Raw genomic sequence first — 72,089 nt, 5'->3', positions numbered from 1 at the left:
AACCATAAACTAGACCATAACCCCACCTGAGGAAGGTACCACTGCACAACATTGTAGAGACCTTGAGTTATACAATGCCTGGAAAAGGAAAGACCGGGTAGCTAAGATTACAATCCTGAGCTCCATGAGGGATGACCTGATGCTTCGGTTTGAGAAGCATAGGACTGCAAAGTCTTTGTGGGAGGCTGTGAAGTTCCAATATGGAGGGACTTCCACCACAAGAGGCCGCCAACTCGGACTCACTTTTGACGGTTATAAGATGCGCCAAGGTCATACCATGAGGCAGCATATAACCATCATGTCTAACATGATTAGTGAGTTGAGCGCATGTGGGCGCTAAAAGACTGATGAGGAGCAAGTCTCCACAGTCATCAGGTCATTGCCAAAGACTTGGGAGCACATGCTAATGATGTCAAGACTTTTGATCAAGCTGCCAAGCACCTTGATCTAGAGGAGGATCGGATGTTGGCCGATGCCCCTCACACTGAAGTACTTGCCGCTGAAGCTAGCACTAGTAAGGGTGCAGGCTTCAAGCGCAAGAGAGAGAAAGCTCAACCTCAGCGGTCCAAGCAAAGTAACCAAAGTGGGAACAGAAATAAGAATGGTCCCAAGCGTTCAAGGGGGATTAGAGCTGGCAAGAAGAAATCACCTTTAATTTGCTTCATGTGCCGAAAGCCTGGTCATTTTGCTTGTGATTGCACTGAGCAGGAGGTATGTATTGTGTGTTATACCTCATCTTGTTATATAACAAGTTCTACTATGCTTGCTGAACTAAATCCTTTGTGGATTGTTGATTCAGGTGCGACAGAACACATAACAAGGGAACGCTCGAGGTTCGTGAAATACCATCGTGTTCCAAGGGGAAGCAGGAGAATAACGATGGGGAACAGCTCAAGTGTGGAGGTTCATGGCATAGGCACATGCAAATTAGTTTTGCGAAGTGGCCGGACGCTGTTACTCCATGATATGATGTATGCTTCAAACATTCAGCGGAATCTTGTTTTTGTTATTTATCTTTTGAGACATGGTTTTAGAGTTGTATTTGAGAACACTTCTTTGGTTTTGTATCTAAGTGATACAGTTAATGATTATGGTTTTCTTCAAAATGGTTTTATTGTATTGGATACAATTGATAATTTATCTAATCCTAGTGATGTTTTTGTTTGCCAAAATACTATGTGTATTGATTCTAATTTGTGGCATGCTAGACTAGGACATATTGGCTTAAATAGGATGAATAGGTTGGCAAGAGAGAAGGTCTCTTAGGCCAAGGTTCACTATCTGATTTGCCAACCTGTGAGTCATGTCTAGCAGGAAAAGCAACTAGAAAACCATTTAAAAAGGATTTGAGAGCCTCTCTTCCTTTAGAACTTATCCATTCAGATGTGTGTGGACCTATGAATGTGCATACTAGAAAAGGACAAGCTTATTTCATTACATTCATAGATGATTATATACGGTATGGTCACATTTACCTAATTTGTCATAAGTTAGAAGCTCTAGAATGTTTTAAGAAATTCATGACCTCAGTTGAGAATCAGTTAGATAAGAAGATTAAAACTCTTAGAACGGATAGATGTAGAGAGTATCTCTCCGATATGTTCAAAGGGTTGTGTGATGAATAGGGGATATCTAGACAACTTACTATTCCAGGGACTCCACAGCAAAATGGGATTGCTGAGAGGAGGAATAGAACCTTGCTAGACATGGTGAGATCCATGATGGCGCAGGCAAATCTACCAATCTCTTATTGGGGAGATGCTTTGCTAATTGCGGCCTATATCTGTAATAGAGTTCCAACCAAATTGGTTCCTTCCACACCATATGAGTTGTGGACCGGAAGGAAGCTAGATTTGAGTTACTTGCGCGAATGGGGATGTGCAGCATATGTTCACTCTACTTCTCACCAATATGGAAAGCTTGGACCCAGAGGAAGAAAGTGTATCTTTGTGAGATATTTTAAACCCTCAAAGGGCCGTGTCTTCATTGGACTAGATGAGAGTGAGAGGAGAACAAAACTTGAGTCTAGGGATGCAACATTCTTAGAGAATGATTTTCCATCTCTTTCAGGAGTTAACAAAGAATCATCGAAATTCTTTGAGATACAAGATAATGGTCTTGTCACTCCAAGGATTCAGATTTTGGATAATGAAGCTGGGGTTCATCCAGAAGATCCTAGTGGGAGTGGGAGTGCAGATGTGATAGGTACCTTAGAGGGTGAGCAATCTGACATGCACTTGCGCCGTAGTGGGCAAGGGCTAGTTCCTCGTCTACGTTTCGACATAGAGGATGAAGCCTACATGGTAACTCCTGAAGAGATTGACTGTGAGATGACTTCAGTCGATGAGCATGAACCGAAGAGCATGCAGGAAGCTCTTGTAGGGTCAAGCTCAAAGGAATGGTTGAAAGCAATAGAGGAAGAGTTGGAGTCGATGAAAGTTAATCATGTCTGGGACTTGGTTGACTTGCCGCCGGGCCGAAAGGCAATTGGGAACAGGTGGGTTCTCAAGATCAAGAGAAAGACGGATGGATCTATTGAGAAATTCAAGGCTCGTTTAGTGGCTAAGGGCTACACCCAACGAGAGGGCGTTGATTATGAGGAAACTTTTTCCCCTGTGGTTAGGTTTGCCTCAATCTGCCTCATACTAGCCATTGTTGCTCAGTTGGACTTGGAACTTTATCAAATGGATGTAAAAACTGTTTTTCTCAATGGTGAACTTGAGGAAGAGATCTATATGAATCAACCTCAAGGCTTTGAGGCTAATGGACTTGAGCGCAAAGTGTGCAAGCTTAAGAAGTCCATATATGGTTTAAAGCAAGCTTCTAGACAGTGGAATGTGTGCTTCCACCAAGCTATGATGGAAAATGGTTTTTCCATGCTTGAGGAAGACCACTGTATTTACACCAAGAGATCTGATGGTAATTATGTCATTTTGACATTGTACGTAGATGACATACTTATGGCTAGCAATAGCAAGGAGCTATTGGAAACCATTAAGAAATGGTTGTCCTCCGTATTTGATATGAAGGACATGGGTGAAGCAAGCTATGTGCTTGGTGTCAAGATTGTCAAAAATAGACAAAAGAGATTATTGGGTTTATCTCAGGAGACCTATATTGACAATGTCTTGACGAGATACTAGATGCACAAGTGCCAACCAATTGATACTCTAGTGGAGAAGGGTTTTCATTTGAGCCTTGATATGGGTCCTAAGACTCCAGAGGAGAAAACCAAGATGGAAAGAGTTCCATATTCTAGTGCAGTGGGTAGCCTTATGTATGCTATGATGTGTACTAGGCCGGATATTTGTTATGCAGTGGGTTTGGTTAGTCGGTACCAATCAAACCCAGGCACAGAGCACTGGAAAGCTATCAAGAGGATATTGAGATATCTCAGAGGAACGAGTAACTACATGCTTTGTTACCAAGGATCGGATTTGCGGTTAGTTGGCTATAGCGATGCCGACTGGGTTGGAGACATTGATGAGCGCAAATCAACCTTTGGATATGCTTTCTTGCTGAACGGCGGGGCCATTTCATGGTATAGCAAGAAGCAGACTTATATATCCCTCTCGACCATGGAAGCAGAGTATGTGGCATGCTCAGCTGCGGTTTAAGAGGCTGTTTGTTTGAGGAGATTCCTTCGACATACTGGAATCGTGATGACATCCAAAGAGGCTGCCCTTGTCTACTGTGATAGTACGACAGCTCTTAGCTATGTCAAGGACCCCAGTATCATGGAAGACCAAACATATACAGTTGAGATATCACTTTGTTAGAGACATTATATCAAGGAAAAAAGTTGTACTTAAGCACATATCTACTTGTCAGATGGTAGCTGACCTTTTACCAAACCTATAGCCAAGGATGTTTTTATTTCTCATGTAAAATCCTTGGGCTTGCGTAGATTGTGACTTACTTTTGTACTGAAACTTTCTTATTATTGAGTAATATGAGTTCATTCCAGCATTTATTTTTATTCACTTCTGTGTGATTGTGTTTCTTCTAGCATAAAACAAGATATGTCAATAGGGAAGAGAATGGCTCACTCACACGAGCATTCGCCTTTGGCGCCTTGGAGGCGAGCAGAGATGAGACGGATCGTGAATGACTTTGTGTAGGTCAGCTCATAATCATGATGTTGCCTTGATTTGGAATCAAGATGAGTTTCTCTATTGTGAAGAGAATTGACATGAATGTTCCCACTATTCATGTTGCCTATAGGAGCCAGTGTGAGTACTTTATGTGGCGCTAGGGTGGCGACAATAAAGAAATCGAGTTAGGCGTAAGAGGTTGCGACTAGACTAAAACATGTATGGTGTTGAGATGGACATATGTTCTATTGTATATAGAATGCTCCACCATAGCACGTATATCATACTATGTATGCTTAGCGATCATTGGAAATGAGAGGATGGATCCCTGCTCCTTCCATTGTGTGAGTCCTGGACCTTATGGTCCATTAGTGTTCTTAGTGATTTTCGACGACATCATAAAACGAAGGGTTGATGTGGCTACTTTGGGGTGTTACCTATGGTCATGATTGATTCGACCTAAAGGGGCATTATTGGGAAAGGAGTCAATCCTAAGTGTAGTGATGGTCTGGGGCGAAAGGAAAGGTTTGATTCAACTACACCCTAAAAGTGTTTGCTGGCACCAACTGTATGTGTTACAGTAGTGAACATTTTAAGGACAAGAAGGTGATCTCTCAGAGGGATCAAGATACCTTTACTCTGGTGAGTTTGAATAAACCTAGGACACTGTGGTATACTAATGCTTATTTGATATGTTTCTTTGAGTGATGTGCCATTCTGGCCTTTTGGGAAGGTTTCTAGTTTGGGGCTCACGCGTGCATGTATATCATCGGTCGCACAACCCATTTTGCCAGTATGACTTGTGGATGTTTGTGTCTAGGACATAAGTGGTCTATGTATCTGGGATACATAGCAAAGAGATCAATATATGTATATCTGGGATATACATGTGTGCCTGGGACACAAGAGGTCTATGTATCTGGGATACATGGCAGAGAGATTGAATGTGTATATCTTGGATATACATGTGTGTCTGGGACACATTGAGAGATTAACACTTGCCCTTGTGCAAGTGGGAGATGTTGGGATATATTAATTTATATTAATAAATTAAATGCCCAAGGGCAAATCTGGAAAATCACTTTTAGGGCGGTTACAAAATATAGGTTATATATCTGTAACCACCGTATCACTTGAGAGAACACATTATTCATACGAGAATTTTTCCAGAAAAGAGGCGGCTCCCATCTCTCTCTCCTAGAAACGCAGGAAAGGAGTTCCTCGCTTTAGATCTTTATATAATTTTTTCCACAAGGCATTTGGGTTGTCGAATTTGTTCACTTTCCTAGTGATTGTGGAATCGCCCTGGTGGAGCTTTGGTGGTGGAACGAGGACGTGGAATCCAGATTTCTTCCGCTGCAGATACTCTAAAATTAGGAAAGTGAATCCAAGTAAGGATCTTTCCCATCAATTATGCAATTGATATATATGGAGTATAACCCACAATATACAATCAAACTGCAATTTGGAAAGAATGTAGCGAATTGTTTTGTCTCTTCTTATATGGAATTCACATCCCACCCTCTCCTTCAATCTTTAGAACAAAGCTCAAGAATTCAAAGTCAGTATACTAGCTAGAGTAAATGTCAATTATTGATTAGAAAAAACAAAATCTAATCATTCAATTTCTTCTTGTATTTGTATTTTGTAGCAAAGGAACTCTTAGATGAATCCTGTCACCTATGCTCAATGCTTAAAGACTGCTCCTTCAATGGTCGAATTGGTCAAGTATGGTGACTGTTCAGAGTTCATATAGAGTAGATAAACAAATTCCACTTTTGTATTGGATGTAATTTCCGGGTGAGATTATAAAGTCCCTTAGCTGACATTTTGTTTACATTAGGTTCCAAAGGTAATAAGATTTTTGTATTTACATTTGATAGATAACAATGCAATGCAATCAAGTGGACCACCGATCTGTGTTTGCTTTTGTTGAATTACCTTTCATCAGAAAGAGATCCATTTATTTGATTTAAGTACCGTTCAAGTAGGTCTTTGCACTCTACAATTTTGAGTATAGGTTGCTACTGCATCTCCAAAAAAAACTTACCCTCATGGAGTTCTTCTTAATTAATGTAATATATAGTCAAATAGTAGGGTGAGCAGAGAACCAATCAAATGTATAAGAAGTGCAAAGGAATATTAGGATCTAACATGAAGGCTAAAAATCTAGGCTATACCAACATGCTGTACTTATCAATCTAGCAAGAGTAACTGATAAAGCATTACAAACCCTAGCCTCTACCACAGTTTGTTTATAGATGAGACAAAGCTCTAGAACTCAATATGTCACATCCACCCAGCCGGTACCCTATCTCGCATACCCGGGAATGTGATCCACAGTCCAAGGATCAAGCATCAAGGGACCATGCCTCCCACATACGCGATAACACAATCATGAACAATGATAATCAAGGTAAAAGTAATAAATAACAGATATCATGAATAAGATAAGATCAAATAATCAGAGTGCAGAAACAAACGATACCATGTGTATAAGTATAATCATAGAAATGAGAAAATGAGTAAAAGTCACTCTCTCAATGGCAGTGAAAAAGTAGTAAAATCAAGTTAAGTTACAATCCCATGTCTAAAGAGTAACTCAAAGAAAGTTAATTACATATCCCAAATGTTTAACAATAATCCAGGGAAATGGGGCACTAAGCAAGGGTTTCTTCTATCTTAATGATTATCTCCTCAGACGTGTGGACGAAGAAAGCCCAACACGGCCGCTCCCTCACCATAGTGGGGCTAACCCTGGTACATAGAGTAATCCTCTTCGGCACCATAACTCTGATCTTCACTATAGCTACCACTTGGAGGGTAGTATGAGGGATCAAAGTCCGTCTCGTAGAATGTGCCATCAGAGTCTTCAACACCTGCGGGAAAATCTAACAACATTTGCACAAAAAGAATGAGTTCAAAAGAACTCACCAAAGTAATTATTCCATAATTCATAACCATATAAGTACAATTCATAACATAATGCAATATGATACGAAACATGTGATGCAAGTATGATTCTAACTCTATGAATGCTAGTCTCTATGGTAGACATGCTTAAAGCCATAGCACCATACTTCTTTAGGTAAGTCTTAGTCACTCAATACTGGGGGGAATTGGGTCCTGCATCCCTCTCGGACAAATCCATGGTTGGGGGTTTCGGTCACCGCTCTCTCACATCACCATTTGGTCTAAGTAATGGCGCATGTCAAGGTAAAGCCTAGCCCAATGCAAGTCACCTACTCAGTCGTATCAAGTCAGATCCGGATACGTCCATTCCTCCCATCCCGGGATCCTTTCCGGTATCCTTCACACTAGAGTCATGGATATTACCCACCGGACTCATCAACCCTATTGGTCATCCACAAATAGTAGACGAGAAGCTCTCACGTCCTCTCACAAATATGACCCACCAATCTTTGAGCACTAGTGAGCCCAAGTCTAGCTATTTGCAACCCTACCAATAAATTGCCCCTTTCGGGTATCCGTAGCATGGTTTATGTCATCCCCCGGGTTGGTTACCGGTCTTGAGCGCCCATCAAACCATACACTACCACGGGTTGTTCGGTCTCAATGCCCTTCCGATTTGGGTCTGACACGACAAGGACAATCCTAGCCACACAACTAGACAATCCTATGTATGTCATCTAATAACCCGGGAAAGTGTCGATAGGCACCTTTGGAGAACATCTCATACTATTCCCTCCGATGCCCAAGGACAGAAGCGTCAATAGGACACTCCCCAATCTGAAGTTATACCTAGGCAATCACATACTCAAGTCCATCATATCTCATACATTTGATGCATCATCATGATAAAAGTTAAATCATAACATCGAAGTGATCCATCATATGTACAAGTAGCAAGAACAATAAATCATTATAACAAGAGAATATGAAATCACATGACTACTGTTCTAAAACATGTATAGCCGTCTTATAATATTCAAAAGCAATTAAGAGACTATGTTCACTAAGTTATAAGCATCAAAACATAAGTACATAAATAATAAATTACCAAAGAATGATCCAAAAGTAGTGTTAAGACCCTAAACAAACATAAATAATAGATTAGAGAAGAAATTGGGAAGATCGGATGTTGAACGGGTCAAAACTGGGTAAAGTTGTTGTCAGCAACAGGTTTGGTCGATGCTCTTGGTCGATGGCATCGACCAAGGATGATCGACCAAAATTGTCTTCGGGGTTGCATAATGGGTTTTGGGGATTTTGGTCCGAAATTGGTCTTCCGGGGTTCGGATCGATCCGGAACTTGGAGGGATGCTTAAGAACAGTATGAGAACACCACAAATCAAGGAATTAACATAATCGAATGGTCTAAATAGAAAACCCTAGATTAGACTACTAAGTTCAATAGACAAGAATCATGGCATGGATTGAAATCAATTGCATTTGCATTGGAAAGGCATGCATTAGCTAGGGAAACTTATAGGAATTTGATTAGGATCATATGCTAGTGATAAACATATACATAGCACACTATATACCTCAGTTTTAGACAAGAAAGCATGAAATTAAGAAGAAAATCAAGGAATGCATATGCAAGGCTTGAAATGAGAGCATAACATCAATAGACAAGTGAGAGGATCATAGGTTAAGCAAGAGTGAGCACTTGGAATGATGGTTGCAAGGTTACAACACCATCTCCAAGGTCTCAACAGCAAGAAGAGGGATGGAAAGAATAGAATAGAGAGTGAGAGTGATGAATCATACCTTGTAGTTGTTGATGGAGACAAGGAACAATGATTAACAATGATTTTTGGTGGAATCTTCTTCACAAATGCCTAGGAGGTGCTTTGGGAAGCTCTCCCCACGTTCTCAGGAGTGATAATGATTAGAATAGGGCTTAAAACATGAGGCTAGTATAAATAGAATAGGGAATATTCCAAAGAATCATTAACTTCGAGTCTGGGAAACTTTGGTCGATGGATCTTGGTCGATGGCATCGACCAAAGAGGATAGACCAAAACAAAATTCAACAGAAAATCAGAATTAGTTTAGCAACTTCGGACAAGGATTTGGAGGGCTATTAAGGGTCAAATTGAATGGGATTTTCTTCTAAAATTCAATCAAGAAGTCTAGTTTCGGGAAATACCTTCGGATTGTGCACGGGAGTCCATTAGGTACTTCAACTAAATCATTCCTCTCCGATGCGCAGATTTTCACTAAATACCGACAATGTACTCAAGTAAGGGGTATCATAGTCAATGTCCATGGGCTCGGACTCCGACTCATAATTATCAATCAAAAGGGTCCACAAGTCTCTTCTACCACTGCTTCGGGTCTTCGGACCTATAACAACAATGGATCTGGGCTAGGGTTAGGGTTAGGATAGGGCTGGATTTTACACAATACCTTAGAAGTTCATGGACACAGTGGTCACTTCACAACCTTCTGCAATTGAGCTATCAATGGTGCACCCACCGAAGAGGGAAGCTCCAAACAAACAACTATCTGGACAATGGTCTGTCCTTGACATTAGGATTCAATATCTGATTTTGTCTATATAGGTTTTATTAAAAATCATCTCATTGAGCTCTATCCAAAATTTCTACATCCTCTGCTGGCTTAAGTTTTGCTGCACTTGTTGCTGGCCAGCAAGATCCCCCATCAACACAACCCCCCCCCCCCCCCCTTAACTAATCCAATTTGCCAAGTTTCGAAGCACTCCAGAAAGACATAGTAGAAGATTTGAAGGGGGAGAGGTGACTTGGGGTGAAGCTATATATGCTGCCTCCCCAAGAAGCATTGGAGTACATCTAGGGGATTACTCAACAGTAAATCTGGACGTAGATGTGGCTGAACAAGTCATTTTCTCTTCTCCCAGTATCATTCCATTTACACTCACTAAGTGCTGCCATATCTTTTAATAGGATTTATGCAAGTGTTGGATGTAGTAAACTGTAGTATAACAATCTATTTGAGAATGTGTATTTGTAATTCCCCCATGGGTTTGGACATAACATTTATCCATGAGCAAATCACAAATTTAAATATCCCAAGAAAGTTGAAAATGAATTTAAGATAGTTAGTATTTGTTTGCCCAATTTCTTACTAGATTTGCACCGGCGTGCCAGGGTCTGCAACTGACCTAAGGGAAATCTTGATTATTAGACCGTATGAGTTCTATTTGCCTCACATATTGAGGACTCAGATAGGATAAGGCAACTAAACTCATGGGGCTCCTTCTTGACTCGTACCATCCAAGACTATGGCTAATGGAAGGGGAGAACTACTCCTAAAACTAAGAAAGATAAAACCAAGATAAGTGTAATTGTCATCAGTGATTGATGAGATGTCCTTACAAACAAATTACACAGGTGATTATATATGGGGGAGATAACTACCCTCCTATAACTAACTAAAAACTGGCTCTTGGGATAATCTCCCAGAAGTTGGGAGAAACTACATTCAAGTTCAAATAGGCAACTATAGATTACAATTGAAACTGCCTCATCCTTCATGAGTTTCAACCTTCCCAAATGAGAACTTGTTTGTCTTGGGCCAGCACTGATTAACCCAATTTGTCTGATTACCCTTCCAACCTGGTTTACTTTTGGTCCAAGTTCAGAGTGGCTGAAGATCTCTTTTTGGGAGCTAACATTGCCCCTCATGATCGTTAGACTGATAAGACAACTGTCTAATGGTCATGAGATCCTCTCGAAAAAATCCTGCTAAATTCACTCTTGACATAGCCAAAATGTGCAATCAACACTTTGATCACAACCAGCTATTTTGTTTTCACCATGCATTCTTTTCCACTTCACACAAGCACTAATAAGTTCCTGTAGTCATAGCTATTGAAGATTCTACAAATTCGACTATGAAGGCTCATCTTGGGAAGACTAGAGAGAATCCCTGTAGACTTCTCACGTTTGTACTTGCACGCTAATTCATGCTGGTTCCAAAATGGTCTTAGGTCCCTATTGTCTTCAACCTCCAAAGATAACAAATTTTCCGCTCCATAAGGAAGAAGGCCTCCTGGCCACTCGGTACCCCCAATAGCATTACAAACTTGTGAAACCTTCAATCATTTTTGGGTCGCTTCGCTTAATGCTTGGAGTCAGTGGGTTAGTCAGATTTGTAATTGTCACACCCCACCCAGCCGGATCCAGTCATACCCGAATACCTGTGGGGGTGATACACTACATGACTAAGGTTTACTGACAATTCCAAACAAACTTATGATATAGCATATCAAATAATAGTTTGTTTACAATCATCCATGTCTAATGCTAATCAAATAAATAAACATAAGAGATTGAAAGAAATAATAGTTGTTTGCAACGGAAAAATGTTTTAAGAATATTGATAAAAGATACCTTAAGCTTGCCTCTCTTAAATGATATTAAGGTGTAAATATAAAATAGTGCTATAAATGACACTAAAGAGTTCCTAAGCGTGGCGAGGTCTCACCTAGAAGTTGGCTCCATAGGAGCAGTCCTAGCACGAGCATGAAGTTTTATGTGCATCCACTGCCTCTCCAATCGCTACCTCAAGATAATCTCCCGGCGACGAATCCTCCATTTGAATGAAATCCTCATAATCTATAGAGTAATCTAAAGAATATATACATATAAAGGAATGAGTTCCATAGAATTCAATGAGGTCAACTCAACAATCATATCATGCATTTGTTCATTTAGTGGCAGAGCCACGTTGGGGCCGGAAGGGGCCATGCCTCCCTCGGATTTTTGAAATTTTAAAAATACCTATATTTCTCATATCATGCATTTCCTTATTTCTCTCACTTTATGTGTGAAATACCACCATTTGGCCCCCTCCAAAAATTAAAAATAAAAATTTAAGATAAAGATGATGGATACAAATGTCATTCTTAATCATTATCTAATGGTTATCATTAAACCCCTAGTTTTAAGAATAAAAGGTTAAATTCTAATTAAAAACTAACTCATGATCCATGAATTTCTCCCTATATTCTCTCTCATATTTTCATTCCTATTTATTCTCTCGCGAATCTCCTCTTTTATTTCTTTTTTTTTCTCACACGTTTCACAAAATATTGGAGTAGTTAGAAGACATTGGAATCGTAATCATTTAATTTTTTCATATCTAATCGCAATCATTTAATTTTATTTTTGAATCCCTAAACTTTCTCATAAAGTTTCGATTCCTATAATAGGAATTTAAATTTCATTAGTTGAATATTTAAATTTATGCCATTAACATTATTATATCTAATCATAATCATTGATTTTTTAATTAATTTATGATAAATTGAGTGTTTATCCCATATTTAGTTAATAGACTTTGAATCTATCTTTTTTTCTTTTACCAAAAAAAAGAATCTATCTTTTTTCTTATAATTTCTCCTACAATTTTAGTCCCTACTTTATTTTAATATATTTTTTATAAGTTACTTATAATTGTGTTATCTATATTTTAGTCATCTTATTAATTTACTTAAATTTTCAATGTAGATCCCACACGTCAAAATATAATAAAATATTCGAGATGGGACCCACCAGTGGGTCCCGCATTGGCCCACGTATATTTGCCCCCACCCCCAATGTTCAATCCTGGCTCCGCCCCTACATTCACAATTCCCACATCACATATATAAAAGGATAATATAATTAATGACAATAATATAATAAATGCATGGTTATGATTTTATGCTCCTAACTCTATCATGCAGTCTCTATAGTAGACACACATTAAGTTAAACACCAATCTCCTTTGGGAGGTCTTAGTCACTCTCCCTCAACAAGAGACATCTATTGGGTTCTCCACGGTTGTTGGGTAAAGTCCTATCAAGCCATGGTTGGAGTATAAATCACTACTCTCTCACATCATCATTTGGCATGAGATATGGTGCGTGTCAAGGATAATTCTAGGCCCAATGCAAAGTCATACGATTTCATATTACATATGGTTCAGATATCTCCCCTATGCCTAGTGCCCTTTTGGTTTGATAACCTTCCCACCTATGAATAATATCCTCAATGGGAGGCATCTGTTGGATCCCATTCCTTAACCAATGGTCATCCACATATAATGGACAAGATGCTCTCCATGTCCTCTCACAGGTTGGTTACCGGTCTTGAGCGCCCATGAGCCCTTATCTATTATATGCAACCCTACCATTCTATGATGACAGTGGGCCTGCTTGACAACACATGACCTAGCCACTGAGATCACGGATTAACTGGCTTCAATACCCCTTCCGGAAGGGTAGTAGCACTCATAGGGATATCTAGCCTTACACTTCTAGACACCTAATATTCATGTACCTACATTTAGATGCATTCATATAAGGTCATTAGGGTAATGGATGAATTCACAACCCTAGTTGGTAAATAGAAATAAAAGAATCAAGTCTCAACCAATCTCATTCATTCTCATTCATCAACATAAGATTTGAAAAAAAAAAGAAAAGAATCATTCACATATTCTAACCTTTCATTCACGCAAAGTCACACACAATCACATAATAATAGATATCAAAATAAGCAGGATATCATCAATGAAATTGAAATAACATTATTAAAACATAGAAAACATGATTAGTTGATTCCTTAACTTTCAATTTGGTTTTGCTCTCCAAAGTTCCAAATTCACACTCAAGTGTGGGTAATTATGCTCAAGATAGTCCTACTTTCATAAGATAAATAGTAAATATTAATTGGGAACCAATTGCATTTCAAAAGAGGTCCAAAATTATACTTCCTGAACTCAATCTGTTAAATAGCCTCAAACCCTTCATTCTCAACCTAGTTTAGGAAAAAAATCATTATTTCACCTCCGATTCGAAGTTGAATTGAAGCAAGACTTTGGAAACTTCTAATTAACACTAATAGGGTCCTTAAAGTACCAACAAGTTGTCCCAATTAAGCCACAAATGAAAAAGCCCCAAATTTGGTTCTCGTGAATGCCCACATGCCTCTCTTAGAGGTTCAATGTGAAATCATTCGCAACGAGTCTCATAAACAACTCTCAAAACTAAAGGGAAACATAAAGAGAACTATTGAAAGCATTCAATGCATTCAAATACCCCAACTAAAGAAATCTATCATTTATCATGAAAAAAGTATCAATAACCTAGGTTTAGAGAAGAGAGGTTGAAGAACACTCAATTTCTCAATGATTCCGCTGAATTGAGTCTCGACGCGTCTCCGAGTGGATGAAATCCATAATTTTTCTTGGTTTCTCCTCCTCTCCAAGTCTCAGCCCCACTCTAGTATTAGAAAATGCATTTAGAGGTGAGTGGAGTCATAAAATAGGGTTTTAAACCCGTTTTTTCCAAAATAGCCCTAAAACTGGGGATGGGCGGTTGACCCAGACCGGTCAACCGGTCTGATCGAACGGCCCTTGGTTGACCCCTCAACCAAGGTCCAATTCCGGTGATTTTCAGCTTGAATGAAAGGTCTTTTAAGTATCTACGTTTGGGTATATTTACCTCGTTGTTTGGATTCTCCATCATTGATTTTTGGACGTGCCAAAATCGCCTTTTTATACCTTCGTGAGTGACCTTCTCTCTCCTCTTAAATTCTAGTAGAGATGTCTAGTCATCACTAGGGTCATCCACTAGTATTGGGTCCATCTCCGAACCTTTGGGCTTGACTCGAATTGCCCACAGTTGTTTCCGACTAGAGTTTCGAGTTTGCAGTCCTGAAACCAATGGTTAAAGGTAGAAATCTGGGGGATTTCACAGTAATAGTACATGGAGGCCTCATATCAATTGACTGGGCATCTTGTAGGTGCTTATGCTACCTAACTTTTCCATTACTCTAGAGCAGCCATTACTTACATTTGCTTTAAGCTTCTAGTCCCGCTTTAGCAATACTTTCCATTTTCATTTTACGATGTTCAGTCCCACTCTTCTAGATGTCAGCACCTTGCTCGGCCTTCACCCTAATGGTGAAGAGTTCAACGAAGTGCCCCCTTGCTTTAATAAGGACCATTGCCTTGATTTTTCCAAACAATCTAGCTATACCTTTTACCTCAATCATTACAGGAAGAGCTTTGGTCCGATCTTGCGACCTAAATTTGTCACCTTCTTACTAGTCTGGATCTGTAGGTTGTTGGTTTGTACTAGGGCTGGTAAGGTCACTAAGGCTTACCTATGACTTTCCGACTGTAATATCCAGCCCTATTCTAACCTTGACCCTGACCCGGATCCACTGTTGTATTCAGGTCCAAGGGCCCGAAGCGGTGGAAGAAGAGATTTATGGACCATTCTGATTGATGATCTTGATTCGGAGACCAAGCCCTTGGACATTGACAATGATACCCCTTGCTTAAATGCATTGTCAGTGTTTAAGGAGAGTCTGCGCATCGGAGAAGATTAATATGGTTGATGTACTAAATGACCTCCTGTGCACAATCCGAAGATATTCCCCGAAACTAGACTTCTTGATTGAATTGTAGAAGAAAACCTCACTCAATTTGACCTTGTATAGCCTTTTAAATCCCTACTTGAAGTTGCTGTTCTAAACCTGAGTTTTCTGCTGAAAATATTTTGGTCGATCCTTTTGGTCGATACCATCGACCAAGGACCATCGACCAAAATATCCCAGTCTGCCAAGTTAATGATTCCATGGAATATTCCTTTTCTATTTAACATGACCTCGAGCCTTGAGCCTTTTGCAATCATTTTTCTCACCTGGGAACGTGGGGAGAGCTTCCCATAGCAGCTCCTTGGTTAGTGTGAAGGGTATCTCATCAAAGACACTTAGTTTATCATTGATTCTTGTCTTCATCTTCCACACTAAGGTATGACTCCTCATTCCACTCTCTACTCTACCATTTTCTACTCTTTTCTATTGTCATCTTGCTGATGAGACATTTGGAATGGTGCTGCAACCTTGCAACCACCACTCCAAGTGCCTACTCATGCTCAATCCATGATTCCCTTAGCCATTCATTGATGCTATGCTTATATCTCATGCCTAGCATATGTATTCCATGATTTACCTATTAACATCATACCATTTGATATCAAATTGAGCTATAGAATGTATTATGTTCATGTTTAACATTGCCATATGATTCCAATCGAATTTCTATTAGTTCCTCTAACTATTGCATGCTATTCCTCATCAATGCAATCAATTCCAACTCATGCCATGATGTTTATCACTTGAACTTGATAGCTCAAATTGGGGCTTTTTAATTAGACCATTGGATTGGGTTAATTCCTTGATTTATAGTGTCCTACTACTGTTGTTAAGTATGCCTCCAAGTTTCAAATTGATCCGAACACCAGAAGACTCATTTCGGACCAAAATCCCCAAAATCCACTATTCTGCCCCGAGGACAATTTTGGTCGATCCTTTTGGTCGATACCATCGACCAAGACCATCGACCAAAGTTCTTGCTGACAGCAACCTTGGTCAGTTTTGACCCAAATGACATCCGATCTTCCCGATTTCTTTTCTAACTTATTATTGATGTTTGTTTAGGGCCTTAAAAATTCTATTGGACTATTCTTGGTATTCTCAATTCATCATCAACTCATCCAAGGTAAGGATGGTTATATCCATAAACATATAAGTCATCAAATATTGAACTGTGCTTTATTTAAAGAATGAAATCCCTAAATTTCTTTTAAATCATTATGAGACTGTTACATATGTGTTAGAATAGTAGCATTTAAATCTTTATACTTTTTTTGTGTTACTTTATCATTTTGATTTGCTTATGTTTATAATGATTCATTTCAATATCATGATTTGATTACTATTATGAATATGCATTGGATGCATGAGAAATGATGAGATTGGATGTGTGATTGCTTACGTATGACTTGGGATTTGGGGGTGTCCTACTGACACTTCTGTCCTTGGGCATCGGAGGGAAATAGTATGGGATGTTCTCCGATGGTGCCTATCGACACTCTCCCGAGTTATTGGATGACATACATAGGATTGTCTAGTTGTGTGGCTAGGTTCATCCTTGTCGTGTCAGACCCGAATCGGAAGGGCATTGAGACCGAACAACCCATGGTAGTGTATGGTTGGATGGGCGCTCTAGGCCGGTAGCCAATCCGGTAGGGGACATAAACCATGCTATGGATACTTGAAAGGGGCCATTTATCGGTAGAGTTGCATATGGATAGACTTGGGCTCACGGGCGCTCAAGACCGGTAACCAATCCGTGAGAGGACGTGAGAGCTTCCCGTTTACTATATGTGGATGACCAATAGGGTTGATGAGTCCGAAATCCGGGATTTCGCTGACTCTAGTGTGAAGGATACCGGAAAGGATCGCCGGGGGCGAGGAATGGACGTATCTGAATCTGACTTGACCGACTGAGTAGATGACTTGCATTGGGCTAGGCTTTACTGTGACATGCGCCAGTACTTGACCAAATGGTGATGTGAGAGAGTGGTGACCGATCCCCTTACCATGGCTTTTTGATGACTTTACCGATCTTCCCCGGGCATTCCCAAGATATGGAAATGGGAGAGTGACTGATGACCCAGAGAAGTACGGTGCTATGACTTAAAGCATGTCTACCCTAGAGACCAGCATTCATAGAGTTAGGCTCATATCTGCATCATATGTTCCATATCGCATTGCATTACTATATGTTCTGAATGTGTATGATTTCTAATTATGGAATAACTTCCTTGCTGAGTTCTTCGAACTCATTCCTTTTTGTGCAAATGTTTTAGATTACATTCCAGGTACCAAAGATTACGATGGCACCTCCTATGAGGCCAACTATGATTCCACATACTACCCTCTGGGTAGTGGCGTCGGTGAGGATCCGTATATTGGAGCCGAGGAGGATTACTATCCGCACCAGGGTTAGCCCCACAGTTGTGCGGGAGGCAGCGTTGGGTTTACTTCATCCGTATTGTTGAGGAGACTACCATTAGTATAGAAAAAACCCTAGCATAGTGCCCCATTCCCCTGGTGTATTTGTGGAACCTTGGATATTGTAATTAACTTGTCTTTGAATTATTCTGGTGACACTTGAATATGTAATTAACTTGATTTACTTCTTTTCCGCTGCTCTGAGAGGGTGGCTACCACACCTTCTCACCCTTTATGATTTTGATCACAATTTATTATTATCTACATCCCGCACTCTGATTTAGTTAATCTTATCTTATTCATGATACTTAGTATTAGCTGTTTTTACCATTGATTATTACTGTTCATGATTGTGTTACCGTGTATGTGGGAGGCATGGACCTCAGATCATTGATCCTTGGACTGTGGATCACATCCCGGGTATTCCAAATGGGGTACCGGCTGGGTGGATGTGACACCGACACTTTGGCTGATGGGCAATGAATTGACATGGATTCCTACATCCTCTTAGCCCTGTACAAAGGGTGCAATGAAGTCGTCAAGTCTGGTTTTCACTCGTCGGTGGTCCCTTCTGGTTCCTGCAACTCAGGCTTGGGTCTTATTTTCTAGAACTTTACTCCATCCGATCTTCCACTCCTAGTGTGATCTCTGGTCTTCTGTACATCAAGGATCCCTAGACACCCCCTATCTTGCACTACTATTCACAAGACTATACGTTACCTCTTGTTTTCTAGTAGGCAGGATGAAGCTTTCCCATATAGACATGACCAAATTCTCTCCTGGTTGAGCAAAGTCATTTACCCCCAAGATTATCGTGACATATGGGCATGCCGTATAACAAGCTGAGACCTCCACTTTGGGATATTCTTGGAAAGGTCCAAAAACAACATGTGTAGCATGGAAGTATATAACCCCCAGATGGTTGCATAACAATTTGAACTATGTAAACAAATCCATATCTTGTGCTATTATTCCCCTTCCTTTGTCCAACTAGGACTTGAAAGCTGGAAACTCCGAACAAGATTTCTAATATCATTGCCCCAAACCATTTAGTTTTTTCCAAGTTCACAGCACCGACATTCTCCAGGAAGTCCTGCATTGCGTTTGCCTTCTCAACTTGGTGGACGGTATATTTTGACTCCATCAAGTTCCTAGACCAGAAGGTGCCCCGAAGGCCCTATGTTTAGGTCCCCTTAAGCAAGAATTCATGGTTGAATCAGCTTCATTGAAGAGACCAACAGGTAACCCTCTTAGAACTTTACCAATGAATACTATTCTATTTAAGGATTAGTCATTTCTTATGGCCCAAAAATCCATTCCACAGCCCCATCTCAGAGCCCCAAGAGATCCAAGGAGGATCCAAGATCAAGGTCTAGTGAAAGGCGGAAACCCTCTAACATCCTTTTTGTCTCTTCATCTTCCTTTGAGTCTGCTTATAAAGATTGGACTTACCACTTGCCGTGTTTTCTTTTCCCCTAGATTAAGGAATCCCCTAACCTACAATGATTTAGACACGGGAATCAGCAATTGTCATTCTCTTGGATAATTTAGCTCCAGAGAGTGAGATAGAAGCACTTCTTGAAAGAGGCAAAACGCTTCCGGAGGAGGCTTGGAATGAGGATCTAAGCAACATCCAAACAAACAAAGGAAAACCACACCAGGACACCCAACTATTTACTTCCTCCAAATTGATTTCTAGGTTTGACCACACGTCCTGAAATGATCAAGGCAAACGAGGATTGGTAGGACACCCTATGAGTTTTTCTTGGGCATGTATAATTTCCATTCAAAAAAGACTTCTTAGCCTTGAGCTCCCTAAGGACATGGAAGCTACTGAATTCCCGTTGTCCTCATTTGAGAGTCTAGGGGACTTACGCCCACAATTATTCTCGATGAAAGGATCCCTGTCGACACTTTCTGGAGAAGCCGAAGCACTAGGATAACTCTTGGTTCAGGCTGAGGAAGATTCATCTAGGCTCTAAGGTGTAATAGGCAAACTACTTAAAGCGAAAGACAAGCTTCAACATCTAGCCCACCGAGATATGCTAGCGTTAAAAGAGATCATTGCTTTTAGAGCCCAATTTGTCGAATTAGAACTTGCCAAGGCCAACTTCAAATTGCAAGCCTAGGCTATCTATGAAGAAGCTCAAAGTTTAAAGAGACTCCATGAGGTGTTAAGCTCCAATCTGTCAGCATGCCACCTTGAGATTCTTGGTGCCTTTGGCCAATTGGCAGCACTTATTGCGAGGGTTGCTAATGTACTATTCACTCTACATCCCTTCACCGACCTTCTAGAGCCTAAGTAGTTACTGATGTACACCACTTAGCCAACGGTTTAGGAGAGACTTCAATTTTGTAAGCCGTAGAAATTTTCACTTAAATGCTAGCTCTTGTTGTCTTAATATCACTATGTATCCAAAAGATTGGGAACGTAGGCTTTGAGGAATTTTCTATTTATTGACCTTAAATGAATTTGACCTTCTAACTCTTGAAGCTTGTATGTATCCAATTTTCTAACTTGAGAGATTCTAAAAGGGCCCTCCCAGTTGAGTGATCACTTGCCTAACTTCGAATCCTTGACCTTGATAAGGGGCACCAATTTGAGAACCAAGTCCCCCTTTGCACTTTTGAGCTTGCAAGTTGTCCAAGCTGTGAAATCCCCCAGATTTCTACCCCTTTAACCCGTAGTTTCAAGACCGAGAACTCGGGCCTCGAGTCGGCGACAATTGGAGGCCATTCAATTCGATCTCAAAGGATTGGAAATTGAACCAATGTTGGTGGATGACCCTTGTAATGACTCAAAAACTCTCCTAGAGTTAAAGTGAAGAGAGAAGATTAATCTCGATGATGTAAAATGAGTGATCTTGGAATGTCCATATATCAATGATGGAAAATATGATTGATGCGAATAAGGTATCAAATCAAAGATCATCGAAAGACCTTTCCAACGAGCCAAAAATCATAAAAATCAGAATTCATTTGGGGGTCCAACCATGGGCCGAAAGTTTGGGCCGTTTGGGTGAACCAACCCCCATCCCATTTTCTATTTAGGGGCAAAATTGGAATTTCGGAATTTTAAACCCTATTTATGTTTTATCTCATCCATAAACGCATTTTTGGAGGCTAGAAAGAGGTGGAGGCTTTGGAGAAAAGGAGAAACGAAAGAGAGGAGCGACTTCCATCCTTCCGAAGGTTTTTATGATCCGAATCTTCGCAAAATCATTAGGAAAGGTTAGTTTTCTTTAACCCTTCTCTTTAATCATAGTTGGTGAGAGTTTATCTTCTCTTCTTTCGTGGAGATCTTGAAAGGAAGGTTGTTAGGTGTCTTGTCTTGGTTGCTTTCCTTTCTTGTATTAATGTCCCTTCCTAGTTTTGAGAGTAATTTCTCTTCTCTTCTTTTGAGGGATCTGTGAAAGGGAATAATGATAGGTATCCAAGATGCTTATCTTTTTTTTATATTAATGTTTCCCTTGAGTATGGGAGTAATGGTAAGATTCCATGCTAAGGTTGACACATTTTGACTCTCTGGTCACCCACGGGTGAATTATGAGAGCCAAATTTGGGGCTTTTTGAGATGGGTCAAATTTAATCAAATTGAAGGTACCCGTAGGATTCTTTTGTTGCCAATTAGACTCTTCCAAAGTTTTGTCTCGTTGTAGACTTCGAAATAGTGGCGAATTATAGACCATTCACTAGTGAGGTTGAGAACTACCCTTTTTAACCTAGTTTTTAGATTTGGGTTTTTGTGGGAAGATTTTAGGATATCCTTTGAAACCCAAATTGGCTCTAATTTGTGATAATTATTTTTCTTACATGAATAGGTTAATATATCTTTACTCACTAATTTGTGGGAAGGAATTACTGATTTTTGGAGAAAAGAATCAAGTGGAAGGTGAGGAATAACCAATCCCATTATATTTAATTGATTGTTGTTATTTTATATCTTTTGTTAAATATGAACTGCCATAATTTATGTTTATCATTATTACTTATGATGTTGCTCCTTGCTTTGAAATCTATTAATGTTGTTATGATATGGAATGTGAATGTATGTGAAGGGAGAGGAGAAATATTATTATTTCCTCTACCTTGTATTTTCTGCTTGGGTTGTGGGTTCACCCATCACCCAAGTTATGTGATTGCTTAGTTGTGATTGGGGAATGGGGAATGCCTTTTGGCATTTCTGTCATAGGATACCAGAGGAGGCGGTATGGGACGCATTCCTATGGTGCCCTTGACGCTTTCCCTAATTACTGGTTGACATATTTAGGGCATGTCTAGAAATGTTGGGCTAGGTGACCTTTTGAGTACTACTACCCTTCCGGTAGGGGTATTGAAGCCGGTTAACCCGTGATGGTAGTGGCTGGGTCCTGTATCGAGCAGGCCCACTATCATCATAGAGAGGTAGGGTTGCATATAACAGATAAGGGCTCATGGGCACTCAAGATCGGTGAAATGACCCATGAGAGGTCATGGAGATCATCCTGTCTATTATATGTGGATGAACACTAGGTTAAGGGATGTGATCCAACAGATGCCTCCTATTGAGGATTACATTCATAGGTGGGAAGGTATTGAACCAACAGAGCACTAGGCGTGAGGAGGAGATATCCGAACCATTGTAGTACAAGACTGTATGACCCTGCACTGGGCTTAGGTTTGTCCCTGACACGCGCCAGATCTTATACCAATGGTGATGTGAGAGAGTGGTGACTTAATCCCCAACCATAGCTCAATGAGACTTTATCCAACAGCCGCGGAGAACCCAGTGCTTGAGCGCCGTGAGGGAAGAGTGATGAGACCGCCCAAAGAAGACTGGTGTATGACTTAATGTGTGTCTACTTTAGAGACTACATTATAGAGATTTCAAATCTCTGGATTCATGAATCTGAGAATTATACCCGTTTGGTTGTAAAAATCTCTAGATTCATGAAATCTAGAGATTCACCTTTTTACACTAAAAACGTGAATCTGTAGATTTTTGGGTAAGGGGTGAAATCCAGAGATTTCAAAAAAGCTATACATTTGCACATTCACAAAAATCACGTCGATCAAATAGTTTTTTAGGATGAATCCACAGATTTCATTCTACAACCAAACATCTAATTTTATGAATTATAACTCCATAGATTTGAAATCTATAGATTTGAAATCTCTAGATATTTGAAATCTCCAGACTCATGTAACCAAACAGGCCCTTATAGAGTTAGGAATCTCATATCATCACTTTGCATTTGTTTATTTATATTATTAAATGCATGTTTGTCTTATGAATGATGACATGGAAGTTGTATGAAGATATGATGTGATTGTGTTACCTCATTGAGTTCTTTGAACTCATTCCTTTTATATGTCTTTTTCTATTAGGTTACACTGTAGGTTATGAGGACTTCTTCCAAATGGAGGATGCGTTGCCAACATATCTTTTTGAAGGAGTGACTGAAGAATAAGTGGATGCACAAGAAGCTTCATGCAAGTGTCAAGACTGTTATTTTGGGTGGGATTCCATTAGAGAAGTAGTTTAGTTCAGTTTTCCGCTGCGATGAAAATTACTCTCTTTTCTTTTCAAAACTCTAATATTATACTTTTATCTTGAAGTAATGGATGATTGTAACCATTATTTCGGTTTTGATAACTTAATATGATAAGCTTGATTTATTCTTGTCCATTTAATTATGCTATATCATGTTTTGTGTGGAATTGTCACTGAACCTAGATCTTGTGGTGTATCACCCCCACAGGTATTCGAGTATGACCGGATCCGGCTGGGTGGGGTGTGACACAAGCTGCTCAACCAATCTTCATCCAAATCATCTGATTCGGCCATCATATCACAAGAGTATTCATCAGGGGTAAGGCCGTGTTTTTGTGCTGCCCTCATCGGCTGTCGGTCAACTCCATGGGTAGCACTGGATCATGCTTGTTGATATGGAGAGTTTATGATCAGACCGGGTTCATACCTGGTCCGACCCTCGACCCCGGTCGAGACGGAGAAAACCGAATCGCTCCCGAGCGAACCGGATCCAGAAGATGGCTTGCTGAAGAAGAAAGATTATTCGGCTGCAAGCGTGCCCTAATCTTACTTATGGATTAGGGTAATCACCCTGATGACAGCAGACTCAAACTGACGGCTGCGGATAATCATCATCAAAGGGATAACTATCACATAACCTAACGGTTATCTCAGGAGTCCTCTACTAGCCCAAACTAGTAGAAGTCTATCGCTCAACGGGTCTTATTGATAAGATCCAACGACTACCCGAAGAAGGCTTGAGTGCATCCAACGAAGTAGATTCGAAGGTACACTCTATATAAACCTCACTACTATACAAGGTGAGGGACGGATCAATTGATCAAGGAGAATACTATCTGAAACTCAAGGTTCGAGACACATCCGATAGACCTCAATTATCGGCGTCCCCGCTATCTAGATCACCTTTCCCGTTTCTTCATTCATTAGCTCGTACTTCTAGCGGAGTCGTTTGTGATTAAGTTCATCAACTGACTTAGCCTTCGGAGGTGGACTCCCTACCCCAGCGGTCGGGCCACATCTGACGCTTTTGTTTTGCAAGACATTACGTGGAGATCCAAGGGCTGAGCAGATTTTGGACGCATCATTTGGCGCCGTCTGTGGGAAAGACTTGAAAAAGCCATGGTGACTAGATCAGCAGCCGCAGCAGCCGCTGCACAAAATGCAATTCCGGTGTTCGAGATACACCGGGGTGAATAATCCAGATATTCCCCGGAAAGCCAAAATCCTATCGAAGTGGATAAAGGCCAGGGAGGACGTAATCCTCCTGATACAATCCAAGATCAATTGGATCAGTTAAAGATTCAACTCTTGGAGGTGAGCCAAGCACTTCGCTTGCTCACCAGACGAGTGGTTTTGCCACAAGAGCCTGACCAACACGATTCGGGGAGACGCGCATTACCACGTGACCAAAGAATGGCTGAAGACCGGAATGTTGATCAGAATTTTCGTGAAGGAGATCGAGGACTTCGGAGGACTGATGATCAACCAAGGCGAGGCGATCGGTTTGATAGACCGCAAGAGAGTACAACCGATTCAAATACAAAGTTGGATTCTGGGGTAAGAACTCACTCACCCATTGTCGGAAGAACCGTTCGTGATGATCGAGCAGATTCGTGACGAGAGAAACGTTCGTGAAGGACGGGCTGTTCGTGATGATCGAGTAGCACGTGATGATCGTGTTAATCGAGGTCGTGATCGTATTGCTGAAGATCACCCGACCCAGATTGGTCAAGAATTGGCCAACATCAATGAGAAGTTAGGGCAATTGGCTAAGGGAAGGATAACTGAGGATATATACTCAGTCATTCGGAAGACTCCTTTTGCTGAGCCAATCGCGGGATATCGGTTTCCCCATAACTTCCGTTTGCCTACCTTCTCAACATTCGATGGCTCCGGAGATCCAATAGCTCACATTGGCTATTACCAACAGACCATGGCAGTTTCAGGTAATTTTGATGAAATTTTATGCGGGGTTTTCGGATCATCTCTAATCGGAGCGGCACAAAAGTGGTTTTCTAACCTCCCCTCTCGGAAGGATCGTAAACTTTGACGAATTGGCACGCCAATTCATAGGGCGATTCCAGAGTGGGATACAGGTCAAGAAAACGGAAGAAACCTTGTTTACTGTCAGACAGGGAAAGGACGAATTGATCAGAGAGTTTCTGAAAAGATTCAACAAGGTGACGATGGAGATAGAAAACTTGGATGAACAGGTAGCCAGAACCGCTCTATTCACGGGACTCACAAATCGGAAACTCCTGGAGTTATTACTACATGATATACCCACGACTTATGCTGAGTTGGTACAGAGATGCCAGAAGCAGGCTGAAGTCATGGAGATTCTAGATGCGCGCCAAGGAGATAATAAAGTCTCCAATAAGGAACAAAAGGCTCCTGAGCAGAAGCAGAAGCCAAAGAAGAATGTTCGTGATCGGGTTGGAAGATCCCAACCTTGGCGCCAAAGATCCCCCGGCAGAAGTGAGTACACTCCATTGAATGCTCCTCGGGCCGATATTCTGAATATCCTCAAAAGAAAAAATATTTTGAAGTGGCCGCCTAAAATTCTTTTGAAACCCGGAGAGCAGCAGGATCGGGAAAAGTATTGCCGATTCCACAAGGACTATGGTCATTACACTAATGACTGTCGTCACCCGAAGGCAGATATTGAGAGACCGATATCTCGGGGACATCTGTCCGGTTTGTTAGCAGGAGAAGGGAGGAGCCACGTGGGCCACGTACGGCTGCCCCTAAAAGGAATCGTTCGGTCAGTTCAGAACGATCAAGGGAGGCCCCGAAGTCCAAAAAAGGTAAGGAGGTGATTGAAGCTGCTACTCGGTCACCGATCCTTACCATCTTCGGGGGTCCAGAGCCTGAATCATTCCGGAGTTTAAAATCCAAATCCAAATTTGTTGGAGCCGGAGAGGCGCAGAAGCGGAAGAAGCTGAATGGTGAAGATTCTATCACCTTTAGCGAAGAAGACGAGAGAGATGTTTGTTTACCTCACGATGATGCTATAGTCATCAAGGTAGAGATTGCACGGCGGGAAGTGCATAAAGTATTGATTGATACAGGGTCTGCAGCTGACCTAATTTCTTACGAAGTGTATCAAAAATTGAAGGTGGATCAAGATTTGATGAAACCTTCATCAACACACCTATATGGCTTTGTAGGGTCATCTGCAGTGGCGGAAGGATCGGTTCAGTTGGATCTTTCCATTGGAAGTTTTCCCAAAGAAACAACTGTCCGAATCAACTTTCTGGTGGTTCGAGAACTACCAGCTTATAATATGATTCTTGGGCGACCATCTTTATCCAAGATAGGTGCTATTGTTTCGACAAAGCACCTGAAGATAAAATTCCCGACTGATATGGGAATCGGTCAAGTCTCCTCTGACCAAAAGATCTCTCGGCAGTGTTATGTTGCCTATTTAAAAGACAAGGAGGGTCCAAAGAAGGTTACTGCCCTTCCCATAGAAATTCGAGATGATCGGGAAGAGACAGAGATGCAAAGGCCCGAACCAGTGGAGAAACTGGAGCAAATTCAGTTGTGTACCGAAGATGCGAAAAAGATTACTTATGTCGGGTCTGAACAGCTGGAAAAGTTTAAAGATGAATTGAAGTTATTTCTTCAACAGAATAAAGATGTATTCGCGTGGTTTGCTGAGGACATGCCTGGGATCGATCGTGCCATTGCAGAGCACAAAATCTGGATAGACCCTAAGGGGAAACCAGTGATACAGAAAAGAAGAAATTTCTCTATTGAAAAGTATGAAGCCGTTCGGAATGAAGTTGAAAAACTTAAGAATTCTGGTTTCATAGAACCAATCGAGTGCCCAACTTGGTTGGCCAACGTGGTGATGGTGAAAAAGGCGAATGGGAAGTGGAGGATGTGTACAGACTACACGGATCTAAACAAAGCTTGCCCAAAAGATTGCTACCCGTTGCCTTGGATTGACCTCTTGATAGATGCTACTGCAGGGTATGAAACTTTAAGTTTCATGGATGCCTACTCAGGGTATAATCAGATCCTTATGAATAAGGAAGATGAGAAGTATACGGCTTTATGACTGATCGTGAAAGCTATTATTACAAGGTCATGCCTTTTGGCCTGAAGAATGCAGGAGCAACATATCAGAGGGCCGTCAACAAGATTTTCAAAGAGCTGATAGGAAAGAACGTTGAAGCATATGTTGACGACATGCTGGTGAAAAGCTTTACAAAAGCAAATCACATTGCAGATTTAATCGAGGTTTTCTCGATCGAGGAAACATCAAATGAAGTTGAACCTCGAAAAATGTGCCTTTGGAGTCTCCTCGGGCAAATTCTTGGGTTTCATGGTATCACGAGAGGGGAATTGAGGCAAATCCCGCCAAAATACAAGCTCGATTGATATGGAGGCTCCCAAAACCGTTCGGGATGTACAATGTTTGACAGGGAGAGTTGCTGCCTTAAATCGATTTATCTCCAAGTCTGGAGAGAAATGTTTGCCTTTCTTCAAGGCACTTAAAGACCTGAAGGGCAGTAAGGAAGCAAAGTGGACTGAAGAGTGCCAGAAAGCTTTTGAGGAATTAAAAGAAGCACTTGGACAACCACCGATCTTGTCCAGGCCGGAGAAGGGGGAAATATTACAGCTATATCTAGCGACATCCCTTTCCGCGGTCGGTGCAAAGTACTTGTTCGGGAGAAAGATAAGAAACAGTGGCCGATTTACTATGTAAGCCACGTGTTGCTGGATGCGGAGACGAGATATTCGCAGATTGAGAAGCGTGCTCGGCTCTCATGATGGCCGCCAGGAAGCTAAGGCCATATTTTCAGGCTCATCCAATTGAGGTATTTACAACTTTTCCTCTTAGTAAAGTTCTTAACAAACCTGATTTGTCTGGAAGGATGGTATCCTGGTCGGTTGAGCTAAGTGAGTTCCAAGTGAGCTTTAAGCCCAGGACTGCAATCAAGGCTCAAGCATTAGCCGACTTTGTAGTAGAAACTACTGCACCAATGGAACCCACTATTGAAGATCCCATTATACCAACCACTTGGGAGGTATATGTCGATGGTTCGAGTAATAAAGATGGAGCAGGCCCTGGAATTCTATTAAAAAGTCCGGCAGGATTCATTATTCGATAAGCTTTGAGATTCGCATTTGATGCGAGTAATAACGAAGCGGAGTGCGAGGCCCTAATAGCAGGACTTCGGTTGTCAAAGGCATTAGCTATTGCAGATGTTACTATTTATAGTGACTCTCAGCTTATAGTCAACCAAGTCCAAGGGGAGTATGGCATTAAGGAACCACGCTTGCAAAAATATCGGGAGATAGTGCAGGCATTTCAGAACCAATTCCGGAATTTGAAGATATCTCAGATCTCGAGGAATGAAAATTCAGTGGTAGATGAGCTATCCCGACTAACCAATGCCAAGGAAAAGAATCTAGACCCTTCGGTCTATATTGAAGAGGTAACTTTTCCAAGTTATCATGAGAAAGAAATTTCTTATATTGAAGCGTAACGTTGCTTTGGATGGATCCAATAATTGAATATCTAAGAGATGACAAGTTACCGGAGGATCCAAGAGAAGCAAGGTTGATCAAGATTCGATCAGCTAGATTTGTCATTCGGAATGGGAGACTATATAAAAGATCTTATGCTGGACCGAGAGGAGCAAACTCAGCTTTGGCTGAGGTTCATGAAGGAATTTGTGGCGCTCACATGGGTGGCAGAGCCCTGGCCCACAAAATTCTAAGATTGGGGTTATATTGGCCTAAGATCCAAGAAGTCTGCTATGGACTACGTTCGTCGATGTAGTAACTGTCAAATTCATGCTACAAGATCGAAGCGCCCGGCGGAGATTATGACTTCAATTCTAAATCCCATTCCCTTTGCAATGTGGGGAATTGATATCATGGGCAAATTCACCAAGGCATCGGGCGGACGAGAATATCCGATAGTAGCAATTGATTACTTCACCAAATGGGTAGAAGCCGATGCACTGGCGACAATTATCGAGAAAAAAGTGGAGAAATTTGTGCTTGAATCAATCATATATCGCTTTGGGATTCCAAAGATAATTGTCACTGACCATGGTACTCAGTTCGACTGTCCACAATTTGAGCAATTCTGTGGAACATATATGATCGAGCATCGTATGTCCTCAGTGGCATACTCCCAAAGCAATGGCCAGGTAGAGGTTACTAACCGAACGCTATTGGAAGGAATAAAGAGAAGACTCGAAGCTGACAAAGCTTCTTGGGTCGAAGAACTATATAATGTACTGTGGGCTTATAGAACTACGGTTCGAACACCTACAGGAGAAACTCCATTCAAGGTTGGCATATGGATCCGAAGCATTGGCACCAGTGGAGATAATGGTAGGGACGTTAAGGGATCGTGAGTTCGAGGAAAAAGCAAATGAACAAGGATTGCTTGATAGTCTTGATTTGTTGGATGAAGTTCGAGCAAAGGCAATAGCACGAACTCAACATTATCAAAGAAGGATAGCGTCTCATTATAATACTCGAGTGAAGAATCGTCGGTACTTAGCCGGAGATTTGGTGTTGAGAAACACCCTAGCTTCCGACCCGCGTCACCAAAGAAAGTTGGACCCTTCCCGGGAAGGACCTTATATGGTTGTGAAACCGGTCGGTTCGAGGAGCTTACAAGCTGAAGAACATTGATTCCCGTAAAGAATTGGATCGTTCGTGGAATGCTAGGCATCTCAAAAAGTTTTATCCTTGAAGATGATTTCAATTTTGTTCGCGATGTAATCATTTTCAACTCAATCAATGCAATTTTTGGTTTTCAACAAACTATCTTTTGATTGGGGGGCATCATACACCACATTCAAGAACAAGATCCAACTATAAGGCATCGGATGAAAATTCGTGTGGGTCCTTCAACACTTCAACACTTATGGAAAATCTTTCAAACTTTCTTAAGTCGGGGCATCGGATGAAAATCCGAGTGAGTTCCTTTTGCAAGGCGTCGGTTTAATACCCGAGTAAGTTCCTTCGAGACTTATTGAATTTTTGAATTATCCTTAAGTATAAGGCATCGGTTTAAAACCCGAGTGAGTTCCTTCTCAGACTTATTGTATTTCTCCGGAAATCCTTAAGTATAAGGCATCGGTTTAAAACCCGAGTGAGTTCCTTCTCAGACTTATTGTATTTCTCCGGAAATCCTTAAGTATAAGGCATTGGTTTAAAACCCGAGTGAGTTCCTTCTCAGACTTATTGTATTTCTCCGGAAATCCTTAAGTATAAGGCATCGGTTTAAAACCCGAGTGAGTTCCTTCTCAGACTTATTGTATTTCTCCGGAAATCCTTAAGTGTAGGCATTGTTTCAGACAACTAAGACCTAATACAACGACGATTCAAGTGGCTAGCAAAGTTCAAGATAAAGTAATTTCTTACGTCTTGGGAAGATCCAAAGAGGCCAGTATCAAAACAATTACAAGAGCTGGATACAATCTCGATCAAAGAAGAAGGTCATTACAGTGATTGTTAACAAGTTATACAAGATCGATGCGACTTTGCTAGAACAAACATATGAGTCAACCATTGAGAAGAGTCAAGGAAAAGAAGAGAAGCAATGAGGATTACAAAAATATTCCAATATTCATAAAATCCTCTGCAATTTCATACTCTTTGCCCAGCTTGTCCAAGAGAAGAATGGTCCTCGACCAAACTCGCATTTGGCACAAGCTCGTCATAATTGACTTCTTCCAGCGGAGAATAAACAGGAGAATCTTCCAGATATTGCATAATATCTGGATCGGAAGGTGGAGGATCAATCTTATCCTTGGTCCAATCGGGAGGAGGAATACCCCGGGTTGGTAAATACTTCAGGATGGCAAACAGCATTGTAGGGAGTCGTATCAAAATGAGGATCTTTCCTTAGTATTGATTCCCATACTTCGTTCTCACCATCCCGATGCGCCTGCAAGTTGTAAGCATTCAACATATCAACAAAAGGCTTACTTGTGTAAATACTTGAAGACACAAGCTCTGCGAACATCGGTTGGAAGGGATTCGGGCAAAGGAACGACGGCTTGCCTTTCGGGTAATGTTTCGGATCCTTTAGCTCTGACTTTCCAACTGTCCGTTCCAGTCGCCGGATCTTCTCCCCGGCATCATCCAAATCTGACCGAAGACGACCAATCATCGAATTCTTTTCTCCCGCCACCTCCCAAGCTAGATTCCGAAGGCGAGCAATCTCAACATCTTTAGCTTCAGAGATTCCCTGAAGCCTAGAAACTTCATTGCTCAACCTATCGAGTCTAGTAACTGCTTCCACTTGGTTGTTGAAGTTACCAGCAAGACTCTTGCAAACAACTTTCGAGTTAGCAAGGAGCGAGAAAAGTAATTTTTCCAAATCGGGAGAGAAAATGAAGAAAGACTTACATCACCAAAGTGACTTCGTAAAGACTTCATCCGGAAGTTTGGAAAGAACTGCGCTCTCGAAGTCATTCGAGCAGCAGTGCACCATTCCAACGCTCTGTCAAACTCGTTTGACACTAATTCAAAGCGAAGGATGAGAAGGATGAGCTACATCAAGAGAAGGACGAACTACACCAAGAGAAGGATGAGCTGCATCACTTGTCATCCGACGGCGCTTCCTGGTGGCAAAATCCTCCAACTCAGAAGGAGAGGAGGAGGATGCCAAACAAGCACTAGAGTTGGAAATAGGAGCAGCACCTGCTGGGGCCACACCTTCATCGACGCCAACATAGTTGCCTCGGATGCCCGAAGAGTCTCCTTCGGGGTGCACCAACGAGCTCACCAGCAGGATTGCCGCCAAGCACCATCGGCAACGGAGTGATCAAGATCTTCCGGGAAAGACAAGCGGTCACTTCGGGCAAAGGAGGCGCAGGGACAGCATCAACGAAGCTACGAGGAATCGACTTGAAGATTCACCGCCAGATCGCCTTACGCTTGGAGGATTCACTAGCTGAAACCACCGCACTGGCCCCAATCACCACCGACGGAACGATATTCTTGCGAGATTTTGCTCTAATAAAGTCTGGGTTGATTTTGGGAGCCACTATACAAAAAACAAACAGCCGTATCGATACGGAAATAAAACGACAAAGAACAATGGGGAAACCCTAGTTTTCTAAAGCTTCGACGGACCAACAAGCTAAACCCCAAGTATAACTACTGTGCAGTTTACTTCGGGGGGAAGAGGGGAAAGAGATGAGAAATCAAAAAACTCACTTGTTCAGAAATGGATAGAGCTGTCGTTGAAGTACGAGGAATACGGAGGCAGGCCGAAGGACGAAAGGTTGCTTTGGCACTTTAGCAAATCTATCTTGCAGAAGTCAGGATAGATGGAGGGTACCCACGAAGGCTTTAAATAGCCTCAGGTATAAGACGACGGTTGAAGGCTAAGGACAACCGACGACCCAGATCGAAACGACGCTTCGAAATCCGTAAAAAGCAAGATCAACGGTCGAAGGGATGCCACATGGAAACATGTGGAAGCGAGCACCTGATGCAGAGAAACCTCCAATCGTCGCACTGCCATTAAAATAATGGAGATATTTCCGATTCATTGGAAATAGTGAATGGTACACAAAAGCAGGAAGACGTTTGAACTTCGCAGAAGGGAAACGTGCGGACTTTGCAATAAATGAAGAAGTGGGGAAGATTAACGCATCTTCCCGAAACGCATCTTCACAATATTTCTACAAGATCATTATTCGGCGAGGAATGAAGAGTTAAGTGATAAGTTTTAGGGTAATTTTCATCTGGACCCCCTGAGGTTTGACCTATGTCATTTTTAGTCCAAATAAATGGACACTTTGCATCTGCCTCCCCTGAGGTATCCAATAAGTTCAATTAAGGACACATTATGATTTTTATGACCAAAATACCCTCATATTAATTTATATCTTATAAATTTATGAATTATTAAATCTTTGAATATAAAAATTTAACGATTTAAAATTTGTTAATTTTCTTCCCAATTCTTACTTCTTCTTCATCATGGACCCTTCATCTTCTTTGATCTCAATTTCTCTCTGTTTCCATAGCCACAAATCTTTAAACCCTAAATGTTTCAACTTCAAGCATCCCCACCACTACAGCCACCCACCGGCACTGCCACCTCCAAAGCCCAGGAAGCAGAACAGTTAAACACCACCACCACCACCATTGCCGGCGCCGAGGACCCAACTAAGCCACTTCTACTGCCATTGTTGTTCATAACATTCTCTTTCTTGGCAAAACTTTGCTTGTTTTATGCATCCACACCTTCAAAACGCCCTTTGATTAATGGCACTGGAAATCCCGCAGCTGAACCCACCTACCTGGAGGAGGAATCTGTTCTCCATTGGTTCACGATGACCTGAGAAGTTTCTTACAGATAATGAATTGGAAAGATCATCTTGAGTCTATCCCACCGGACCCAGATCGAATTTGCTCTTAGCTACATTTTTATATAGCTAGACAACAGAAATTCAATCAGTTCCTCTTCACAAATCGACCCTGTCAAGAGAAAGGAATCACAATATCACATATACAAGTCAAAATCAACAAATATACAAGAAGGGAGATGGATGAGTTGTTTTGAATCGATCAACTGGCTGTGAAACAAACTAAGTTACCTTCATCCGAGGTCACTTCTCGGCATTGAGCTTACGAACTTCGTATCTGATACGCTTGGAGAAAAGTCTACTTTTGTTCTTCCAAGGCACACGGAAGTTGGACGGTGCCCAACTTCGGAATCGCCGATTCGAGATTGAATTTACACTGTCAACGATTGGGCGGGATAAATCCAAACACAACAGTTTTTTTCTTCCCACAACCTTTTAATTGCAGGAGAAGTGGCTTAGTTGGGTCGTCAGCGCCGGCAATGGCGGTGGTGGTGCTGTATAATCTGATCTGCTTCCTGGGCTTTGGAGGTAGTTGGGTCGTCGGCGCCGGCAATGGCGGTGGTGGTGGTGGTGCTGTATAATCCGTTATGCTTCCTGGGCTTTAGAGGTGGCGGTGACGGTGCCGGTGGGTGGCTGTAGTGGTGGAGATGCGAGTAAAGTTCGTGGTTGAGGTTGAAACATTTAGGGTTTAAAGATCTGTGGTTATGAAAACAGAGAGAAACAGAGATCAAAGAAGATGAAGGGTCCAAGATGAAGAAGAGGTAGGAATTGGGAAGAAAATTAACAAATTTTAAATCGTTAAATTTTTATATTCAAAGATTTAATAATTCATATATTTATAAGATACAAATTAATATGAGGGTATTTTGGTCATAAAAATCATAATTTGTCCTTAATTGAACTTATTGGATACCTCAGGGAAGGCAGATGCAAAGTGTCCATTTATTTGGACTAAAAATGATATAGGTCAAACCTCAGGGGGTCCAGATGAAAATTACCCTAAGTTTTATCATTAATACTTTGATATTCAAGGCAATACTTCGGCAAGAGATGGGGAAATTTTGAGGTCAACATGAATAAAGAAATGTCTATTCATTAAAATGAGGGTACATCTTTACAAAGGAACAACACCCTAAGCCTTTTCTTCATTGTTGCCCGAGGGACCCTGGTCGGGATGACTTTTCTCAGGATCCTGAGAAGAGCCTTTCTCAAGAATGTCATCGGCTGAATCCTCTACAGCAACAACTTGAGACTCGGCTTGTGATTTCTCCTCTGGAAGTGCCGGCTCGTCATCTAGATATGCCTCATATTGAGGGTCAGCTGGAAAAGGATCTTCTACTCCCTGGGCCTAGTCTGGGAGATCCATACCAACTTTCCCGAAGACCTCGGGGTGGCATACCTCACGAAAAGGAGCAGTATCGAAGTCAGGGATCGTTCCAAGGATCTGCTCCCAAACGTCGTTCTGCCCCATGCGGTAAGCTCTGAATGTTGTAGAAACCTAGCAATTCGGAGAAAGGTACGCTGTTCAGGTATTTCCGGATGCACTCCTTCCGAAGGTTTGGCTTGATATGCTCAGGCTTGCTAGGGATTGCCAACTTCAGATGATCTTCGAGATCCCTACTCTTAACTTCAAGACGGTCACCAAACAACGTGGCACCTGCCTTTTGCTTCCTGGCCTCGCGCTCGGCAGCAGAGGCGTGAATTCTTGAAGCTTCAAGGGCTTCCTTGAGGGAAGTCACTTCTTCCTCATGCTTTTTCTGCAACTCTACAGTAGCTGCAGTCAGCTGGTCTATTTCAGAATTGGCCTTGGCCAATTTCTCTTCACAAGTTTGCGGCAAGGAGCTGGTGCGACCAACATGGCTCAATGCTTCCATGTGTTGATAAAAACTCAACACAGCATTCCTGGGAAGATGGAAGACATCAGAAGAAGTCATAAGAAATTATGAAAACATAAATAAGCAAGAAGACCGTTACCTTGTAGATTGACTCACAAGGGAGGTGTCATCCAGGGCTTCAAAAACCTGGCGATCAGAAGGAGCAAGACTGAGAGAGCTCCACTCTGCAGCTTTCTCAGGATCCCGAGTGACCTTGTCGGTCATCTTCAGGGTCCACTGGGGGAGGAAGACTTCCTCACCATCCGTCAAAGCTTTGGATTTTTTGTTGGAGGGAGCATCAATTGTGTCATGCCTCCTCTTGGTTCGGACGGAGGAGGAGACGGTGGCCCTCTCCACCATTGGTTTCTTCCCTTTACCCGAAGCATCAGCTGCAGGCCTGATATTCCTGATACCCTTGTAAGAGGGGTCGGGAGAGGGAAGAGAAGCCTCTTGATCAACAGTCAAGACCTTGGGCGATCGTTGCTCGGCTGTCACAACGGCTCTAGCGGCCTTCACCCGCAGGCTTTCAGGGTTCGTTCTGGGAGGCACTGCAAAGAAGAAGGACAAGAATCAGAATTCAAGACATATCACTTCAGTCAAATCAAAGGATGATGGTTAGAAGCTCACAATGAGCCAAGCCCCGAAGATCGAAGGATGGAGTTATACTCCATTTCATATCCATGTATCTCTTGATACCACGGAATGGATTTGATCTTCAAGATGGCCACCTCGTCTTCTTTGGATAAGGGAAGGCCCCGGTTACTTTCGGACGAAGAAGTAAACCTCCTCCAGGTGGTCGGGAAGTTAAGATCTGATGGAGGCGCTCGACAGAAAAAATATCATTCGCGCCATCTTTTGTGGTTAGAAGGGCAAGTTCCTTTGGCGAGGATGCTGCCCCTCCAATCAAGTTCAGCCCTATTGCGTTTGGAAAGAAAGACCCATCCGGGAGGATGGGAGATAGAAAGAACATGAAAATGTACAAAAAGAGAAAGAGATGGCGTGATGCCAAGCTCAAAACACAAACCCAAGAAGCCGACGATGAGACGCCAGCTATTGGGGAGGAGCATTCCGGGACAAATGTTCCAGTGATTCAAAACTGCGGAAAATAAAGGATTAAAAAAGGGAAAGCGAACCCCGCTTTCCAGTGTATCTATGTACAGAGAAAATTCACCCGAAAGGGATGAATCAACCCTCTCATCAGGGTGGGGAGCCCTAACCTGATATGAGGAAGGAAGGTCAAAATCTTGAACAGCGGAAAGAAGAGTTTCTCCATTGTAAATGGAGGGAACAGAGCCAAGCCCACCATTGGACCCGGAGGTTTGAGGTTGCCTAGAGGAATCAACGATCTTGGAAGATCCAGACTCGACAAAGACAGGAGAAGTTTCGGTTTTTCTTTCAAAACCTTTTTGAGAAACTTCAGCAAACTCCCGGAGGACGGTTAGGGTTTTGTTATCACTATCCACACGTCGGGGGGGGAGAAGCAAAAGCATCACCAGCCATGGGGTACTAAAGAAGCCCTATCGTCCGCCATTACTCGTTTCAGTAAACTACAAAAAGAAAAGATCAGTAAACTTACTGATTCAGTGAGACGGAAGCTTGAGAGCAGGAAGGCGCGAAGCAGACGACAAAGGTTCAAATTCCAGACGGGGAAGAATGAAACCTACGAAGACAACGAACCGCTTTTAAAACTCCCGCACGAGTGTTCGGGAATCTGAACGATCGAGATTGATTCAAAATTGACGATCAAGATTGCAAGACGTTTTGAAAGTTTGAACTCACGAATCCGAAATAGGCGTTCGGAAACCGTCGCTTGGATGACGTGAGCCACGATAGATCAACTGCAACGGAGACAGCTGGCCTTACACTTACAACGCTTGAGGAAAAGTGACCACTGCATTAAATGTGATATGACATTTAATGAAGCACGCAGAGATCATCACCTGACGACAAACCCAGTTAAAAACCAAGCCCTCGGGATCGACCGAACGCTTGGTCTGGGGGGCTCGTGATATGGAGAGTTTATGATCAAACCGGGTTCATACCTGGTCCGACCCTCGACCCCGGTCGAGACGGAGAAAACCGAATCGCTCCCGAGCGAACCGGATCCAGAAGATGGCTTGCTGAAGAAGAAAGATTATTCGGCTGCAAGCGTGCCCTAATCTTACTTATGGATTAGGGTAATCACCCTGATGACAGCAGACTCAAACTGACGGCTGCGGATAATCATCATCAAAGGGATAACTATCGCATAACCTAACGGTTATCTCAGGAGTCCTCTACTAGCCCAAACTAGTAGAAGTCTATCGCTCAACGGGTCTTATTGATAAGATCCAACGACTACCCGAAGAAGGCTCGAGTGCATCCAACGAAGGAGATTCGAAGGTACACTCTATATAAACCTCACTACTATACAAGGTGAGGGACGGATCAATTGATCAAGGAGAATACTATCTGAAACTCAGGTTCAGATACATACTGATAGACCTCAATTATCAGCGTCCTGCTATCTAGATCACCTTTCCCGTTTCTTCATTCATTAGCTCTGTACTTCTAGTAGAGCCGTTTGTGACTAAGTTCATCAACTGACTTAGCCTTCGGAGGTGGACTCCCGACCCCAGCGGTCGGGCCACATCTGACGCTTTTGTTTTGCAGGACATTATGTGGAGATCCAAGGGCTGAGCAGATTTTGGACTCATCACTTGTATACCAAGAAATAAGGAGACATTTGTGTGCTAGACTATTTTGAAGTTCGATATGCCCATAATACCTTAGACAATAAATCCCCCTAATCTCTAGGTTTCTCCTCCATCACTTTCGCTAGGATTTTTTTTACTTACTTTGTTGCTAGCCTCCGCCTAACCATTCCCTTAGGCATAGTAAGGGTGGAATTGACTACCTATATCTTGTATTGTTGGGTAAACTCCATCACCTAGGTTCCTTTGAATACAATTCCGCTGTCGCAAGTGATGGACCTTGGCAACCCAAACCTATAAATAATATGCTCTTTAATAAAGGCAATCACATCGTTTTGGCTAACCAACTTCATAGGGACTACCTCAATCCATTTGGTAAAGTAGTCATGTTGTGACTATGATGAAGGCATGGCCTTTGGAATAAGGAATAGTGATTTCCCAATCAAATCCATTGCCCAACCTCAAGATAGCCATGGTTTAACTATTGGATGCATTTCAATCGCAGGAGAATGCCGAATGGGGCTGTCCCCTGCAGCTTTTAGCATACGCAATACAGTCAACAAGAACGGTTGGCCAATATTATCCATCCCTTCTAATTAGCCATCGTATTTTTGATCCTACTTAGTAAGAGTCGCAAATCCCCTCATGAGCTTTAGCCATCACCAATCATGCATTATGCTAGCCCAAGCACTTGAGGAGAATAGCATTAGCTCCCTTCTTATACAACTCGTCCCCTACTATGGTAAACTTAAGAGACCACAACTTAGTCTTTTGGTCGATCTAAATAAAAAGATCTCTCAGATAACACCAAAAGGGTGTGCACCACCGTCTAGGTCTGCTTTATTAATCAAACAAACTTTCCTTAGTTATGGAAGACCACCTTCTTTTCTAAACCCTAAATACCCTTTCTACCACATTTTCAGTAATCACACACCCATAAGTGGCTTGAGCTAGGCTATCGGCTTCCTGGTTTGCAACATTGGAAATGATTTGACTATAACATATGTAAATTCGGCTAGGACTTCCTTTGTTAATTCATGATACCTAGTTAGCGAGATGCTTTCACATTTTTTATTCTTTTTCCAATTGGCAGACTACCAACTACGAACCCTCTCCAATCCTTACAACCTTCATGCCAAGCCCAAGAAGAAGCCACATTCTGATGATCAGGGCCTCAAATTCATCCTAGATGTTGGAGAATGAGAAACACAACTTGAAGGAAAATTGAGTGTGGATACCCTAAAGTGAGACCAGGATGATCCCTACCCTAGCAGATCAATTGGTCTTAGACCCATAAAAAATAAGCCTTTGAGGGACCAAGGATATATGTCCCCGTTCCCTTCTAGAACAATTACTAGGTGGTCAGCCAGAAAATCGGCAATACCTGCCCCTTCACTGCCTTTCTTGACACATGCCAATGATGATTCAATCAATGCCAAGGCCCATTTGCCAACTCATCCTTTGATTATTGGCTTGGACAACATGTGCATAACCACATCTCTCTGACATATAACCTACATGGTAGTCAACAACATGTAGTATCATAATTTTGAACAAGAGTGGTATAAATCAAGCATATATTTTCGATTGAAAGATATCTTCTCTAAGTATATGTCAGCGTCCTACTCAGATAATATGCAGCGTAATCCAAGCTTGACTCATTGTCTTGAGCCAATAGGCTCCTAATGGAATCCATAGAGGCTGAAATGTACAGTTTCAACCATACCCCTTTTCTTGGAGGCATCATCACTGGTGCATTGATCAAGTATCTCTTGATTGCCTCAAAAGCTAACTGATGCTCTCCAATCCAATGGAATTTATCCCCCTCTTTAATCCTTAGCAAAGGATAAAAAACACCAGTCCGTCCAACCAGGTTAGAGATAAACCTTTGCAAAAAGTTTACCTAACTTAGGAACCTCAGTAGTTCTTTCTTATTCGAGGGATCCTTAGCCTGTAGGATGGCTTTAGCCTTATTTTGATCTACCTCGATTCCCTTTTGATGTATCAAGAGCCTAAGGAAATTCCCTGCTAATACACCAAACACACATTTCAGTGGGGTTCATCTTCAATCCATGGATCCTCATTTTTGTAAACGCTTGCTCCAAATGAGCAACAAGCTGGTCATCGAATATGGACTTAATTACCACGTCATTAATTTATACTCCGAGAAAACATTAATCATATAATGGAAAATCAAGTTCATGGCCCTTTGATATGTTACCCCTACATTCTTAAGACCGAATGGCATTACAACCCACTCGTAGGTCCCTATTGCCTCTAGGCAATGAAGGCTATCTTGGGGACAGTATCCTCAATTATAAAAACTTGGTTATAACCTGTGTGCCCATTTGGTGTTTTGCTACAGCATCCACTAAAGTCAATGCATACTCTAAGCTTCCCATTCTTCTTTATCACTAGGACAATATTAGATAACTATTCCAAATACCACGAAGTCCAGAAGAAGCCAACATCCAACAAATGTTTAATTTCATCTTTAACCTTTAAAATGACAGCAGTGGACATCCGTCGTGGGCAACTGTTTGTAAGGCTGAAACCCCACCTTGAGGGTAGGCAATGTTCCACTATGTTTCTACTTAAGCTGGGCATTTCTGAATAACCCCAAGCAAAATAATCTTTATTTTGTTCAAGAACAGGAACAAGCCTGGACCTGAATATGTCTTCCAAGAGGCCATTTATATGTAAAGTCCTCTGTTGCTCTTGAGTTCCGAGGTTCACCTTAAACAATGGGTTTTGAAACTAGGATAGACTATCCTCCATCTTTGGGGTGTGATATGGCCAAATCTTTCATTTGGATTTCAACGTGCATTTCTCTTACCTTGCCGCCTATAAAACCACTATCTCGGTCAACTTCTTTTCCAAAACAAGATATGAAAAGCTTCCTAAAGATTTTCTCAACAGCTTCTCTTGCTTGATCCGTACTCATGATGCACACCCCTATGATTCTTAGTGAGGCAACAATCCACATATATATACCACTAATCGCAACAACATAAGAAAAATGAAGTGATGCAATGATATGCTAAGTATGCAACCATGCTAGTCTCTATTTAGGGAGACATGCATTAAGATATACACCAGCACTCCTCTGAGTAAGTCTCGTCACTTTGATCCCGATTGGCTATCTCTGCTGGGATACTGGGTAAGGGGTAGGGTCCACATCATTACCTTGGCTGAGGTATAGTTCTACACATTCTCACCATAACCATTGGCATGAGTACTAGCGTATGTCAGGGATTCTAAATCCCAATGCAAGTTCATACAATAACACAATATATGTAGTCCAAATATCTTTCCTCATGTCTAGTGCCTTTTTGGTCTTAGTATCCTTCTCCACCTAGGAATGTTAACCCTCACGGACTGACTACCTTTGTTGGATTAACACCTCATAACCTATAGTCGTCCACATATACTAGGTGGATGGCTCTCATGTCTCATCACGACACCTAAGCCATCTTTTGGATGCCCATGAGCTCAACCCTCAACATATGCAACCCGACCATTACATGATAATAGTGGGCATGTGTCTCCTTATGGATTGGTTAACCCTTTTGGATGCCCACAATACCCAACCACTGCCATCACGAGTCACTCAACTTCAATTCCATTGCTGAAAGGGTAGTAGCATGTAATGGGTGACCTAACCATGCATCTAGACTTCCTAGTCATAAAGGACAACAACTAAGAAAAGTGCAAGGAACACCAAGGGCAATGGTCTAGACCACAGCCCGTGATGTTCAAGGCTAGGGATACCAATTTAGGCATTCCCCAAGTCAAAGTCATACAACCATCATATTGCATATTATACAAAAGTAAAGAACAATGGTTATTATTCATAATTCATATGAAGTAATTGATCATGCATAAACAGTGAATACAACATACCAATGTATTATAGACATGTTCAAAAAAATTAAAGAAGTTAGCATGCCAAACAATTAAGCATAATATGTATTGTTTCCTTATTTGACTTAATGGATAAAAACTAATAAACAACCTAGATCCTCACAATCAAATACCCTAGTAGATCCCAATAAGTCCTATAGTTATGTTCATAAAGTACAATTAGGCTTAAGAATCAAACAGGACAAAATTGACATTGAAATAACCTTGGTGAACCAATCAGTGGCTTGGGTTGATTGAACCAATCAACCCACCTGTAGTGACTGCAGGGTTTCGGTAGTTCTCCAAGTCCGAAATTCAAATCTTTGATCTCCCATTTTGAATAGACTTTGGGATGATTCTAGGCTTAGATAGACTTTGGGATGATTCTAGGCTTAGATCACGTACCTAAAACACTACCAAAACATCCCCAACAACTACAAGAACACAAAAAACTAGATCTAAAAGACTAAAACTATAACATCTTCTTTGAGAGTATCCGCCATTAAAATAAATATATGATCTATCTTCTTGGCATGATTTAAATTAGGATCATCGATGAACAAAATAGTTTTTCCAAATTCAAATCCCCTTTAGTAGAGGTTATGCAAGAAAACTACTCCCAAACATAAGAATAATGAAGGAAGAAGGAGTTAGCTAGTTAATCCGAGTTAGTTAATCCACTTATCTCAAGGATCCAAAAGTCAACGATGTTCCATAAGATTCTCCACGAAAAAGGGGTCTTCCTTCACCAACACGTGCTCTTTGATCTTGCAAGTAGTCCACAACAGTCTCAAGAATTAAAATAATGTGAAAATAGGGTTTAGGAGACCTTAAATAGGGTGTTGGGGGCAAAGGGGAGCACTTATGCCCGTACTATTCCAATCAATTGCCCCAAGCAACTACCCCCAATACTTTTCAGTACTTGGGCACTTTGTTCATAATTGGTCCCTATCACTGATATAAACTTAAACATCATTTAAAAAGGCTTTTACCTTGCTCATATGCACCTACAAACTTTGTCTTCCTTGCACTGGATATCCATTTACCTAAACCATCCAGATTTTGATTGGATCTTATTCCGGTTCCAACCAAGGCAAGTTCTTCACCTTCTTCTTCATTTAGGTCCATGGGTTCCAAGGCCAAAACATGGGCTTCAATTCAAATGTCCCACAACTTATTATGATTTGATGCTTGAGTCTTTGGACCTGCAAACCAGGTTTTGGATTAGGATCATGGGGGTTATTATGCAAACTCTTAGACTTCTTAGTTAAAAAGTACTAGTATTTCCTAAGAGGTAATAACTTAGGGCTAAAGAAATGCTTTCAGCAATCTACCATTCTCAAACAAGGAAAATGAAAAAAAAATGTGATTGGCAATCGTGTTGTCATTCTATCATTCTTAGAAAATGAACTAGTTCAATTTTTGTGCTTGAGAAGGCTTTTTCCAAGACAACTTTGACATGTTTCATCATTATCAAGATCAAAAGGCAACTCTTGTTAGAAATGAAAAGGGATTACACTTAGCTTAAATTTTCTTCACACATGATTTAACTCTTTCTCACTTTCACCAAAAAAAATATCTAAGACTTTAAACAAGGATAATTATTGATGTCTCCCATGTCTCCCCTTCCCCCCCCCCCCAAAAAAAAACACTATAGCTTAATTACTACTTTATCATTTATAATTTTTTGAAATTACTAATCTAACCTTAGACTTTGCTTGAAATTACTAATGCATGCTACTGTTAAGCTCTGTTAATTAACTAATGGATGACATCTTTGCATTTTACAAAAACTCCAAAGTTACCCTAAGATTTGTTACTATTTATTAATCTCATCAAGATCCAACTCTTTCAAATCCAAAATGAGAAGAATAGAAGGGCAAAGTCGGGATTTCATATGGTTTTTAATTTTAACTTTTAGTTTTTTTATTCTAGTAATGGAGGGCAAAAAAATGTGGGCTTCTTTTATATATATATAGTGGCATCTTTAATCACAAAAATCATTCTTAAAACCACAAATTACCAAACGCCAACTTGTTCCGCAACTGTTCTTAAAAGTTTTGAGAGTGAATTTTACCAAATAGCCAAAATTTTGCTCAGACTGTTGTTTATTGAAAATGCTCGAAAACAATTATAAGAAAAAATGTCATTCTCAATAAGGTTGGTTTCAAACACATACTTAGATTGTTAGTGGGATACTTGGTTAAATAATTATTAGTAGTCAATTTAAATTCTAATTTAACAAAATCAACTCATGGTCGGGTAGGGGCAGGCCGCATCGGTGCAAGGGCTAAACCCGAACCCTACCGGGCCCTACCAAGGCTAGTAACTTTGTAATCAAAACCTGCATTTTGGGTTGCAAAATTAAGTCGAACTAAGACTAAGCTCAAGACTAGTTTGGGCTGGCTTGAGTCAACAAGGTTTGATTGACACACCACCACCTACTAATGTTGAAACTTGAGGATATATCCTTTATATCCGGATAACTCCTTTAATTTGATGTGCTTGTTGTCGTGCGAGTATCTCCTATGTGATTCTCCAATTAGACGTGATCTTTTCTAGATATAGCAACTGTGATGACATGATAAAAAAAAGAAGATACCATAACTGTCAGATCTCAAAATACCATATATCATAAAAAAAAAATTTAAAAAAAAAAGAAAGAAAGAAGAAGATACCAGAACTGCAGATCTCAAAATACCATATATAGCATGAAAGATCAAAGATCCTCACACGATTGCAAATAGAAGTCGTGTTTTTTTTATATTAAAAATATTATTTTCCTTCAAACGGTCATACCTTAATCATCCTTTCATGCTGTTCATTCCCTGTGACCTTTTCCAACAGTCACCTGTCTACGGCTCATTAACAAAACAAAAGGGCAAAAAAGAGAATTCCACGGCTCGTACAAACCTTCCACTACTATACACCTGTCACAAAGTTATTCGCCCAGCTCCCTTAACCGTTGGAACAACCCAACGGCTACAATGGTCCCATTTGCCGCCCGGGCTATTTGGAACTCCACTAACGGTCTCCTCTCGACTACTACCTGAAGATCTAAACGCGTTTTGTAAGATAAAAAATTACAGGCAAGAACAGCTATAAAGGCATCAATCTCCAACCATTCTTTTGAACGGATCTCCTTAAATTTCGCTTTCTTTTCTCAGTTAAGATCCTCAAATCTCTCCACTTTTCTCTCCAACACCCATCATATGAGCCGTTCATGCCAGCCATTCTGGTGAGAACACTTCCTTTTCTGTAACCTTCTTAATAATACGAAACAGTTTCTGTGCACGTCTCTCCGTTTCCTTCTTGCTTCTCTCATTTCTACCATCATTTTCCATACAAATAAACCCAGAACCTAAAGAAAGGTTCAGCTTTTCTTCTTTCTTAATTTGTTCCTGCAGTCTTATTCTCACCTTCTTTCTTTGAAATCATCATCATCTCTGGATCGCAATGGATCCCGCGGAGCTCAAGCGGGTGTTCCAGATGTTCGATAGGAACGGAGATGGTCGGATTACGAAGAAGGAACTCAGTGATTCGCTACAGAATTTGGGGATCTTCATACCGGACGACGATCTCACCCAAATGATCGAAAAGATCGATATAAACGGAGATGGGTGTGTTGATATTGACGAGTTTGGCGGGTTATATCAAACGATAATGGACGAAAAGGATGAAGAGGAGGACATGAGAGAAGCCTTCAATGTGTTCGATCAAAATGGAGACGGATTCATCACGGTTGATGAATTGAGATCAGTTTTGGCATCACTAGGGCTCAAGCAAGGAAGAACTCTAGAGGACTGCAAGAGAATGATAAGAAAGGTTGATGTTGATGGCGATGGAATGGTTAACTACAAAGAGTTCAAGCAGATGATGAGGGGAGGAGGTTTTGCCGCCTTGAGTTAATTAAAAAAGAAAGATTTTTAAGGGATCGATTGGTTTGAGCTGCTAGGAATGTAAATATTTTTGTGATGGAGAAAGAGAAGACAAGAGAAGAGAAGACAAGAGAAGACAAGTGGGCTTTGGATTACTTTAAGAATACGAAATAGGTTTGTTTCATGGGGTTCTTCTTCTATTTATCTATTTTTGATGTTTTCTGGGATGTTGTAAACTTGTAATGCGTTATTATGATATGGTGGTATTCTTAATTTTATTTGTTGATCTAGGGTTGGATACTCTTTCCATTCATGAAATGTTCATGTAAAACATCTTTGGATCAAAGAAGTTAAAAAAAAAAAAAAAAATGTAAACCATCTATTTTTGATATTTTCTACTTGGGTTGGTCATTGATGTGATGGATATCCTTAATTTCTGGTAAGCTGGTTTAAGGTGATGTCCAGGAAATTTCTCATGTTTTGTAATGTAATAAGATCTCAAGGTTTCAAGTAATAGTATTGAGTGAAAAAAGGGCTTTCAGCCATTCCAAACCTAGGCCAAAAGCAGATCTCAGTGCTAGCTAAGGACGAAACCAGTTCTCGTTTGAACAGGCCAAAACTCATGGAGGATGAAGTAGTTATTGTAGTTGCTTATAGTTATTTGTGTGAATTTGAATTTATTTCTTCCTTTGTTCTTCTCTTTTGTTAGCCATAGTGTAGAAAATTAGAAATGGTAGAAGTTCACCAAGAAGGACGAGTTCCAATTTTATATGAATACATGTGGAGGTGTCCTAAATACTAAATTCTTCTAGGTCTTGAACTTGACTTGATCTTCGCATCTTCTTGTACTTTGATCTTGATGCTCATCTTGACTTTAGTTCCTTGTCCAAATTGACTTAACCTTGACTTGGGCTTCATCCGGTGAGTTTGGTCCAATGAATTGGATTTGGTCCACTTGCTTTCGTGTTGAACTAGACAATCACGACTTAATATAGACAGTACTAGTAATTCGTGTGTTGTCATAAAAACTAATGGAGGCTAATGTAGTAATGTTGACATGACATTTTTCAACACTAAGTAATGAGGGTCATAGATCCAGAAGTGGCCTACAATACTAGAAGTGAATAATAGGTACAACAACGAATTAGTATATAGATTAATGAAGCTTAATCAACTTTGAATTTACATAAGTTATCATAAATAAAGTGAAATACATATCACAAGTAATGAACAACATGAAAATGCATAATTGACAATAAATATAAATGACAACAAGCATAATTGGAATTTTCATTAATATAATAAAGTTTTTATACATGAGTCAGAGAGTTCTAAATCAAGCTTTACAACAATCAGTAAGAACTGAACTGGAAATGTAATAAAAGTCAAACTATCTGGGTTGGGAATCAAAAGAGCAAATAAAGAAAGAAACTAGGGCTAGTCCTGTGGTGCTGGTGCTGGCCTTAGCTGTCAAAGGATGTCGACGCACTCCGCTAGATGTTTGCTCATCACTACCTGTCATTGCTCTCTGTCATTGCTCTATGTGCTTGACACTAATAAGTAGCTCACCTAGAAGTGCATCTCTTGCTCGAACTGGTGTTGGTGACTAGTGTGTGGAAAGTCTGGTTAGTCTCGTCCTGAATATCCTGAGTCCTAGATGGACCTCCCACCTCGAACTGGGATGGTAGCAGAACATCTCTATGGTCTTGCTCCTATGCTTCCTCATCCATGGCATCAGCACCCAACTTCTCTTCAGCATCGTCACCTTCGACCTCCTCCTCTAAACTCTTAGCCATCTTTGGGGAACGCGCTTCACCTAGTAGACACATTTGTATGACTAGTCGGCGACCTGTAGTACCCCCGAAGCTGAAAAGAATCACCTCCTCCCTGGTGAAATCAATGCTGGAGTTCTTAAAGATCTGGGTTAGTATAAGCCTTTAACCAATGTTCACCCCTCCTGGATGCTGCACCTTGTAGGTTATAGTATTCTGCAGGACGAATGCGAGATCCATGTTGTACCTTGTGTAGATGGCGAATGTCACTAGGGCCTTCATCAAGTTTTCTGCTAAAATCTATTAGAAAAGCCTAGCTGATGGAAGCAACTCTACAACTGAGGTGATCCCACTGTATGTGTCATCACATAAGATTGAGAAAATGAGAGCCTTCTCTTGCTAGTAGATGACATCATCCAACTCACTCCCTAGTGGAAACCATCTCTTCTTTGTATGGACATAAGGAACTCTAAGGACATGTGCTAGAGTACAAGCGGAGAAGTGGATGGTGGTATTCTTCAACCTACTTTGGATGATTAGCCTAGTATCATTATCACCCACGGGCTGCTCAAAGAAGGTCAAGTTGCTATAAAACAACCTAACTAATCTGGGATAAGTTGTATTGTTCAAGGCTAGATTTTCCCACATCCAATAGCCTTGAACCTCTTACAGTTTTGATCTCAGTGAGTTCTTTAGAAACAATAGGGTGCCCATACTCTATAGGCAAGTATCTAAAGTGGGTTAAGTAAAGCATCTAGACCTCCTCAAATCTGAAATACCCTGGGTTTATGGGTTTAGAAGCCTCACCCTATCCATGTCCACGCCCACAGACAACCATTTGTCAAGAATCTGAAATTTTTGAGGAAAGGAAGAAAAGAGGAAGTTGGGAAATGGATAAAGAAAGAAAGTAAGTTGAAAGTAGAAAACTGAAGGATGAAGATCAAGGAGTTAGAAACCAAAGAAGTTGGAAAAATTTTGGTCTTAATTGAGGAAAAATCAAAATGGTGAAGTTATGTTTCTGTCTGAGACCTATTTGAAAGAAAATGGAGGTTTGATGGGTAGATTACCTGAGTTATGTACGAAGATCACATAAAAGTCTGATACGAAGCCAATGGACTCCTTAAAATCATTTATAGACTCAAAGGAGAAGTTTTCTCCAGAGCCTAGGGTTCTTGAGGTGTGAATGTGATCAAATGAAGCCCAAAAGTCATATTTAACTCAGTTTCGTCGCTGACAGGTGTGCGGTCACTTGAGTCGGTCGATTAAACTGATAGATCGCCCCAAGCAACTGGTTGGTTAGAAGTTTCCCTGTTTTTCCCATTTATGAATCTGATTTGATGTCTTGGATTATTTTTGTTGTGTTTTGCACCTTCGTACTTGTGCTTGTATGAATTGAGACATTCTAAGCGAAGAACTGCATTTTTTATCTAATGGAGCGGTGACCTATTACTAAATTTTTTCAGGATGGTGCAATTGAGAAAATGGAATGTGGTTAATGGTTAAAATGGTACCAACAATGAAATGGGTAGAATGGTGCGAATAATGCTTCTAACAGGCAAAATGGTGTTAATGGTGGAAATCAAGGCAATGGAATACCTCCACCTGGTGGGAATCCTGCTCCACCTAATCCTCTCAATAGTTAGGTGCAAGATGTGATGAACATACTAGGGAATATAATGCAACAACAACAATCATAGTTCAACAACATGATGCAAGGGTTCATGAATATGCATCTTGCATGACAAGCAATTCCCAATCTTAATGGAGCTGGTACTTTTGCAACAGGTGCTAATGCTGGTGGTTATGCTTTAGGACCAAAGTTAAGTTCATGGAGCATTTCCTAAAGCTCTCCAGGTTCATGCATTTACCGAAGTCATTAAGGATGCCTTGCAGCCTAACAAGTGGATCCGAGATATGGAAAAGGCATTTAGGTACCTTCAATGTGCCGAAGCTTAGAAGACTTTATGTGTTGAATAGAAGCTATAGAATGAAGTAGATGCTTGGTGGAATGCCACCGGGCTTGTGTTGGAAGCTCTTCATCAAAATGTTATTTGGGATCTATTTAAGGATGCTACTGTTTCTCTGAATCAATGAAGGATACAAAAGAATCAGAATTCATGGCTCTCACTCAGGGTTCCATATCAATCTTGGAGTATCAACACAAATTCAAGGAACTCTTCTTCTTTACTCCTGAATTGATGAAAGTTGACTTATAGAAGTTAAAGAAGTTCTTTAAGGGATTGAGAGCCTCAATTAGGACATCTCTCAATACAACCAGTGGAAAGCTATGCTCATTTTTTTTTTATAGACTGCTAAGAAAGTATAAGAAGGTGAAAAGAAAGTTATCACATGTAGAGGCTTATAGTGAACGGAAATAGTTGGATTGAACAACAAAAGATTTACTAGGCCTACTCCTTCCTACATATCAGCCTAGAGGTGCAAGTTCTGGAAGATATGGATCAAGTTATGGGTAATGGACTAGCATGCCAATGGTAGGCAATCATACTACTGGACTAATGTATGCAAACCCTCGTCCGAGAGTTATTAATCAAAGGCCTGTAGTTTTGACTCCTATAGCAGCAGTAGCTCAAAAGGCATTATATGAAGGCATTATATGCTTGCTTATGGGAAGACAAACCATCTTTCCTGCTTTTGCCCTCAAAAGCCAAATCAACAACAATCAATAGCAACAACAATCAATAGTGGTGAGACTAGTACAGAATCCTCCAGCAGGGAAAGTTTATAGTGTTAGCGGGACTGAACCTAAACCTGAGCATGATGTAGTCACAGGTATTTTTCCATTGGCATCTATTTTTGCTTTTGTGCTATTTAATACTTGTGCATCGTATTCGTTCATAGCATCATCATTTGCAGAACACATCACCATTATTCCTAGAAATTGGAAAGAGATCTTGTCATCAATACTCCTACTAGGTCGGTAGTGAAGTTAGAAGAGGTATTCTTGTCCTGGATCTATTGCAAGAGAGAGTTGAATGCTCGCCTAGGGAAGTTGGACATGAGAGACTACAATGTTATACTTGGAATGGATTGGTTGTTAGAACATTGAGATGCCATTTTGTGTTTTAAAAGGAAGGTGCTCCTCCTTTTGAACTACAAGTTAATCTAGGGAAGCCTAGCAAGAAGGTCATTGTAGTAGCTGTAAGAGTCAAAGCAATGATTAGAGGTTTTGGACTACTTGCATCTTCCATAGATGCCTCGAATGGTGAGAGACAGTTGGTGGATATTGAAGTAGTAGAGATTTTGCAGGTGTATTTTTGAGATTTGTCGGGTTTGCCTCCTAAAAGGGAATTAAAGTTCACCATTGACCTAATTTTAGGAGCAGCTACAATGTCAAAAGCTCTTCGTATAGAATGGGAACGATAGACTGGAAGGAACTTCAAGGTTAGCTGAATGTGTCACTTGAGAAGGTGTTTACCCAACCTCACACGATCCACGGATCAACCATCAATATTAATAAATGCACACAATACCAAATCAAGAGCAAAGAACAATTCAATAATTAATATAAAGGAAACAAAGTGTCCAAAATCCAATAAAAAGGTAATGAATGTAATCCAAAGAATGAATCAAAGAGATGTGTCCAAAAGAGTAAGGAAAAATTTCAAAGTCTAATCATTGATTTTGTCTTTCTTAGGACTGACACTTTTCTCTTCTAATCTCTCGATAAAGGAGTCACAAAACCCTCTCTCATCAATCTATCCAAATGGCAAACCAATTGGATCCTCTTACCGTCAATAGGTGCTATAAGCACACTCCATGCAGCCATAGGAGGCTTCATGTTGTGCAACACCACTTCTCATTGACGTCTCCAGAGTCTCTTTATTAGGGTTCTCCCAGACATATGGAACTTCTCCCACATCCATATAGTCATCTAAAGAAAATAGAAATAATCCACAAAGAATGAGTTCTAATGAACTTAGTAAGGCAACAATCCCATATACACATAAACATCATAAACATGGCTTCAATAATAAAAAAGATGATGTGCAATAGTATGGATGCATCTAGTAGCTAACCATGCAAGTTTCTAATAAGGTAGAGATGCTTTAAGTTATAACACCAGCCCTTCTCTTGGTAGGTCTTGTCACTTTGATCCCTCATGGACTAGCTAGCTCTATTAGGATCTTGGGCAAGGAGGTATAGTCCTCATTAATCAACCATGGCTTGGGTTCAAATCCACACTCTCTCACCACAACCAATGGCATAAGTACTAGCTCATGTCAGGGATTCTAACCCAATTCAAGGTCCTACGCTAACATACTACATGTGGTCCAAATGCATCCCCTATAGCACCAACCAACTCGATTTAGTATCCTTCTCTACCTAGGAATGAGAATCCTCATGGATTGGGTACCTCTGTTGGATTCCATTCCCTAACCCTATGGTCATACACATATTGTTGGGGCGGATGCTCCCCTCAACACTTCCAAGTTGCTTATTGGGCCTCCATAAGCCCAACCCTATCATTTGCAACCCTACTATTGCATGTAGTGGACCATTGAGTTTTCGCACAGACAAGCTACCGCTATAGGATGAAATAGAGTCATGCCAGCATTATCACGGGTCATTTGGCTTCAATACCCCTGCCAAAAGAGTAGTAGCATGTAAATGTATCTAACCATGCAGTCTAGACCTCCTAGGTATGTAATCTAGCAACTATGATAGTGCTAGGGGTGTGAAATCCAGCCCTATCCTAACCCTGACCCCGATCCGGAATCTTTGATGGTTGTAGGTCCGAAGACCCGAAGCGGAGGTAGAAGAGAATTGTGGGTCCTCTTAGTTAAAGGCTTGGTGTTTGATTCCGAGCCCATGGACATTGACGATGATGCCCCTTACTTGGATGCACTGTCAGTGTTCGGTGAGAAATTGCACCTAGAAGAGGGGTGAATTATTTGAAGTATCTAATGCACTTTCGGACTCGATTCGAAGGTAATTCTTTGATCTAGACTTGTTGATTGAATTGTAGGAAAAGCCCAACCAATTTGACCCCATCTGGCCTTCCATTTCCCTGCACCAAGCTTGCTGAACTTGCTTGGTCGACTGGCTTGGTCAACTGGCCGCCAATCAGTCGACCAAAGGATGCCCAAATTCGAGAAAAAGATGCTTTTTGGATATTCTCTCTCTACTTAAGTGAACCTCGTGACTTGAACCCTATTCTGCTCATTTGGACTCCAGAGAACGAGGAGAGAGCTTCCCAAAGCACTTTCTTGGCAGTGGTGAAGGATCATTGCTCCAAATCATTGCCAATTATTGCTTCCAACCCTCAAGATCATCTTTAAGGTATGATTCCTCTCTCTCTCTCTCTCTCTCTCTCTCTCTCTATTCTACTCTAATCACTCCTCATACTTGCTGTTGTAACCATGAAGTTGGTGCTGCAACCTTGCAACCACCACTTCATGTGTTTTCTCCTCTTCATTTGCTTAAACCCCTCTCAATCCATCTATGTTATGCCCCCATTTTGATTCTTATATATGCATTTCCATGATTCTTTTTTAACAACTTGATTACTTGTCCTAAACTGAAATGTGAAGTATACTAAGTCTAATTTCATGCTAGCAATTGATTGTAATCTATTGCCTATCACTTCCCCTAGCTGATTCCCTAGCTCCCCCTTTCAATTGCATTTGATTTCTTATGAAAACTATGATTCTTGTATATAGAACCTAGGGTTTTAATTTGGGTATTCCTATTTAGACCATTAGATTATGCTAATTACTTGTTAGATAGTGTTCTTATACTGTTACTAACAATCCCTCCAAATTTCAGAGTGATTCGAGCCCCAGAAGTTAGGTTTCGGATCAAAATTCACTATTCAGCCCCACACTGTTCACTTGGTCGACTGATTGATCGACTGGATCAGTCGACCAAGCCAGTCAACCAATCAGTTACTGAATTGTGTATCTTCCCAATTTGACCCGTTCGACCTCCAATTTTCCCGATTTTTTCTCTAATCTTTCATCTATGTTTGTCTAGGGTCTGAATACTATCTTTGGATCATTCTTTTGTGATTATTGGATCATCTTCATCTCGACTTAAGGTAAGGACGATTATCTCCATAAATGCATAGACTATGTTATTATTATGTTGATGTTGGCAACTTAGTAGGCTTATGTATTCGAACATCACATGATTGCTTACTTTAGGACAGTAGTACTATGTTTATATACTCTTGCTTATCATGATTATTCATTCAATTACATATATGATTGATCATACGATGTTATGACTTATCTTGCAATATGATGAAGTATCATTTATGTATGATATGATGAAATTGAGAATGTGATTGGATAAGTATAGTTTGGGATTGGGGAATGTCCTTTCAACATTTCTGTCCTTAGACATCGGAGGGAATAGTATGGGATGTTCTCCAAAGATGCCCATCGACGCTTTCCCGGATTATTGGATGACATATAAGACTTGCCTAGTGGTGTTGGCTAGAATGTCCATGTCGTATCACACCCGAATTGGAAGGGCATTGAGACCTAACGAACCATGGTAGTAGTGTGGATTTGTGGGCACTCAAGACCGGTAACCACCCGTGAGAGGACAAGCAGCGGACGGAGGCCATTGGAGGGTTGCAAATAGCAGACTGGGCCCGGGCTCAAGACCGGTAACCAACCCATGGGAGGACGTGAGAGCTTCCCGTCTATTATTTGTGGATGACCAATAAGGGTTATGAGTCCGTAGTGAAGGACTATGAGGACTCTAGTGTGAAGGATACCGGAAAGGATCGTCAGGGGCGAGGAATGGACTTATCTGGATCTGAGTTGATATGACTACGTAGATGACTTGCATTGGGCTAGGCTTTACCATGACATGCGCCAATACTTATACCAAATGGTGATGTGAGAGAGCGGTGACTGAAACCCCAGCCATGGATTGTCTCGAGGGATGCAGGACCCATTGCCTACCAGAGCTAAGTGACTGGACCTACCCAAGAAAGTATGGTGCTATGACTTAAAGCATGTCTTCCATAGAGACTAGCATATATAGAGTTAGAATCATATTTGCATCATCTGTTTCATATCATCGTGCATCATGTTATGTTTTGGATCATATGGTTTATGTATTATGGAATAACTTGCCTTGCTGAGTTCTTTTGAACTCACTCCTTTTTGTACAACTATTTTGTTAGACTATCCTGCATGTATTGAGCAGACTGATGGCACATCCTACGAGGCACCCTATGATGGGTCATACTACCTTCAGGGTACTGACTACTATGAAGATCACGGTGAAGGTCCCGAGGAGGATTATGCTTCGTACCAGGATTAGTTCGACATTGCGGTGGGAGCGGCCGTGCTTGGTCTCTTATGTTTATACCTATGAGGAAATTTTGTATAAGATGGAGGAAACATTTGTTTAGATATCCATCTTTTGAATTCTTCTTTAAATACTTGGATTTGTAAACTTAACTTCGATTTGGTCTACATTTTCCGCTACTATTGAGGGAGTGATTTCCACTCACTCTATTTCTCTTGGATTATATACTTTGGTATCGCTTATTTCCGCACTCTGATTATGTTGTCTATCTTATTCTCATTTTGATCTCATTATTTATATGTCTTTACATTGATTATATTGTTCATGATTGTGTTATCGCGAATGTGGGAGGCATGGTTGATCGATACTTGATCCTTGGGGATGTAGATCACATACCCGGGTATGCTTGGTAGGGTACCGGCTGGGTGGATGTGGTAAAGGGCATCAGAGAACAATGTCCCATACCACAATCCTTGATATCCCAAGCTAGGAATACCCAGCAAGGATTACCCTCAATCATAGTCACACCAAACACATTATTCCATATCAAATAATAAATCAAATACATCTCACATCATCCACAACATATCATCATCAAGTAGTCATATTTAACTAATGTTATAGCAGGTTATAAGACTACATACATGTTCAAAGTGATAGACATTTTATCATATCATATGTCAAATCTTGTATGAAATTGTAACCTTACCTATCTTAGCGGAAAAATTATTGAGAAATGTATTAAACCTCACAAGTAACTACTCTAGTGGACCTCAGAGACCACCTAGATTAGGGTTAAGAAGTTTCATTAAAGTATGAGATCCAAATGGAGAAAAACCAAACTAACATGGCCACTATGACCCAGCCAGTGGCTTAGGGTGGTTGGTTGGGCCAATCGACCGCCTTGAGCAACCACCTTGCTCTCTGGCAGAATTCCAAGTCCGAAATTCAGACTTTTGATCACCCATCCTCGATAGGATTTTGGGGTGATTTAAATCCAAATTTCAACTCCAGAAAGGTCATCACACTCCAAATTATAAAAGAGAAAGATCTAAAATCCACTTCATCTTATTCGTTAAAATATGCCCTTGATTTGGATATAGGAAATCCATCTTCGGGCTTGATCTAGTCAAGATCATTTATGGGAAGGACTCCAAACACTCCAACTCACCAGTACAAAGTTTTAGAGGGAGGAACAACTCTCTAACAATAAAGAATTCAAGTAAAAAGAGAGTGTGCTTAACTAAACTTCAAAAGATTTAGAAGTCAAAGCAAGATCCAAGCCTTCTCCGCGATTCGGGGGTTCTTCACCACCAAACACATGTACATAGTCTCCCAACCATCCACAGTAGCCTCCACGAATAAAATAGTGTGAAATTAGGTCATGGGTGACTATTTATAGAGGGCCGGGGGCAAAAGGGTTTAAAACTAGCACCCAGACTGAACGGTCACTTGGGGTGGTTGGTTGGGTCAATCGACCGCCTTAAGCAACCGCCCCTGAGTACTTGGGTGCTTTTTTCTTTTTGTTGAGCCCCAACACCAATTTAACTTAAACCAACACGTGAGAGGGTTCTTACCTTGACCTCGAACATCTTCAAACTCGACTTAACAAGCTAGAAATCCATCAGGGTTTCCACTAGATCTTCTTCGGGTTCCCGGTAAGGCAGGTTCTTCATCAGAAATACCAAGATCCATAGGCTCAAGTTATGGATCATGGGCTTCAATCCGAATAGCCCACAACTTCTTCCGGTTAGAACTTCTGGTACTCATGGACATGCAATATAGATCCCAGGTTAGAATTACAAGGGTTATTATAGTTTCACCCTGGGGTGCCCTAGTTTTGTTTGTGAAGAAGAATGATGGCATTATGCGGTTGTGCATAAACTACCAAGAGTTGAACAAACTGACGAATAAGAAGTACCCCCTTCTTAGAATTGATGACTTGTTCGTTCAGTTGAAAGGTGCAATAGTGTTCTCTAATATTGATTTGAGATCTGGGTATCACCAATTGGGAGTGAAGGCTAGTGATACTTGTAAGAAGGTGTTTAGGACCAGATGTGTGCATTATGAGTTTAGAGTCATGCCATCCGGTCTTACTAATACAACATTCTTGGACTTAATGAACCGAATATTTCAAAATGTATTGGATAAGTTCGTCATCATATTTATTGATGACATCCTGATCTATTCAAAGGATGAAAAGGAACATGTTGAGCACTTGATATTCGCTTTACAACAGTTAAGAGAGAGGAATTTGTTTGCAAAATTCAACAAGCGTGAATTTTGGTTGTCAAGAATAATGTTCTTAGGACACATAGTATCAATTGAAGGGATTAGAGTTGACCCTGAGATCAAGGCTGTGGCAAATTGGGATAGACCGAAGACAATCACAAAGATCAAAAGTTTCCTTGGTATGAGTTGATATTATCGATGATTCATCGAGAATTTCTCCAAATTATCGGCCAGGAAAGGAGTCAAGTTAGTAAGGAATGAAGCTTGAAAAGAGTTTTTAGGAAAAATCAAGAAGAGGTTGACTAATGATCTAGTGTTGACTATACCAAAGGATTTTGGAGGTTTGATAGTGTATACAGATGCATCTAAGATTGGTTTAGGATGTGTCCTAATGCAGCATGGCAAGATAGTGGCATATGTGTCTAGAAAGCTAAAGACTATGAAAATAACTACCTTATGCATGACTTGGAACTTGTAGTAGTAGTGTTCGCTGTAAAGATTTGTCTTCGTTACTTGTATGGTGAAAGAATAGCAATATACACTGATCACAAGAGTTTGAAATATTTCTTCACCCAGAAGGAATTGAATATGAGATAGTTTAGATGGTTAAAATTGGTGAAGGATTATGATTGTGATATTAAATATCACCCATGGAAGGAAAATGTGGTTGTTGATGCTTTAAGTAGAAAGAGTAACCAACCAACCGTAGATCTGGAATCTCTAAGTAAACCTTTGTTGTACTCCATCATTGAATTCAGAGTAGAAATTTTACCAAAATGTTCTAAAGCTATTCTAGCAACTATATTAGTTATATAGAACCTAAGAGACGGAATTATAGAATTGCAACCAACTGATTCAGATTTGAAGAAGAAGATTGAGTTGATTTCTTCAAATTTGCAGGAAATATCGGGTTTCTCCCTAGTCTTTGATGGTGGTTTGATGTTCAGAAGAAGGATATGTGTATTAGCTATAGAAGAACTAAGGAAGGAAATCTTAAGTGAAGCTCATAAGTCTATTTTCACTTTTCATCCTAGTAGTAACAAGATGTATCAAGATTTGAAGGAACATTTTTGGTGGCCTAGAATGAAAAATGATGTTGAAGACTTTGTTGCTAGGTGTGGTACTTGTCACCGGTGAAAGTTGTCAGACAACCATCATCTAGTCTTCTACAACCACTCCCAATAGCCAATTGGAAGTGGGGAGATATTGCTATGGACTTCGTCACAAGTTTGCCTCGTTCAAATAAAGGAAATGATACGGTATGGGTAATAGTGGATAGATTGACTAAATCAACTCACTTCATTCCAATGAAGATTACTTATACCATGGATAGATTGACTAAATCAACATTGTATTTGATAGAGATCCAAGGTTTACCTGTCAATTGTAGAGCAGTCTAGAGAAAGCACTAAGAACTTAGCTGAGTTTAAGTACTACTCATGATCCTCAGACGGATGGAAAGTCGGAAAAGACCATTCAGATTTTAGAAAATATGCTTTGACCCTGTGTTGTAGACATGGGCGGCAATTGGGATGAACACCTTGCAATGGTGGAAGTTTCTTATAACAACAGTTATCAATCAACAATTGGAATGGCTCCATTTAAAGCTTTGTATGGGCGTATTTGTAGAACTCCTCTTTATTAGGATGAAGTTGGAGAAAGACGTGTTCTTGGTTCAGATTTGATCAAGACCACTAGTGTTGTGATTGATGTGATTTGAGAAAGAATTAAGACTGGATAGTCTAAACAGACGTCCTATGTGGATAAAAGAAGGGCAGATTTAGAATTTCAAATTGATGAACGAGCTTTCTTGAAGGTGTCACTAATGAAGGGCGTCATGAGATTTAACATTAAAGGAAAGCTCAGTGCTAGGTATATTAGACCCTTGGAGATCATTAAGAAGGTTGGATCAGTTGCTTATTGATTAGTCCTTCCTCTTCATTAGTTGGTGTACATGATGTATTCCATGTTTCCATGCTAAGACAATGCTTAGCAAACCCAAAGCATCTTCTCCAGTAAGAATTCACGCTTGTTGAATTTGTCAACGTGTGAAAGCTATCCGGCAGCCTTCGTCCGGCCTTCTGCAACCTCTTCCAGTACCTAGTTGGAAGTGGGAAGACATTGCTATGGACTTTGTCACCGGTCTACCCCAAACTAGAAAAGGAAATGACTCAGTATGGGTGGTAGTGGACCGATTAACCAAATTGGCACACTTCATTTTGATGAAGATCACCTATTCTATGGATAAGTTGGCCCGACTTTATGTTGATAATGTGGAAGACACAGGGCCGAGCATTGGTCGGATGGCCCGACCGAGGTTTACTCGTGTTTTGAATAATGTGGTAAGACTGGGGGACCCGGGGAAAAAAGAAAAACAAAAAAAAAACCCGACCGATGGCAAATTTCGGAAGGATTTGGAAGATATGCTTAGAGCGTGTGTCATAGATATGAGTGGTAACTGGGATGACCACCTAGCCTTGGTGGAGTTTGCTTACAATAACATTTATCAGTCTACTATTGGAATGGCCCCGTTTAAAGCTCTGTATGGAAAGACTTGTAGAACTCCTCTGTATTGGGATGAAGTTGGGGAAAGGCGTGTTCTTGGCCTTGATCTAATCGAAACTACCGGTACCATGGTGGATATGATTAGAGAAAGGATCAAAACTGCCCAGTCTCGATAGAAGTCTTATGCGGATAAAAGAAAGTCTGACCTTGAGTTTCAAGTTGGAGAGCGTGCGTTTTTGAAAGTTTTGCTAATGAAAGGAGTCATGTGTTTTAATATCAAAGGAAAGCTCAGCCCTAGGTATATGGGTCCCTTTGACATTATTGAAAAGATTGGACCAATAGCTTATCGGTTGGCTTTGCCTCTGTCTCTTGCTAGTGTGCATGATGTTTTCCATGTGTCTATGCTAAGGCAATGCTTGGCAAGCGCAGAGCAGTTGCTCCAACATGAACCGGAAGGTTTGAATGTGGATTTGACGTATGATGAAGAACCGGCTGAGATTTTGGATCGGAAGGACAAGCAGTTGAGAAACCGGACTATACCTTTGGTGAAGATCAGATGGAAGAATCATTTGTTTGAGGAAGCATCTTGGGAGAAAGAAGATGAGATGCGGTCCAAGTATCCTCACCTTTTTGGACCTTTAGGTACGTTGTAATTTTGGGGACGAAATTTCTTTTAAGGAGGGAGGGATGTAACAACCCCCGTATTTCTAACCCGAGATCCGTATTGCAAGTCCGAGAACCCGAAGGTCTAGTCGGGTAGGTTTGTGGAGTGTCCAAATAGAAGTCCATGATCCATACCTTGAACCCATGGATCTGGATCCTTTGTCTAATGAGCCTGCCTTGCTTGGTGGTTGGTCTTCTGGAAGACAAGTGTTGTTCGGAGATGTCTGGAATGAAGGTAAGACCTCCCCCATCTCTTCTTTAGGGCTAGGTTGCACTTGGATATCAACCCCCTAGCAAAAGCACCCTTGTATGGAAAATTACATGGGGGCGGTTGCTAGTGGCGGTCGATCAAACCAAGCGATCGACTGGAGCGACCGCCCGGTCTGTTTTCGGAGTTTTTGCCCTATTTTGCCCCCTGACTTCTATAAAAGGTAACCCTCGTCCAAGTTACGAATATTTTATTCGTGGTTTCTAATTTTGGAGGTTAGATGGCTGCGGGGAAGTTCCGAAAGTGGATTTGAAGTGTTGGCAGTGATCTGGAGATCAGTCCTTCCCTTTTTCTAGCTTTCTGAAGTGAGGTAATGGATTCACCCTTCATCCTTTATCTTCTTTGTCTTTTAATTTAGTGTTAACCCATCCCCTCATCATGGTGGTTACCCTCTTTGATCATTGTGACTCTCTTTCCAATCTACTTGAGGTGATTTATCCGAAAACGAAACCCTGCTTTCTTGAAAAGGATAATCCAGTCCAAGGGAGAGTTCTGGGTAACCCAATGATGGTAATTGTTAGGATTTCCTTCACCCTTTGGCTTTGGGAGTATTAGATTTGAGACTTAGGCCATGATCACTCAAAATCCGGATTGAAAACGGGTGATTAGAAGCCTAAGTTTCGGATTTAAACTCTCTGTTTTTGGGGCGGTCACTAGTGGTGGTCGCTCAACTTAAGCGACCGGCCCGAGCGACCGGCTGGTAAACAGTGACCAAATGACTTTTGGTTCTGATTCACTTTGATCCAATTAACTCATATAATATTGTAACACTGTGTTTAGGTATACTCTGTTTGAAAAGAAAGACTTGTAATAGTTAATGGATCTCTTTTTACGGACAGTTTACTTATATGCAGGTAAGGACAATCAATCCTATCTTTTGAATAGACTTGAACATGCTAGTCCAATGTCTATTAGAATTAGTATTTCTTTATATATGTTGTTGTATTCATGTCTTATATATTAATCTTATTATATTACTGTTGTTTGTCTTGTTTACATATATACTGTGTTGATTATGAATGTTATGTATTGATGATGGTTAGTATATGGTTCTGATGGAAGAGGTATTCTTTTGGGATATCTTAGCTTGGGATATCAGAAGGCTTTGGAATGGAACACATGCCTGCTGATGTCTCCAGCACTGTCATGACTGTTTGATGACATTCTTAGGTAGAGTCTAGAAGTGCATGGCTAGGTACCCCACATGCTACTACCCTTCGAGTAGGGGGATTGAAACCGAGTGACCCGTGATGACAGTGATGTGATGTTGGTCCACTGTTAGTCATGTAAATGGTAGGATTGCATATGTTAGGGTTGGGCTCATGGACTTCCAATGAACGGACCGGGTGTCGTGAGGAGTCATGAGAGCTTCCACCCCAATAATATGTGGATGACCATAGGGTTAAGGAGTGGAGTCCAATAGCGGTAGCCAGTCTGTGAGGATTCTCATTCCTAGGTTGCAAAGGATACTGAACCAAGTTGGTTGGTGCCATAGGGGATGTATCTGGACTTCATGTAGACATGTTACCAGTATGACCTTGCATTGGATTAGAAACCCCGACATGTGCCAGTACTCATTACCAACGGTCGTAGTGAGAGAGTGTTGACTTAACCCTAGCCATGGTTTGAGAGCCAGGTGTGGACTTTCCCTTTTTGCCCAGGATCCCTACAGAGGTAACCAGTCCTTGCCAGATCAGTGCGATTAGACCTACCCAGAGGAGGGCTGGTGTATATCTTAAAGCATGTCAACTATTAGAGACCTGCATAGTTAGAAATCATAGTATCATTCATACCTTGCACTCATTCATATCATTTATGTATTTATGATTTGTTGGATAATTGATGGGATTTGTGATTGTTTCTTACTGAGTTCTTTAGAACTCACGCCTTTATTTTGTATATGTTTATTAGCCTACACAGAAGAAGGAATTGTACAGGAAGATGGACTGGTTTCCTATGAAGGAACCATCCCGTATGAAGAGGATGTGGCACCGTTAGTGGGAAATGGAGATAGCCTGTGAGAGACTTCCTGCGGGTGCATGGAGTGCGCTTATCGCACCTATTGATGGTTAGAGACGAAAAGTGGTTAGACAGTTTGGTCAACGAATGGAGAAGAACTGGAGGACACCCTATCTTGAGATTCATGAAAAACATTATTTAACCTTAGAAAAGGAAACTGGAAAGAAATTGATATAACTCTTTTGTTTACTTCCGCTGAACTCTATTCATTTTTATTCATTATTCTTTCCTTTATTATTGTTATTGGAGTATTTGGACTCTTGGTATTCCATTAATTCATTTATTGAACATTTATTGCTCTTGATTATCTTTATTTGTATTTAATATTGTTGATAGACTAAAACCGTGGATCCTATGACCGATCACTCCCACGGGTTGTCGGGCGGGTAACCGAGACCGGCGGGTGGGGTGTGACAATGTAAGCCTGAGTGTTGAAGGGGACCAATAGCTCATTGAAAGGCTTGCTGTTCAAGTACTTCCGAATGCAAGCCTTCCAGGCCTCCACAAGGATCTCCTCGAGTTTGGAAGGAGAGGCCTGATCCTGGAGCTCCTCCTTCTCCTTGACCAAGCTCTCAATCTTGACCTTTGATTCCTTCATCATCCCTTGAAGCCTCTTCACTTCCCAATCAAGGCTTCCAATCCTCCTGACGGCCACCTCCAAATCTTTTGAGGCCTTCTCCAGTTTTTGGTTCTCTCCTTTTAGCCAAGAGACCTTAGCTCCTTTCACCCTTACTTCCTCCTCCAGCTGCTTCGTCTGAATGTTGAGACATCTGACTCGAAGGATACCCTCCATCTGCTGGTGAAAGCTATCTACAATTACCTTGCGAGAAACAAGAAAGTTTAGCAATCGCGTTCAGGAATACAAAAGTACTTATAAATTTCATAACAGAAGTTTATATGAAGAAATTTACTTGACCAAGGAGTTCACGAACTCCTAATCAGTGACAGACTCAAGGCTCTTGCTTTCAGCTGGCATCTGTCCAAACGTGCCCCACTCTAGAGCCTTGTTGTTCTCGGGTGATGCGATCGGTCACCTTCAACTTCCAGAGAGGAATGCTGATCTCCCTCTCCTCGGTCCCCGAACGTTGCTTCTTTGAAATAGCATCATCTTGAAGATCATGCCTCCTCTTGGTAAGGAGAACATCATCGTGAGTGCACTCCTCCACGTCCACGGGAGCTTTACCTTTCCCCGAAGGCTCTAGAAGAGTTTTAAGAACCCCTTTTGGGGCCTAAGTGGTGACCTTTGGAGATGCAGCTTTGGTCTCTTTCCCCTTCGTCCGTGCTGACCGATCCTCAGCCGCCTCCAATCCATTGGAAGCCATGGCTTTCACCGCCTTTGGATTGTAGCGTGGAGGCATTGATAGAAGAAATAACAGATAGAAGTATAAGGTAGATGGGGGTCGGGAGCTCACCAGGGGCAAAACCCCACATCTGGAGGACAACTTCGTACTCCATGGCCAAACCATGGATCTCCTAATGCGCTCAAATAGTTAATCTTCTTTATGTCACTTTTTTCATTGGGAGACAAGGTTAAAGGACAATTCGCCTAAGTACGTGAAGCAAGATTGCCCCAGGCGATCAGGAAGTTGAGATCCGACGGTGGCGCTCGGCAAAATAGATACTGGTGGTGCCACCCCTTGTGATTGGAGGGGCAAGTACCCTCGGCCAGGATACTGCTTGACCACCCAAGTTTGGACTTAGAACGTTTTGAAAAGAAAACCCAATCGGGTGGGTTAAATTTGCTCAAATAGAAGATATGAGAAAATAAAGGCAAAGAAGGTGCGATGTCAAGTTCAAGACAGAGGCCTAAGAGGGCAATAATTTGACACCAACTGTTCAGGAGAAGCATGCTTGGGCATATCTCCTAGTGATTGAGAATTTCAGAGAATAAAGGAGGGGAAAAATGAAACTGAACCCCACGCTTCAAGGTATCGGTGTAGATGGAAAATTCTTTGGGAGGATTAGAGTTAAACCTCTTGTTCGAGTTTGGAACCTGAAGCAAATAAGAGAAAGGAAGGACAAATTGGCTAGAGATGATATCACCTCTTTGGGATGAACGTGAGATACATAAAAACTAGGACCATGGGATGGTCTTTTCGATCATCGGGAGCCTCCAACCACAGCTTGAGAAGAAGCTTTTAGTTTTTGGGAAGGAGGAGGTGATTGTATTTTCTTCCTCTCCATGGCATTCCTTGGTGGTTCCTAGTACGAACAAAGGAAAACCAGCGATCGGTAATCCTCTTGTTCTTGTCAGTCGACAGCTCAACTGGGACTGGGGGGCTAGGCTGATTTGCAAAATCATCCCCTTTGGTCATACAATCGATAGAGTCATCTTCAGAGGTCCTACTACTAACCATTGTAGGGTAAAGGGTAAACATTGAGGTATCAAATGGAAGAAAATTAGGGATTGGGACCTTAAGCAATTATAGTAGAGGACTCGAATGTAAAAGGAAAAAGAAAAGGATGCACGAATAGTGAATGAATGAAAGCAAAGTTTAAAAGAACTTACCTGTTTAAGTCTTGAGTAAGATGAAGCCTAAAACTGGAAGCTAGGAGACTGGAAATCGCAAAGCAGTGAACACAAAGAGCTATGAGTAAAGGCAAATTCGTGAAATAGAGATGTGAAAGATGAAAACTGAGAAGAGAAGGGTTTAAATAGACCCAAAAGTGAGATGATGAATGGATGAGATTATCTTCAATCGATTGATGAGGTGAGCGACGGTTCTATTGAAGGTAATCAACGAACGAGATTGGATGAAGATCAACGATTAAGGTATGCTGACAGTTCGAGTGTGAGAGTAATGATGGCAAACAACTTTCAAGGGCCACTTGGCATCTTCGACATAGATAACGAGCAGCACATATTGCTCGATGAGTGTACCGTTGCGCAGACAAAATAATAAATGTGACGTTTGGAAAAACAAGCATACGACTGGCTCTTCATCTTCTAGGTTTAGTGGTCGGGATAGAGGAAAAGCAAACCAAGCTATCGGTTGTTTCATCCTGATCGTTTGACTTGAGGGGCTCATGATAAGGGGAAAATAATACCAAACCACGTTTGACCACGGTTGGGTCAAAGATACCGGTCGGGATCGGTTCAAGGGTCTAACCCGTAAGTAGCGTAAGCATGAAGAAGAAACGTGCTCTTGTCAAATTCGGGATACACAATCATGCCACCAAAGGTAATTGCCACTAACTCCAAAAGAGGGGTAAAAAACCCTAAGATCGAACGACCATGAGGGAGGAAGGAGAACGCATCTAACAATCGAGAATAACAGGTAAATCTATATAAACTAAAGGATCGCACAGAGTGAAGGGAATTGAATTGTTTCCCTCCATTAATTCATTCAATTCAAGCTTTGCATCATGCTAGAGTTCTATGGTGTTCCAATTTCTGATTTAACCTTCGGAGGTGGCTACCTGACTGCACAATCGGCCCACATGTTTGACGTCTATTTTGCAGGAATCTGAAGGCTAAACAATTTTTGGACGCATCAGAAAGCCATTAAACATCTCTCGGCAAATGAAGTATTTGAATGCAAAGCACTTGTCGTTTGCTTTCGTATAGACAAGGTTCGATGGGATCGGTTGCTACATCGAAATCCCTGTCCCTGAGAAAACTGTGTCTTCATATTTGATCACAAGTGAAATTCCCCAATGAATAGATTTTCTAATACGTGTTTATCTTAGGTGTTTTTCTTTACAATATGTTTAAGAGATGTTTATGAAACATGCTTATCAAACACCCAAAATAAATCGAAAAACACTCTTTAAATATGTAAACATTAAGAAGTATTTTTCACAAAGAACTATAGTATAGAAACTTTATCAAATTGCATTCAGGTGATTGAGTCTGGATCTGCGACCCTGACATTTGTACTCTCCAAACACTTCCTAACCACAGGATACGGGGGGGCACCAGGTCACAGGGTACTATTGGGGGTCTTGCCCCTCTTAATTTTTATTTGTTTATTTATAAGCCCTACTTGCTTTTGTAGCTGAGAAATATAAAGAAAGTACAAAGTGCTTTCGGTCAGGGGAGATGATCCAAATTCTAAGTGGTCGATATGCTCTCCATAAAAGTCTAAGCCCATGGAGACATTCAATGGCCACTATACTGTGCAACCACTTTTGTACACGGCATAGGAGTCGGTCAAAAAAAACATTTTTTTCTGATAAATTGTCAGTCCTTTTTTGGGTAAACAATCACCAGTCAAATGTTTCAATCCGGACCTTGCTTTAGTCCTGTGCATTTACCGTCATGCGGTATATCTTGGTCTCTCGGATCGAGATCTTGGTCGAGATTTTGATATCAACCATTGAGATTTAACTGTCAAGATTTCAATCTTGACCGAAATTTCGCTTGACCTAAATGCGCATGACTGAAGCAATTTCAACTCAATCCTCCGTAAGAGACAAATTAGTCAGTCCATGCGCTTTTATGTACGACACATTACATACCCTTCATTTTCAGGTTTCGTGAGTTAGACCAATATCTCTTAAAATTAAAAAAAATAATAATAAAAAAAGGGAAAAAATAAAAGAAATTAGACTGATTTCATTGAACAACTAGAAAATCTGAAAATTTGAAAATAATAATAATAATAATAATAATAATAATAATAATAATAATAATAATAATAATAATAATAATAATAATAATAATAATAATAATAATAATAATAATAATAATAATAATAATAATAATAATAATAATAATAATAATAATAATAATAATAATAATAATAATAATAATAATAATAATAATAATAATAATAATAATAATAATAATAATAATAATAATAATAATAATAATAATAATAATAATAATAATAATAATAATAATAATAATAATAATAATAATAATAATAATAATAATAATAATAATAATAATAATAATAATAATAATAATAATAATAATAATAATAATAATAATAATAATAATAATAATAATAATAATAATAATAATAATAATAATAATAATAATAATAATAATAATAATAATAATAATAATAATAATAATAATAATAATAATAATAATAATAATAATAATAATAATAATAATAATAATAATAATAATAATAATAATAATAATAATAATAATAATAATAATAATAATAATAATAATAATAATAATAATAATAATAATAATAATAATAATAATAATAATAATAATAATAATAATAATAATAATAATAATAATAATAATAATAATAATAATAATAATAATAATAATAATAATAATAATAATAATAATAATAATAATAATAATAATAATAATAATAATAATAATAATAATAATAATAATAATAATAATAATAATAATAATAATAATAATAATAATAATAATAATAATAATAATAATAATAATAATAATAATAATAATAATAATAAAATAATAATAATAATAATAATAATAATAATAATAATAATAATAATAATAATAATAATAATAATAATAATAATAATAATAATAATAATAATAATAATAATAATAATAATAATAATAATAATAATAATAATAATAATAATAATAATAATAATAATAATAATAATAATAATAAATAATAATAATAATAATAATAATAATAATAATAATAATAATAATAATAATAATAATAATAATAATAATAATAATAATAATAATAATAATAATAATAATAATAATAATAATAATAATAATAATAATAATAATAATAATAATAATAATAATAATAATAATAATAATAATAATAATAATAATAATAATAATAATAATAATAATAATAATAATAATAATAATATTTGGGTTGATGTATTCTGTAAAAAGAAAGCCAAAGTGTAAGCAAAAAGACATGTTTTGAATCGTCTTGTATCTAGGGAGGATAATACTGTAGCTGACTTCAGAAACCTTTCTATCAGGGAGGACGATTTGACTGAATTCCATTCCATGGTTGATTGATCTTTACCGAGATGTCACTACGTACGAGCTCTTCATGAGTCCCTTAATGAAAGTTTACTTATTATTGTCCTGTATTTTCAAGGAACATGGAGGGCTAGGTCTTTGCAAACCGGTGTCACATATATAATAGGGCTTAGCTTGGAAAGATTGCTTGGAGGGAGGTTATGAGCGGAATCAAATATTTTATGGGCGAAATTCTTAAAGTCCATTTATTATCCCACATGCATACTCTCTTTTAGAAGCAAGACTAAGACTGGCTTGAAGCCTTCAAGACATGGGAATCCATATTGCTGAGGGAGTTGCCACAGGCCGGCCGGGGAGGCTCTAACAAAGTGGCAGGTAACTAACTATTGATCGGACGTGTAAACAGTGTGGACACGCGCGCAATAGAAACAGCTAGCTAGCCAATCATGCCTTGTTCGAGTGCACCTTTGCTCGATGCATTTGGTTAAGGTGCAACTTGGAGTTCTTGACTGATAGATAGGGAGATCCCCACTTCATTTGCAGAAGTGCTAGCTGCTAAAATAGAGGAGTGTTTCAGATTCGAATCCAAGGAAAGAGGGAAGGAAATTCTTACTTTCATGTCATTATCTGCTGGTATATCTAGTTATCAAGGAATGAGATTCACTATCAAAACAGCCTGGCGAAGATTTATTTATAAAGCCCAGGGAGCTAGCTTTCAATGAATATTGGGCTGTGTGCGGCAAAGCTAGGTGAGCATATACGATCCGAGGAGAACCAGATTTTGGGCTAGCTTGTTTATGGTGTGCCCAACAGATGTGACAGTATGCCCTCCCTCCGAAGAGTAATCAAGGTGGACTTGGAAACATTCACACAAGCCCTAAGGGGAAGCATTGGTCATTGGAAGTTGAAGGATGGTTTTCGATATTCATGCCCAGTCAAACTTTCTCTACTTGTAATTTTCATTTTTTCCACAGGGCAACGATTTTTGCCACCTATTCTCTATCAAGGAAGGCTTGAGTGCTTGATGATGCCTAATATGCAACTTGGCCAAACTCTAACCAGGCCTGGTTGGTTGAAATCTGTAATTAGGGAGGTTCTTTGTTTTTCTTAATTAAATCATTTTGCAAAAAGAAAAAGAAAATCCGACATACACCAAGAGACCTCGTCTTGAATGCTTTTAGTTAATTCATTCATTACAAGTGCAACTAAATATGGGCTTAAAATTGATCATTAATGTATGTAGCTCAACTAGAATTGAGAATTCATTACTTTATCCCTCCATTATTCTTATACCTATCATTGAACATTCATACATATCATTAACTATGTCTATATATTTACTTGCAATACTTTTTTTTCTCTAGTTCTTATCATATTAACTTTCTAGGAACTCTATCATAAGTTTTTTCTAAGTCAATGAATATCATATGAAAGTCTTTCCTACACGGCTACACTCTCTATATCTTTCCGTAAATCTCCTAATCAAGTAAATAGCTCTGTTGTAGATCTTCCTGGCATAAACCCTAACTGGTTAAGGTCTCAATTACTCTCTCCCATAATTTCATAGTATGGCTCATCATTTTTAATGCCCATATAATTATTGCATCTTTGAATATCTCTTTTATTTTTATAAATTAGAATCACAATGTTTTTTCTCCCTTTACGTGGCATTTTTCCTATGTTCATAATCTTATTAAACAACTCATTCAATTAATTTGTTTCTCTTAAATGTAATTTTTTTTCTTTTAATATATATATATATATTTTTTTTTTGTATTGATTTTCTACACATTGGAAAAATTATCTACTTTATCTTCTTAATTATACCACATAAATATTCACATGGTTGAAACACATGCTTTGTTAAATCAAAAGAATATTTATTTCAATAGCTTTATTATTTATATAATGGGTTGGACCATTCCAAATCAAATATGATACAAAAAACTATTGAAATTCATATAATCATCAATTAAAAAGCTAGAAGACTCCTTAATTCAATGAAGTTTACTATGTTACTTGTTCTCAAGGAAAATTTATTATTAGATCATTATCAGTTAAAGTTATGATTGAATCCCCTACATTTTAATAATTTATTTGAGTGATATATGTGGATCCATTCACCCATCATGTAGACCATTCAGATATTATATGATTTTAGTAGATGTATCTACAAGATTGTTACATGGATATTTATTATCAAGTCACCATTTTGCATTTTAGAGATTGTTTGTTCAAATAATTAAATTGAGAGGATAATTTTTTGATTATACAATAAAGATAATTTATCTTGATAATGTTGGTGAGTTTATATCCTAGACTTTTAATGACTACTGTGATAAAGAGAGTCCAACGAAAATCCATCTAGATACTTCAAATAATTAAATTTCAAAATTTGAGAACCCTATACTTTTTCAACCTAATTGTAAAGATTCCAATCTCAACTACTTGTGACTGTCATAAAGAGTCCTATCTCTGTAAGAAACTTGAGTTACTTTTATAAATAAAATTACTTACCTCAATGGTAAGTATAAAGTTTCATACCCAATACAAATTCTTTCATGGTACCTGAGATAGTTAAGATCCAATAATTTCATTTTTTACCCCTACAAAAATCCTTCCTACGAATCTCATGGCTACAACACTTGCAACTACAACACCCTTTCCCCTTACCAATTTATCAAAATTGGTTTTTGTTAAGCTCGATGGCTCTAATTACCTGCTATGGAAGGAACAACTCGAATCCATCTTCATTAGTTTAGATATAATGGGACACCTTGATGGATCTCTAGTCACTCCACTTACAACCATCATAGCCAACAACACCATCACTACCAACCCTAAATACCTTATCTAGCGAAAATCGTATCACTTTGTTAGGGTTTGCATCAATGCAATTCTATTTGAATGTCTTTCCTCACTCATACTCATCCTCAAAATTATGAAAGACATCTGGGATTCTCTAGTTGAACTGTTTCAACAACAATCCACAACACGCCATACCTTTTTTTTGCAATGAATTACAGACAATTACCATAACCAACCTCTCTATTGTAAACTACCTTCACTGGATCAAGTCCATAACTGACTCCTTGGCAACCATCAACGATCAAGTGACAGATTTATATTAATAGCTTACACATTGAATGACGTTGATTACACAACCTTCATTGTCACAATCGTTTCACATATCCCCTCCACATCACCTTTGTTGATAATGAGCTAAACTCCTCACCTATGAACAACAACTCATTCGTGGTTATGGGAATCAATCACCTATTCTACTTGATCCAC

The 72,089-nt window shown here is 40.1% G+C and overlaps 1 protein-coding gene across 1 annotated transcript; it reads left to right on the top strand.

The window, feature by feature from the left end:
• The first annotated feature begins 45,327 nt into the window (after window positions 1–45,327).
• On the top strand, window positions 45,328–46,883 carry AGD11 (ARF-GAP domain 11). Its single transcript, XM_089147228.1, has one exon. The coding sequence runs from the start codon at window positions 45,723–45,725 to the stop codon at window positions 46,173–46,175; it is 453 nt and encodes a 150-aa protein (XP_089003354.1). The 5' UTR covers window positions 45,328–45,722; the 3' UTR covers window positions 46,176–46,883.
• Window positions 46,884–72,089: the final 25,206 nt, after the last annotated feature.

This window comes from Hakea prostrata, chromosome 3 (assembly GCF_041222555.1).
Source record: "Hakea prostrata isolate BN-2017 chromosome 3, UWA_Hpros_2, whole genome shotgun sequence".
In the NCBI taxonomy this organism is placed as follows: domain Eukaryota; kingdom Viridiplantae; phylum Streptophyta; class Magnoliopsida; order Proteales; family Proteaceae; genus Hakea; species Hakea prostrata.
The sequence above is the reverse complement of the archived record's forward strand: the minus strand, read 5'-3'. Positions and strand labels throughout refer to the sequence as shown.

Bases quoted from the DNA above. Each gene is read 5' to 3' on its own strand.
- AGD11 (XM_089147228.1), top strand. From the start codon at position 45,723: ATGGATCCCGCGGAGCTCAAGCGGGTGTTCCAGATGTTCGATAGGAAC.